This window comes from Sturnira hondurensis, unplaced genomic scaffold (genome assembly GCF_014824575.4).
Source record: "Sturnira hondurensis isolate 20B ecotype Veracruz unplaced genomic scaffold, ASM1482457v3 Scaffold0004136, whole genome shotgun sequence".
Classification (NCBI taxonomy): Eukaryota; Metazoa; Chordata; class Mammalia; order Chiroptera; family Phyllostomidae; genus Sturnira; species Sturnira hondurensis.
In genome coordinates, this window is record NW_028076767.1 from 3,286,112 (window position 1) to 3,358,200 (window position 72,089).

Below are 72,089 nucleotides of genomic sequence, written 5' to 3' on the forward strand. Positions count from 1 at the left end.
TCTTTTGTAGTTTCATATAGATTTTAATATTGTTTGATTTAAATCTGTGAAAAATGTAACTGAATTCTTGATAAAGTTTGCATTGAATTTGTAGGGCTTTGGGTAGCATGGAGCTTTTAACAATATTAACTTTTCCAATCCATGAGCACAGAATATCTTTCCATTTATTTGTGTCTTCTTCAATTTTTTTCAGCAATGTCCTATAGATTTCAGTGTACAGGTATTTTACCTTCTTGGTCAAATGTAATTTCTAAGTATTTTATTCTTTGTGATCTTGTTTCTTTAATTTCTATTCTTTATAGTTAGTTTTAGTGTATACAAATGCAGCTGAATTTCATATATTGATTTTGTCTACTGCAACTTTACTGTATTTATTGATTTGTTCTAACAGTTTTTTGTTGGAGTCTTTAAGGTTTTCTATATATAATATCATGTCACCTGCAATTAGAGACAGTTTTACTTCTGCCATTCTAATTTGGATGCCTTTTATTTCTTTTTCTTCCCTAATTGACCTTGCTAGAATTCTATTACTGTGCTGATAAAAGTGGGAAAAGTGGACATCATTGTCTTATTTCTGATCTTACAATGAAGTGTTTCAGTTTTTCACAATAGTGCATTATGTTAGCTGTGGACTTGTGATACATATTTTATTATGTATTGTGATTTTATTATGTAACATGATTTATTATGTTGAGGTATGTTTTCTTTATACTCATTTGTTGAGCATTTTTTATCATAAATGGATATTGAATTTGTCAAATTCTTTTTCTTTAAGATCATTTTTATTATATGTTGTGTCAATGTAGTGTATCACATTAATTCATTTGTGGGTATTGAACAATTCTAGAATCCCTAGAATAAATCCTACTTGATCATGGTGTACAATCCTTTAAATGTATTGTTAAATTGAATATGCTAATATTTTGTTGAAGAAATTACATCTATGTTCATCAGGGGTATTGGTCTATAATTTTTTTCTTATCTGGTTTTGGAATCAGAGTCTGGTTTTGGAATCAGAGTAATGCTGGTTTTATAAAATAAGTTTGGAAGTGTTCCCTTCTCTTCTTTTTTTAAAGGTTGAGAAGGATTAGTATTAATTCTTCTTTTATTGTTTAGTAGAATCACCAGTGAAGCCATCTGGTCCTGGGCTTTTGTTTGATGGCAGGATTTTGATTACTGATTCAATTTCCTTACTAGCAATTAGTCTGTTCAGATTTTCTTTCTTCATAAAGCAGTCTTGTTAGGTTGTATGTTTCAAGAAATTTATTCATTTCTTCTAATTTGTCAAAAATTTTAGCATTTAATTGCTCATAGTAGTTTTTTATGATTCTTTGTATTTTTGTGGTATTAGCTACAATTTCTCTCTCAATTCTGATTTTTTATTTAAATCCACTCTCTTTTTCTTGTTGCATCTACTAAAGGTTTGTGTATTTCATTTATCTTTCAAAAGAAAATTTTTAGTTTCTTTGATGTTTTCTTTTTTGTTTACATTTTACTTATTTCCATTCTGATTTTTGTTATTCCCTCCTTCTCCTAACATTGGTTCATCTTTTTCTAGTTTTTTGAGGTGAGATGTTAGGTTGTTTAATCTCAGATCTTTTTTGGTTTCTTTTTAATGCATTTATTGCTATCCATTTCCCTCTTATAGTTACTTGTGCTGTGTTCCAAGTTTTGGTATGTTGAGTTTCCATTTTCATTTGTCTCAAGTTATTCATGGATTTCTCTTTTGAAAGATTTCTTTGTTGACCCATTGGTTGTTTAGCATCATGTTGTTTAATCTCCACATATTTATAAATTTTCTGATTTTCTTTTAATAAATGATGTCTAATTTAATTATTGTGGTTGAAAAAGATACCGGATATGACTCTAGCTTCTTAAATTTATTCAGACTTGTTTTGAGGCTTATCGTATTATCTGTCCCAGAGAATGTCCCATGAACACTTGAGAAGAGTGTAGATTCTGCTGCTTCTGGATACAGTGGTCTGTAGATGTCTTTGAAGTCCATCTAGCATAATGTATTGTTTAAGTCCAATGTTTCTTTGTTGATTATTTTTTCTGGACAATCTATCCACTGATGAAAGTGGAATATTGAAATTTCCTATTGTTGCCGAATTGTCGTCTATTTTTCCCTCTAGGTCTGTTAACATTTGCTTTACCTAGTTAGGTGCTCCTATGTTGTTTATGTAAACATTTATAAATATTATATCCTCTTGTTGGATAGCCTAGAATTCCTTATGTCAATACCATGCCATCATCACTCCACACATAGCCTTCACTGTGTTGGGATCACATATTTGACACTCAATCATGCATTACCTTTGTGACATCATTCACAGGGTATCAAACAATAGAATGAAAGTCCATGGCAATCTGTGAGGCATGATAAACTATTGCTAACTCTCTTTTCATGTGCTGATGAGGTTTTGCCCCCAAAATATCCTAAGTTACTTCCAACTGCCACGTATTCAATGTGGGGATAAGGACATCATCTATGATCCAGGTAAAATAGGTAAAAGCCTGGCTTCTCACTCCCTCACTGGCTATATCCAAACATTATGAAGTCATGTCACTCTGATTCTTCAAAATTGCTCAAGTTGGCCATTTCATTTATGCTGCTTACAGTATTGACTTAGTTCAAGCCCTGACTACAGTTATCTTCAAACTTTTTGCCTCCCCTCTTCCAATTCACATTTTTATTCTGCTATGGTGGAACCATGCATGTTGCTCCTCTCCTTAAAAATAATTAACATTTCTTCACTGACTGTAGGATAAGGTCCAATCTACTTGGCATGACCAAAACTTATTTTCCTTCCAGTAGTTCCTTGCCACTTCTTTTTAGATATTCCATATTCCCATCTACCTACCATTATCTAAACACCCCAAGATTTTCATCTCTTTATGTTTTTGCACATACTGTAAATTCTGGTTCTTTTTCTCCTTAGTGCTACCTCAGCTCCATCTTTCAATGCCCACTTTAAAATACACCTTCCCTGAGGAAAGACTTCTATTCATTGTATTTATTTATAACATATACCATGATTTTTAAAAAGAAGAAATAATACCATATACAGAGATATATACTATATAACAAAGTAAAATTTATTCTAAAATTTAGCAAATGATAGAAAAATAAGATGAAGACAGGAGAGCTGTTGGAACATGAAGTGTTTCTAAAAAAAATTCCATAAATTTGGTAGCCCTTCACAGTCATTCACTTAAGCGTCTGAGACCCTTATGTTTTAAATGTCTTACTCTTCCCCTAGACTGTGAGTCTTTGAGGACAAAAAATATCATTTTAATTATTTCTGTACCTCAACTGTCTCAAATAATGTCTAGCACTCTTTCAGCACTCAATAAATAATTATTGAATAAATAAGTAAGTGAATGTTTCCATAGATATCATATTCATTTTATACCCTCTCCCAGTGCTGAGTAATTTATATATATGATGTGATAGAGATAAGTTCAGAGAGAAATATGCAAATACTTGGAAATACAGTCCTCCTTTTTAGGGAAAATTGATTATTCTTTGGAAATATGTTGAATATCGAGAAAAAAAACTTACAAGAAAAGAAATAAAAAAAGAAGCCAGTGAAGGAGAGCAAAGGAGAGTGGTAAGGAAGTATGGAAAATAGGAAGAGTGATGAGTCAATCACCGTGAATGCTCAAGAGATGCAAACTTTGATTTTAATGTTTTGCATCTCCTGTGCCCTTCATATAGTAGGTGCTAAATAAACATTATTAAGTCAGAAGTTGGGCAGAAAAACTTTAAAGCCCAAAGTCAGGAGCATGGCAAGGTGTGAGTGACTTCCTTTTCCTCATATTTGGGTCTTCATGTGAATATATCTTCATATTATTTGCTATGTTTGTGTTTACATCAGCTTTAACACATTTCTCAATGTGCATGCCTCTCTCTAGGCTCTACAGCTTTCAGAAGCAAACCCTTTATCTACATTTATCCATCCTGATTGTTAACTCTTTAAGGAATAGGCATTTTTTCCAGATTCCACTTGATTTCTGCATCTGCCTGGCATTCCTGACTTTCTCATGCCCTAGGATGCAACCTATAGGTCCACCTGTCCAATCCTGGGCAGTCTCACCTTATTCTGTAACTGTGCATATGCCAGCCTGTGCAGTTACACAGTCCAACAACTCTCAACTTCTTCCCCATTCTTAGCCCTGATCTCTTAGATGTGAGAGCCTCAGTGATTAAAATGCTCTTTATTTCTTGGACTAAGTGTTTTAATTTACTCAAAGGGAAGACTATGTTGCTTTGGTTTTTTTTTCAACAAGTGTAATTTAAAATCACTATAAATTCTTAAAAGACTGACAGCTGGTGACAAAAGACAATAATTACTTTGAAATACTCTTTATAAAATCTCTACCATGTTTTGTGAGAAATTACACCCAAATGCTTCTGATTTTGAAGTCACTTGCTGGTAACTGCTATTTAAGTCCAGGAAGCATTTCTCTTTCATTTATAAAATTTTAAAAAGATTTTGCCCCCTTTGAAATCTCATAAAAGAGGCTTGTACCACATATGTTCTTATTCTATAAACTAAGAATTAGATGGCTGGTAATTCAAACATATACCCCAGGTTGGATTGCCACAAATAAAACTGCTTCTTTTAGTTTGCAAAATTGTTTCTTTCTACCCATTTTCATGGGGCAATCCCCTTCTTTCAATCAAAATTTCAAGAGAAAAATTAAAATAAAAGGCACAGTGTAAAAATAATAAATATAGAAAGGAGACTCCCAAACTGAAGTAAAATCTAAACAGACTACTTCTTTCCTAAGCAAGGTGTCAAAGGGTGAAAGATGGAGGTAGAAAGTTTCTTGTGAGTAGGGTGATTATCACAGTGCCTTGGGGAGCTATAAACATTGCCTAGAAATTAAAGAAGTAAAATCTCTGACTGTGCAGCTTTGAGTACAAAACTTTACCAAAAAAAAGTTTTAAATATAAATTCATCTTGTGAATGTAATTTATGGGACATGTGGATACAAGGGATGTTCTCTCAACCAACTGATGAACATAAAGGACTGAAGTATGAGTTTTCAGCAGTGAACCTAAACAACACAGACTCTGGTAACCCTTCAAATTATTACCAGGAAAGATTTTAAGAAATGCTAATATTAAAGTGCTGTGAATGGAGCTAAATACTTTTAAATGTTAAAGTAGCAAAATTGTAAAGACAGAAGAGACATCAGGAGCTATTTTGTCAATGAGGAAAATGAGTCCTGGGGTGTATCTGATTGTCAGTGAAATTACTGAGTATCTGGTGATAAGTGCAGAGACAAATGGGTCAAAACTAAATGGAATTGGGTATAATTGTGAGGCAATTACACAGCGGACTCACCTGCAAGGGCCATAAACTTCAGCCCAGGCTCACCTGTGGCACACTCCTAGCTCCTTCTCTCTGAGTACAAAGATACTGGCAACAGTGAAAGTGATAACATAAAAAAAAATGGAAAATTCAAAGCTAGTGATAACTGTGGGAAAATGAAGAGGTGTGAGGTGTGAAAGCAAAAAAAGCTCATGATGATTATGAGAACAGGAGACTGACTAATTTTAGACAGATCATTAGTAAAAAGTATATAACACATTATAAACTTTTTTCAAGCATGTAATTATGAAAACTGTCCTACCCTATTTTTTTAAAGAAAGTGTATTTTTTTTAATTCAGGTCTGTCTTTTTTTAAGATTCATGTTAATCTACAACAACAGTAAGTACCGCTTCTTTAGAAAATCAAATTATACCGTGAAAAAAATGCTTAGCAAGAGCTTCTGATTTGTTTTGTGGGAGTGGCAGTTTCTCAATTATAGGCACCAGAACCAAGTCTCATCATCTCTCTGAGCATATGTTCTGCCTTTGCTGTGCTTCTAAGCAAAATTAGCTCAGATGGCCCCCATCCACAGCTGTGGTTCAAAGGTGCTTTTCAAGAGCACAGCAGACAGAGTTTCAGTTAGGTGTGGTGCTTGAAATTATAATATTTGGTGCCCTCAGGTACCAAGGTTTGCTGTTGATAATGAAGATAATAAAAAGAGGGGAAAACCCAAAAGACTTCAAGTAAGCCTAAGCATCAAAAGTTTCAAAGCTACAGGCTGGTAATTTGAGTTAAGGATCTTTTTTTGTGGGCTAAACTTTACCTAATGTTCCACCCCTGCTACAAATAATGCATTAGAAAAATAAAATTGAAACTGTCTTTTGGAAATCAGATAAAGAAAAAATAGGTCCATTTAGCTTAAAGAAGAAAAGGTGGAGAAGAGGTGTGCTAATAATCTTCAAGGATATAACATATCATGAGAGTGTTGGTGACATTTCAACAAATAAGAATCACATTCTAGTGAGAATTACTGAAAAGTAACTAACTATATAGAACACATCTATATCTGAATACTTTAAGAATGAAGTAGAAAGCAGGAGAATAGATGATTCTTCTTTTCAAGATCATATCATGTTTGGGCACATCAAAGTTCATCTCACATACTGTTTTTGCAATAATTCTAGAATTATTTGGCAGAAAAACTGTTGTATTTTGTGTGTGTTCCCAAATTCCTGCTAATATAATTTACACAAGGAAGTGAGAAAAGCTTTCTGTGGCTACCAGTTTCTTTTGTAAAACTACAAGCAGCAGAGGATGAGGAGGTGAGATGAGAACCCTGGGAGAATGGAGGAAAGAATGCATGAGTGTGCTCAGAATCAAAGAAAGTCATCTCAAACCCAAGGAAACACATGACCTCTGAGTCAAGCAGCCATCAGGGATTCACCTTCTACCATAGCCCTAGCTGCCCCAACTCTGATTGTCCTATACCACATCATCTGAGCCTATGTGTAGAACTCCTACAACCCTAGCAAGATCACCCTTTCTAGCAAAATCTTAAGTCAAGATAGAAAACATGTTTTCTAGAGTTCTTCCTTAATACATTGGCCAAAATATATCTTTCAAACTTTCCCTCTTTCTCAGAGGCTACCAGGTGCTCTAAAACTTGGGAAGAATGACATCTGATGAAAAATCTCAACTATAAATTATCTAGGAGGCCATCAGGAAAAAATCTATAAATCAAGCAAAACTGTTTATTAAACTTATTGAACAAAGAAAGGATGTTACTTTGACAGTGTAAAAATAAAAAATTGAGACAGATTATCAAGAGACTTTTGGCCCTAGGCTAGATAATTTTAAGTCAAGGCTTCCAAGGCAGAAAACTTGTTGGGATAGGGCTCTGTTTATGATAAGATAAGTTGATATGTTCGATACAGCGCTGCTAAAGTGGGTCTTGATGAGCAAGTTTTTAGAAGTAGCAGTTTTGCTGGTGTCACAGGTTGGGTTCTCTGCAAAGCAGACTTTGAGGCAGAGTTTACTATTTAGGATGGTTATTAGGGAGTACCCTTGAGATAAACACCTGCGATCGAGGAAGAAGAAGCTGACCTGATCAGGAAGAGAAGTCAAACTGTAATATTCACAGTCTCAGTCGATTCCCAAAGAGTTCTACATGGTTTTTTTTTTTAATTTTTCAAACACTGATTTTATTTGTTTTTAGAGGGGAAGGGAAGGAGAGAAATATCAATGTATGGCTGCCTCTGGTGAGTCCCCTGCTGGGAACTGGCCTGCAACCCAGGCATGTGCCCTGACTGGGAATCGAACCACGATCATGTGGTTCGCAGGCCGCGCTCAATCCACTGAGCTCCGCCAGCCAGGGCGAGAGTTCTACATGTTTTAAATGGCTCATCAGAAATGTCACACTGGGCCATGTTATTGGACATGAGCTACTCCTGGGAGGAAGTCATGGGAAGGGCAGCTCTCTGCAGCTGAGGCAATCTCTGAAAGGAATGACAGATAAAAGCTTTCTGCTGACTCCAGTCTCCAGAAGCTAGGGTAGATGTCTTTCCTTGACAGGATGTTCCACCGTGTTATCATCCACGAGCCTGTATTCCCTGAACAAATAACCAGTATTATTGTTTGATCTCAGCATTGTTTAGCATAGGAATAGGAAAATATGTCTGGTTCCATTATTGTTTAACACAGAAATAAGGAATTAGAACAGTTTCATTTTTCAAAACAAGTTCAACTTTCCTCCTCCCCACACGAAAGTTATCTGGATCTCATATAAAGGGTTCCCTTCCTTTATATACATTTGGGTTCTATATCCCATCCATCTTCATCCACCTTTTTCCATTTAAGTATCACATGTGTTATTCCCTTATCCTATGCATATTCCATTACCTTTCACCACTGATAATTTCTCTACCTAAAATATTCCTCAAGTTTTTCTCAGTTAAAAAAAAATTCTACATAATCACTGATCCTTCTTTTACCATCAAATTTCTTCACTTTAAAAAGAAAAAATGAGGGTGGGCTTAGCTCTCAGAGGTGATAGTTTAATACCAACCCTGTCATAGGCATCATAACCCTTTAAATCAGAGATCAGCAAACCATAGCTTGTGGGGTTTTAGTAAACAAAGTTTTATTGGAACATAGCCTTGTTTGTTCACTTACCTATTGTCTATGAATGCCTTCATGCTAAAATGGCAGAGTTGAATAGTTGCCATGAAGACTGGATGACCCACAAAGCCCAAAATGTGTATCTGGTCTTCTACAAAAAAAAAGTTTGCCATCCCCTCCTCTAAGCTTCCAAAGCTGAACAACCCTATTATTTTGACAACTGCATTTCCTTTACCCTCAACATGGAATCTCAAGTTACACCTCTCTATTATTACCACACCTTATCGTCTCTGCTTTCTCAGCATTACCTCTCCTCTTGGTCATCTCCTTTCTTCTGTCTCAGTCTGGTCACATATCGCTGCTATTGGAAAACTCATCTCTGGAAATATTTCTGCCCTGTTCAAATACCTCCATTGGCTTCCTCATTTGCTAAAATAATTAAATCTAAAGGCATTACATATTTTGCCCCAAACTACATTTTCTGGTTTATTTCCTACCACTTTCATACATACTCAGATCACTGACTTGTTTCCCAAAAAACTCTACCCTTTACTATCTTTGTGATTTTTTGCCCTGATGCTTCTGGTTTAAGAGAATCCATAAAAAAGACATTTATACTTCTCCAACCCAAAGTTAAAAACCAGTTGAGAAATAGACTCTCAATTGGAGTCAGAAAGATGGAGATAAAAATGCTAGAAATATTACTAGGAAGCTAGAGGGGAGTATATGGTTAATTTATGCAATAAAAAGGGGTCTACTGATTCTCTCTACCATACTACATCTCATTCATAACCCTTAGAAAAGTCCACTGAGGGAAAACTTGGGGTTGCAAAATAATATACTATTCAGAATTTCTGTCTCACACCAACCCAGGATAGAGAGAAAGTAATATAATTTATCACCCCAGTGCTTGGAATTTTGTAATAAATCAGCTCAATCAAATGGGTCAATGTGGGTGATTGGATGTCTCCTACCATTAGAAGGGGTAGTAAGAAAAAAGATGGATAAAGACAAGTGTGTTACTTTAGAACACTGATATATTTTTTAAAGATTAGGGAAGGGTGTGGGTTCCCTCAAATATTTCTCATGTATTTTTATCTTATCCTTTGGAATTCACCATGAATTATATCAACCAAGGGAGTAACTATTCTCCGAAAGGGAGAAGATCTGAAGTTCATCAAGGCAGTTTCTTTTCCACCTTCCTAAATACCACCTACTGCTCCTTTGGTATCTTCCTGTGGAGGCATGAAAATGCTCCTAGACAGTACATTCATTCGATTAACTCCAAATCTACACTGTATCCAAGGCTCATATTTTGCTCCCTCTTCTATTTTCCACCTCAAATTATGCCCAACTACACTGCCCAATATAGATGACCAAAGGTTAAGCATTGTAATTAAATGGCAAGCAGGAGGTTTGGAAGTAGGGTTGAGCCTTGGTGAAGAGAAAGAAGAATGAAAAGGAAGATGGAATTGACAATATATTCCACTAATATAGTATACTAATAAATGTCCAAATACATAAGTATATGCAAAATTTGCATATAAATTCCCTTCCAATGTGAAATTCCCAGAAGAAACCAAAGTCCAAAGATTAAATTCTCTTGCAAGTTTAGGTCCTAATAATTTAAAGTACAAAAGAATTAACACCCTTTATTCTTTCTCTCCTAGTCCTTATTGTATTTAGGCTCAACTGAAGGACTTAATCTCAGAAATCTGGTAGTCTAAGTTCTTTCAACCACTGCTGCCTGGGATTTTTATCACTAAAATAACTGTAATTTTTTGTGTCCCCCAACATTTAAAGAATTCAAAGACACACCTAGATTATCAAAGAAGGTAGTGCTCATGAAATTTAAAACAGGACAGAAATCTAGTCCCCACCTCATCTCAGGTGAAATCTATTGAACACAATAGTACTCAGTCTAGGCCACATTAATGTGGCCAAAGACCATTGCCGTGAATCATGGCACTGAGAGAAGAGTAGTCAGAGAGGAGAAGATCTCGATTTTGGTTTTACCAGGATGTCAGTCAGCTGATGTCAGTCATCTAAAGTTCATGACTATGAAATTAAACCCAATTGGGAGCAATTTCTTGTAAGAGATTAATTTCTCCTAAGAGATTAATGTCATGTCTGAGTGAAAATACAAGATCACGCTACCTTTTTTCCTCGGGGAGAGGTGTTGGTCACATCATAGCCTTCTTAGAAAGTGTAGACATTTTCAGTGGTTACAGCACCAGTCACAAGATATTTCCATTTCCCCTTCAAGCTTTGTATTTCTGCTGCCCAGGTGGCATACCTAGTGTGGTATCTATTTAGACCATCATGATCACACCTATTTGCAAGCAGCATTCAGTCCTATGACACAATGGCTGCTACTCCTACCTCTTGAAGTAGAATTGCTCAGGCCTGTAAAACACGCTTTCTAGAAAAGACATTATTTTACTTATTACATTTTTTCTAGCAGAGACTCACTCTCAGTAGTTCTCTAAACTGAAGCTTCTACCGTGTTTCATAATATTTCCCTCCTAATCTAGTGAAAGCTGCTTTTCTGCCCTTTACCCTCAAAGTACTTCTGTCTGCCCTCATATTTTGGATATTTTAGGCTTTGAGTAGAATTTTACTCTGTTTCATTTTTTTTCAAGCACAGAACCTGTCTCTAGGGGTTCATTTTCTCTTCTGTTTTATGATGTTTTTCCAAAAGGCTCAGTCGAGATTCTAACAAGTCTAATGTTTAAATGGATCATTTTATTATTTATCACAAGTAGGAATACTACAATTTTTGGACTTCAGTATCATCAGTTAAGGAACATTTGGTTGGTCTCAGTTTTTAGTTATCATGAATTATGCTTCCATGAACATTTGTATTTTTGTTTACTTAGGGAAGATTCCCACTAGTGAAATTGCTAGGTCATATGGTAAGGGTATGCTAAACTTACAGCAAGTTGCCAAACTATTCTCTAAAGTGGTGTTACTAGTTTGTGTTCCCACTATCAGTGAATGAGCGCTCCATTTGCTCCATATCTATCCATACTTCAATTTTAGCCATACCAGTGAATGGGTAGTGCCATCCTGTTGTGGTTTTAACTTGTATTTTCTTGATAAATAGTGATGCTGAACACATTTTTCATTGTATTTATTGTATATATGCCATATGTCCCTGTGGCAGGCCTAGAATGTGAAAATGGACCATATCCTGACTGGTAGGTTAGGTGAGTGGATGGTATCAGCTGGACTTGTGATGACACAGTAAAATACAGATTCTGATAACTTTGGGATAGGGTTCTACACCCTTAGTGACTGACAGTAAGTAGTATATCTTTTCTTCAGAGTGTTTTCCAAAAGAAATCTTTTTTTTGTTTTTTAAGTATATTTTATTGATTATGCTATTACAGTGTTCCATGTCTTTCTCCCATTTATCCCCCTCTGCCCTGTGCCCCCCCATCTGTCCAGCATTCTACTCCTCCCCTTATTTATGTCCATAAATACATATAGGTATTTACTTATATGTAAATACTTACAAGTAATACATATAAGTTCTTTGGCTTCTCCAAACTATTCTTAACCTCCCCCTGTCTATTTTCTACCTACCAATTATGCTTCTTATTCCCTGTATTTTCCCCCATTCTCCCTCCTCCTCCTCCCTGCTGATAACCCTCCATGTGATTTCTATTTCTGTGATTCTCTTCCTGTTCTAGTTGTTTGCTTAATTTTTGTTTTTTAGGTTTGGTTGTTGATAGCTGTGAGTGTGTTGTCATTTTACTCTTCATAGCTTTGATCTTCTTTTTCTTAGATAAGTCCCTTTAACATTTCATATAATAAGGACTTGTTGATGATGAACTCCTTTAACTTTACCTTATCTAGGCAGCACTTTATCTGCCCTTCCATTCTAAATGATACTTTGCAGGATAGAGTAATCTTAGAGATACATCTTTGTCTTTCATGACTTCAAATACTTCTTTCCAGCCCCTTCTTGCCCATAAGGTTTCTTTGAGAAATAAGCTGATAATCTTATGGGAACTTCTTTATAGGTAATTCTCTCTTATTCTCTTGCTGACTTTAAGATTCTCTTCTTATCTTTAATCTTGGGTAATTTAATTATGGTGTGTCTTGGCATGTTCCTCTTTGAATCCAACTTCTTTGGGACTCTCTGAGCTTCCTGGATTTGAATGTCTATTTCCTTCACCATATTGGGGAAGTATTCTTTCATTAATTTTTTCTATAAGTTTTCGATTTCTTGCTCTTGTTCTTCTCCTTCTGGCACCCCTATGATTTGGATGTTTGAATGTTTCAAGTTGTCCCAGAGATTCCTAAACTTGTCTTCATTATTTTGAATTCTTGTTTCTTCATTCTGTTCTACTTGGATGTTTATGTCTTCTCTTTGTTCCAAGTCATTGATTTGAGTCCTGGTTTCCTTCCCTTCACTGTTGGTTCCCTGTATATATATTTTTTATTTCACTTTCTATGGCCTTCACTTCTTCCTTTATTTTGCATCATACTCAATCATTTCTGTGAGCACCCAGATTAGCAGTATTTTGAACTCTGGATCTATGAGTTGGCTATCTTCTTATCACTTCATTCTTTTTCTGGCATTTTGATCTGTTCTCTGTTATACCATATTTCTTTGTCTAGGTGCACCTGTTACATTGTAAGGGGCAGAGTCTTCAATATTTGCCAGAGCTGGGCAACCTACTTTGCTGCATTGTGGAGCTGTATGTGGGGGAGGGGTCAGAGAGTGAACAATGGCACTTGCTCAGCTCTCAGCACACTTTATGTCACTTCCCCTACTACCCACAAGCAAACTGCATCCTTCTGGTGCTGATTCCCAAATGGGTGGGTTTGTGTACCTTTTAGGACCCTGTGGGTCTCTTCAACAGACTCTCCTGTGAGGCTGGGAGTTTCTCCCACCACAGCAACCCCTGTGGTTTTTACAGCAGGAAGTTTTGAGGCTTTCTTTTCCCACACTGTAACCCTGGATTGCATAATCTGTCTCACTCCCCAGTTGTTCCTCCTGGTTTATCTGCAACCAAATGTGGGACCACCAACAACTGCCTTGCCCACCTGGTCCTCCAGCCTCTGCCTTGCCACATCCTCTCCACTCTGGCTGCCCATTTCTACCCCTTCTACCAGTCTGGATAAATATTTCTTCTTTGGCTACTTGGTTGTCAAAATTCCATACAATTAAATTTTCTGGCAATTCTGATTGTTTTTTGTTTTTAAATTGGTCGTTATTCTTCTTATGGTTGTGTGAGGAAGTGAGGCATATCTACCTGTGCCTCCATCTTGGCCATATCAATTATACCAAAAGAAATCTCAAAGGGTAAGTTTAGTGATCTCGGGTTATTTTCTTGCTAAGGTAATGATGAGGTAATTACCTGACTCTTAGATTTTAGAAAAATGATGGTTAGTAGAGCTGCACATAAACTAAAATGATTTAGTGGGAAGTAAAATAATAGAATCTGAGTTCCAGAACTCAGGAATCTAGGCCTCATTTCCACTAACTCTTTCATTCAAAAACAGCTTGGGCTATAGCTTCTTATGTGTGGTTAAAACTTGGATGCTGAAGGTTGTTATATCAGTGTCTCAGTGACCAGGGGCAGAGCGGAGTGTTGGGAGAACAATGGAGGACAAACAGGAGGTTTGGAGGTAGGAATGAGTCTTGGTGAAGAGAAAGAAGAGTTAAGTGGAGACTGGAATTGACAAACCTTCTTCCATAGAAAGTTCTCCTTCACTTGCTGTCAGCCCATTCTCTTTCTTTATTCTCTTCGGTCTTCCTCAGGGGGAGGAGGAAGATGAATGGAAAGGGAAGAATGAACATTTACGGGGAGGATATAGGATATGTGATGCTGGGCTGGGTAAGACAGAGCAAGTGGGAAAAAAACAATGGTGTCAAAAATAAGAGGTATAGTTTCTGGTCTGTTTCTGAGACTCACTAAGATTGTAATCATGGGAAATTCATTTTACCTCTTCAAACTATCTATAAAGTTGAAGACTCTGGCTGGAGGAGAGCCTCTGTAGATTCTGTGGTTGTTCTGCTGAGCTTTATAAACATGTTTCCTTGTGATAAGATTTGATAACTTAGACGTTGCCTTCACTCACATAAAATAGATTATTCTAGATATTTGAGAATCTGGACAGTTGAGATTCTGTAATATATTTCTGAAGTATGAAATTCAACATAAATCAATTATTTCTTTAGGGTGAAAGAGTAGGGGGCTAGGCAACAAAGAAGGGTACATAGGCAGTTTGGCTATTTTAAATCACCCCTTTGCTCCTCACATGCTAATAGGATTTATGCTCAAAGAACTCTTTGGGAAATGTTAGGCTGGATCCAAGCTTCTACTGAAAGGCAGTCAACGGTTCCCATATTTTTCATGTTCATTCACTTGGGTTTCTTTATGTTAAAAGAAGAATGCTTCCCAGAAATAGCCATATTTCTTGATGTTGCTAGGATATAAATTCAGACCCCACAGCATTTAATATATACCATGGGAAGGAGGAAAATAGGAGATCCCCACTCTGATTTCTATTAAAGTGAAAACTCTGACCCAAAATAATTTAATTAAGTCTAGCTCACTTCCCACGTTAATTTACTGAACAGCCATTAAAAGCTAATGTTAACTTATTTTAGGATTCGGGCAGATCCTTCCAAATAAAGCAAGAAAACAAATTTATTCCACAGTGACGAGGACCCAGTGGCACATAGGAAAGGACAGGCTCCTAGCTTAATGAGGCAACTGAGTCTTTTCTTAACAGGGGTTCAAACCACACTGATTCCCATGTAGACTGTTCTTCAGGAATGTACTATCATGGACCAACTAGCAAACAACAACCTGTGTCTGTAGCTCCTTTCAATAGACATAATGAAAAGGAAGTTGGAGGACCTGGCCAGGTAGCTCAGTTGGTTAGAGCATCATCCCAGTACACCAACCAAGGTTTTGGGAGGGGGCAATTATTTGCCCCAGCAGAGTCACCAAAAACTGTAATGTGGGCAATTATTGGCCCACCCAGGGACGCCAAAAGCTGTTACAGAACAAGACACATAGGCCAGGGGGGTACACCGATATACTATTACTGAAAGGATGCCCCATTAGGTTCACTTATCTGCTGCCAGAGGAAAGGTGTCTCTCAATGCCAGAGATTTGGGGAAAGGAAAGGAAATATTTATTTAAAGCTATACAGACTTAAAGTAGTGACCTAATGTCTTCATTAAAATATTAAAGTCCTTTTGGATACCCACAAACACCCACAGTGCTTCCTTCTTCCCCTGCCCTAATTTGGGGTACTATATCCCAGGAAAAGAAGCAATCGTCTGTGATTCTGGCTGCAGGCAGTGTCACCATCCAGGCAGGATCTCTAAGTGATCCAAAGCCATGTGGTACCTTCTCGTGGCCTACTGGCAAGAGTTCTTTGTACCCATTTTCCAGGCAAAGTCTCTCCTGCTTCCCAGGCCACGTGGCCAAAGGTAGCACCCCAAAGCCATGTGATGCTCTTCTATAAAAGCTGCAGGGTCCCCACCCTGGCCAAAACCACATGGTTCTTCTCTCCACTAAAGCTGCAGGGAGGGAGGGCAGTCACCACTCTGCCATAGCCAAGTGGCAGTTCTCTGATAAAGTCACATGGTGATTCTCCACTCTGGCAAAGCTGCATGGTTTCCTTTTCACCTAAGCTGTGGGAGTCTGCACTCTGGCCAAAGCCACGTGGTTCTCCTTTCTATTGCCACAGCCACATGGTTAGCTCCCCTTTAATGGCTGCCGTGTCTGGGTTTAAATCCCCACGCCAATCCTCCTCTGCAGCCTTTTTGCTGACTCCTCCCACAATTGGCTACACCTGCCAGCAGTCCCCTATCCTTCCAGCTTTACCGGGCTGCCATAGTGAGTGCAGCAGGCATGGCGCCATGTCATAGAGTCAATCTTCTCCAAGCTCTCACACAGGGCTGTAATTCGGGGGACCTGCCCCCCAGTTATATCTTGGGTGGAAGTGACTTCCATCCCCCTGGCTCCAAGCATGGCCTCAGCTATTTATCATAGCTATGCAACCAGTTAGAGGTTATAGGTGTGTTAAAGGACCACGCCAGAGGTTAGCTGCAAAGCCGTGGCTGTACAAAACAGCTCTGCATGTTCCTGCTCCATGTGTCCCTCCCCCCAATTCACATCTATGGGAGAAGGGGTGAGGACATCCTAGTATTTCCTGGACACCCTGAGTTCTGGACCCCATTCCAAATCCCTATTTGGGGCCCTCCTCTTGGCTGTACCCTGTTACAAGGGCACATACAAAAATCAACCAATGAATAAGTGGAATAACAAATCAATGTTTCTCTCATTCTCTCTCTCTCAACAAAGTTGACTTCACCACTGCACACACACTGAAGGCATACTTGCCTGGTCTTCCTCTACTTTAGCATGGGCTCTGCTAAGGGTAATGAGTGTCACTCATCCAGTGGGCTGAAGTCTAAACTTAATCATGGCTTATAACATGACCTGCTGGCCAGAGAAAGAACATAAAGGAGGTGATAATTGGAGCTTTGTCAAGAAAAGGTATAGAGTTTCAGAAAGAAATTATTACAGTAGGGGATAGGTAATCCTAAATACAAAAACCCAGGTAGAGAGTGGGAGGAAAGATTCAGAGGGGCTTCTCACCCTCCCCCCAAACCATGATGGCTAGGGGACTATAATAGGCTAAATAATCATCCATAAAAGAGACCCAAGTCCTAATCCCTGGAACTTATAAATTACCTTATATTAGCTCAAAGGGACTGTGCAAATGATTGTGGGTGCTTGGAGGTGTGGTTAGTTAAGGATTTTAAGGAGGTAGAATCATCCTAGATTATCAATATGGGTTCTAAATGTCCATATACGTGCCCTTGTGAGAGGAAGGTAGAGGGAGATCCAACAACAGGAGTGGAGAAGGCGGTGTGACTACAGAAGCGGAGATGGGAGTGATGACAAGCCAAAGGATGTTAGCAGCCACCAGAAGCTTTGGAAACACAGGAAAATGGATTCTCCCCTGGATCTCTGCCAGAAGAACCATCCTGAACAACACCTTGACTTTAGCTCAGTGAAACTGGTCTCAAACGTGTGGCCTCCAGAACTGCAAAAGAATAAGTATATATTGTGTTAAGCCACCAAGTTTGTGATAGTCTGTTACAGCAGCTTTAGAAAATCAATACAGGGGCAATACAAATTAGAAAAAAGGGATGTGCAGGCTGCTTAGAGAAGGCTTTAGGAGAAGAAAAAAAGAAAAGAGATGCTTCAGGAGCTGCCTCCAGGCATGTGAGGGGCACTGACAATGAGGAAAAATGCTTTTTTTAAAAAAAATGAAGTCTTGCTGTGCTTTGCAAATGGAACCCATCCCCTTTCTGGTGTGTTCTCAAAAGACTGGGAAAAGACAATTTGTTAAAACTTATTTCTGATTGAAAGTCATTTCTTGCCATGTAACTCTGAGTCCCCTCTTGTGAAGAATGTGAATTTAACAAAGAAAAATATATAACAAAGTAGAGATTTTTATTCATTGGAATTCAAGCTGATACTCCTAAACGAGGAAATCAGATCCTAGTAGGATTCTATGTCACAGAGGGAAATGAAGCGTATTTGAGTGTGGGTCCGTCAGAGCCTCTACAGAAATGACTAGTAACCTAAAGGCTGAGTGAAGAGGGAAATGCAGGAATTCTTTCCAAAGGTATAGATGGAATCGGGGAACAAACAAGAGAGGATGAAGCACCAGGGCCTAAAACAGTGGAAAACCACTGTTTCCTCTGTGTGGCATATAGAAGGGGCATAGGGTATCTCAGCCCCAAACAGAGGCTAGACAAACAGTTTATGTGAGAAGTGAATAAAATACCAATATGAATGGAAGCAAAAGTAACACCAACCGAGAAGTGAAAAGAAACACCAGTAAGAAAGAGAAGCAGTGTATGTGGGAAGTGAAAGAAACACCAGTAGGGAAGTAAGAAACAGACACTGGGAAGGAATGGCTGTCAATAAAGAGTATCAAACCAGTAATCACTGTAGGCAATTGGAACTTAGCACGGGCCATAAGGTTAGCTACCCCAGGCCAAGGGAGCCACAGTGGCCTGAGCTAGGGATGGAGAAAACACCTGCCTTAGGTGTTAGAGCTCAGAGTGGGAAGGGCATTCACAGGATGGGAGAGCCTAGCATGGAGAGTTGGAGCTCAAGCTGGCCAACTCCAGGGTGGTGTGTACTAGATCGAAGATGAAACTGGAAAAGTCAGCATTCATGTTGCCTGCCACTACCAGAACCAATGAGTAGCAACAAGGATTGAATATTTATGGGTGCTTTATTCAGATGTCAGCCATCTGAGAAAATGATGGCTTATGTAACTGTTACCAAACAAGGGTCCGAGGGGGGGGGCAATACTTGGCCCACCGAGGGATGCCAAAAACTGCTTCAGAAAACAGGGGCCCCTCCCAAGGACAGTATACTAATATCTATTAGGCTCTTCTGTCCGCCGCCAATTGGAAAGACATCTCTCAATGCCAGAAATTTGTGAAAAGGAAACAAAATGTTTATTTAATGCTATTCAGGCCTAGTGCCTTCCTTAAAATATTAAAGTCTTTAAGGGTATACACCTACACACACACACACAGCGCTCCCTTCTCCCACTGTCCCAACTTTGGGTACCGTAAATCAGGAAAAGAGCACACACCCATTTTTCAGGTTGCTGGCACTGTGAGCTGTGTCACCTGTTCAGGCAGGATCTCCAAGTAATCCAAAGTCATGCGGCACCTTCCACTGGCAAGAGTTCTTTGTACCAAGTTCCAGTCAAAGTCTCTCCTGCTTTCCAGGCCACTTGGCCAAAAGGAGCACCCCAAAGCCACGTGGGCTTCTTCTACCAAAGCCGCACTCTACCAAAAGTGTGCGTCTTTCTTCTTCACCTGGCCACAGGGATCTCCATTCTGGCAAAGCTGCATGGTCTTCCCTTTCACCTGGCCAAGAGGGGGTCCTCACTCTGCTAAAGCCACATGGCTCTCCCACAGGCACTCTCTCAGAGAAGCAGCCCCAGTTCCAGCCTGGGTAGCAGCCACTCCCTTCTCCCTGGCCCAAAACTTGGTCACAGCTATTTAACATATTTATGAAACCAGTTAAAGGTTATAGATATGTTAAATGACCATTCCAGAGGTTAGCTGCAAAACTTGCTATGCAAAACAACTCTCAATGACCCTGCTCCATTTGTCCCTTCCCCCAACTGACACCTGGGTGGGGTGAGGACATCTTAATATTTCCTCCAATATTCCTGTACACTTTGAGTTCTGGACACCATCCTAAATCTTTTTTGGGGGGCCCCCCTTGGCTGCACCCTGTATCATAACCTCAAAAACCATCTTAGTATCTCATCTTATCAAGCTGATCTTTTTTGTAAGGAGAAAGAAAAGTAGGTAAGGAATTTGGGAAAAGGTTAATCAGATAAGAGTTGCAGTCCTGTAGCAATTTTCCTAGTATTTCTTTATCTGCTGATCAACAGTTTTTTTGTCTGAGTCAGACAAAGGGCTTCTCTCCCTGGAACACAATGGCTCAGATACCATCTCCATTGCTTGCAGAACCCTGGCGCACACCGGTTGAATTGCTATTCCTGGAATTACAGCTTTCCACTTAAGACTATCTACTATGACTGACACTAACATTTAACTCTTGAGTTCCCAAATCAAAGTGTCAGAGCCCAGGCAGAGAAAGGGAGCTATCACACGGGGGAGGGAGCACTACCAAGATGGGAAGTTGATGAAATAATTGTGGATTGATCACATATGCAAATATACTAAGGATAAAGAGAGTCAGGTTTCTTACTGTCATAAGAGGGACAAATAATAGAAAGGAATAAATCTAGGATGGACCCTGTAGTGTTGTATTGGACTTAAGGGAAAAAGTATAAACTTATATAGATAGATACAGATACAAATATAGATGTTAATGTGTGTATGTGTGCATATATATGTGTGTTATATATGCACACATTTACTTCTATACTTACATGCATTTTATATTTACACATAGTATACACATGTGTGAGTACCTACACGTATTTACATCTATATTTAAATATGCATATTATATACACGTATACATACCCATAAGCATATATACACACACACATTTACATCTACATTTGTGTGTGTGTGTGTGTGGCCCAGGTCTGTTCAAATGAGGGGGGTAGGAGCCGGGAAATCCCAATAGTAATAAACATAACGAATGCCTAGATCTTGGCTGCTAAAAATCTTTGCCCACTCAAAAGATACCAGCGCTCCTTGGAGAAACTGTGGGTTCCAGCACTGTGATAGGGAAAGTATGAGCTGAGTCTGGAATGCCTCGTTCTGCCAGAAACAAGGGGGTGCCGAAAGCATGACGGTGTCTTGTTAGACAAACCCAAGAGCTAGTTTAAATAGTCTCCCATTAGCCAAGAATGGGACAATTTAAGGGTAAAAATAAAACAATGAGAGTGACACATGTTTACTCATTGGACAAATTAGGAAACCATATAGATATAAATGAACAAATGAATAAATTGAAACTTTGATGAGGAACAGAAGAGGTACAAAATTTCAAAGTACCTCTGCATTAAGTATTAACTATAAAGAGGAAAGAGTACTTGAGAGTGGAGAACTCGGCAGACAACACATTAGTTGAGTGACCAAAATCAACACTATTAAGTAATGTAACAAATTGAGATGGTGAGCCACCTGACAGGATGCACTTAAAAGAATGTGGCATCACTTCTTTGGTTTTTTCTTTTTTCTTTTTTTGGCCAAAGCTTTCTTTGTTTTGGCCAGTAACTTGATTTTACTTATGAAGAAACATCCAACTGACTCAAGTCAGGGAACATTCTACAAAATAACAGTTTGTAATCTTCGAAACAGTCAAAGCTGTGAAAGTATAGACTGAGGAACTGTCCACAGTGAAGGACACAATTGAGATGTGAAAACTAAATGAAAGTGACGATTCTGAATAGAATCTTCTGCTATAAAGTATGAGGACACCTGGCAAAATCTGAATGCAATTTGAGGGTCAGAGTAGTAGCCGTGCATCAATGTTAACTTTCTGATGTTGGTGAGCTGTGGTTACGGAGGAGAGTGTTCTTGTTTATTAAGAAATACATACCATTCAGAGGTGATAAGGCATTAGGTTAGAAAACTTATTCAGGAAAAGAACAGTTGTTTTGCTATACTTCCAACTTTTTCATAAGTATGTTGTTTCAAGCTTTAAAAAATATATGAAGGAAGGGAGGGAGAAAGAAAGGGAGAGAGAAAGAAAGAAAATGAAAAGAGTGACTATTCTGAGCAATAGAACTATCTTCAAGAACAATGACAAGTTTGCTAGAGTAATCATTTCCTCCCCCAAGAAAACACTGAGAGGTATTTTTAGCGGCTGCATATCAAATGTTTATTCTTTAGCTTCCTACTACCACTAAAATCCAGTTCATAGGCAGCTCCTCTTAAAACCAGTTTTTATTTCATAGAAATTGTATCTTTCAATAATTCGCGTGGAAATGTCCCATGCCGAGGATGAGGATGCTTCAGGGCACAGCTTAGACACCAGACCTCCTCCCACCCTGATCCTCCACGCACAGAGCTGCAAACTACTCAGGGAACACTCTGTAGGGCCAGCCAGGTTGTTCGGGTCAGCTGAAAAGAGAACACTGTACTTGATTCAAATTACAAATTCAGTATTGTACTGTACGCATCCAGCATTACACATTCTTAAAATAATATAAGCATGCATAATGACAAATCAGGTCTCTTTCAAAAAGTAATCTATAAGCAGGTAATTACAAACTATAAAACTACTAAATGATCCCATTTCACCTAAAGTTAAAAATATTATTGAGTTGTCATCTTGTTCTCTGTCTAGGAATCTGTTTCTATTTTGCTCTTGGGGAAAGGGAGGTTGCGGGTGGTGGGACTGAGCAAAAAAAAAAGAACTCATGGACACAGACAACAGTGTGGTGGTTGCAGATGGGGGTGGAGTTGGGGCAGGGTATTAGGGTGATCAATGGTAATGGGAAAAATACAATGAAAATAAACTATTAGAAATATTGAATATGCATTGGCTGTTTCGGAAGTCTTTGGCAAGCACACAGAAAATAGAGAATATATCTAGGCTGAGAATAATCACACTGCACATATTTAAGAATCTTTCTAATCAAATTATATTCAAAGGAGAACTGTCTTAAAAGGCAAGGTCAGTTTCCAGGCTGAATAGTTTCTAGGAGAAGCAATCATGCAGAAGTTCTCTGACATGTCTGTGCTTCTTCATCGCTCCTGGTGCTGCAAATGCAGGCTGACCCACTAAGGTCCCCAGGGTGACTTCAGCCTCTGAGGGCAAGAATACCTGGTAGTCTCTAGATCAGGGGAGTCTCTCAACCCTGCTCCAGGTTAATAGAGGTTATTTCAACTTCTCAAGCCCAGAGGCAGCATGACTGTAGTTTGGCAGTGACCTCCAGAAACTGTAGTTTTCTTGCTGAATAGGTCATTGGCCCTATCCCAGGCCAATGTTTGACAGTTATAGGTTTTATTTGTTTGCAATTGTAATGTGATCTACAAAAATAGCCTAGCTTGTAATTAATAGCACCTTCAAAACATAGATAGTCGTAGAAAACAGAGTCATAAAATGAAGTCACTTTTCATTCTGGTCAGTGTTTCCTACAACTAACACCAACAAGTCAAAAAAGTACAACATTTAACCAAATTTTGGGGGGAAGATGTTTTCTGGGAGCAAAAATATACTTGTAGGAAGAATATAGGTAAACTATATTAGGCTGTGACTATATATAATATATTAATGTATATTATATATGTGTGTATTTTATTGAACAGTAGAGGAAAAATATAGACATAGCTCCCTACTCAGGGTATCTGTCAAGTAGCCACAAAGAAGTATTTTCAAACATAAAATTGAGAGTAGAAGGCATCTACATTCTTGGAGTGGTGGACTGAGGTTCAGAAGTTGGAAAATAGTACTGTGTACTCATGTATTAGCACACTATAGTTACATGTTGACACCTCAGAAATAAAATAGCTACAGTTTTGTAGCATCTCCTGCTACTGCCTGATTAAAAAAGGAATGCACATCCTACAAGGAGAAGAGGTAGTCTGTTCATGAAATGTGGACAGATGTCTGCCCTTGGCTGCCCATTCACTTTGTAGATTTAGTGCCCTACGCACATTTTAAAAATGTTTGTAGATGTGCTTGTTTACTGGCTGGTGTGCTGCTAGAAGCAGATGTGAAGACAGTGATTCCGATCCAGCGAGGTCCATTTGTTGAGCACGCATGAGCCAGGCTTTCTGTAAAGCTAGTTGTGAAAGGACGTTCGTTTGGATAGAACTCAACAGTACTGAGGCAGTCTGTTAAAATCTCTGTTGACTGATGCAGTCACTGGTCCAGACTGAACAAACACCAGTAGAAGATGTATGCAGTCAAATCAAGTCAGACTCTCCACGGTCCAGGGAATAAGGAAATCTTGCACTTCAGGTAGGAGGGAGATGGCCAACGTGGTTCACGCTGGAGGACTAGAGAATCCCAAGTTACGAGTAACGTCTGTAACAGAAATTTAGCATAAATTCTTTAAAAGATCTCCATGTGCCTATTCCCTTCAACAAGCTTTCCCCCTTTCTCTGCCTTTAATAAACATACAAACACACACATGTGCACACATAGGCACACCCCATCCAAACTCTCCTCTATCTTTCAAGACTCAGTACCAGTTCCACATTTTCCATGAAGCTTTACTCAGCCCACTCTCATCTCCTATAGCAGATATTATCTGAACTCTCTATCTCACATTAATTGAGTACTTTTAACACTATCATGTGACTCCACCCTCCATGTAAATGTATTACCTCTCCCAATGATATTACAGACTGAAAACAAGGATTGTGTTGGGCCTTTTCTTCCTCTATCCAATAGCACAGTGCTATTGGCATAATAATCATTCAATAAATATTTGACAGAGGTGTTGAGCCAGCCTTGCTTGGAACTGTGTATGTGTAATGCCTTCAGAATACAGAGAAGAAAGACCCTGCCTTCCCTCCAGAAGCTCACACTCTGGCCATTTTCACAATTATTTGTTTAAATCTAATTGCAAGATATATGCTGGGCTTGGTAGGTGGAATATGAAACCACCCACCTCTGATTTCAGCCACAGCTGGGGTGGACACTTCTGTGCGTGTTGACTGTTCTAGTACCCTCAATACCACAGCCCCATCACACATTTCTCTGCTTTTCTGCCTTAGGACTTCCTCTGAACACCTGCGAGCTGGCTCATTTCAAGCACAAGGCACAGCTTAGGAATAAGGGAGGTTAATGTGCCCTTCAGGCGACCTCAAGCCAGTGGTGATGGCAGCCAGTGGATAAATACCCCACTTATGAAGGATATCTGTATACTTCTCAGAGGTCCTGTGGCCTGTAGCTGAGACCTCAGTAATGCAACCTCCATTTGCTTTTCCTCCTCACCGGTCTCACCCACCCTCCTCCTGAACCCCTTCTTGGGGTTCAAACAAACCCCTTCCATCTAAATTACTTGCACCCAAGTATCAGTCTTAGGGTCTGCTTTCAGCATTCCAAATCAAGGCAGACACATCATTATAAGCAAAGAGACTGTGAGAGATTTTTTTTGTTCAACAGCAGAGTTATATGAAACACAAGTTCTTTGCTAGTGGCAAAGCTATGGTATTGGATCTCTGGGCAACAAAGAAGTCACTGAACACCCTGGGCATCAGTTTCTTGCATCTAAAAAATGAGGAGATGGACTGAAAAGTTCTTTTTTATATTTTAATTGTATGACGGCAGATGTTTTTGTGTGTTTCTCTAATGTAAGTTCTTCATCACTGAGTTGTGGCGAAAATGCATTGTCTTCTGTCCCATTGTATACCTTGTATCATTCCACCCTCAAAAGCATAAAACTTACACGTTTTCCACAATAGGTGCTTCCAACTTTCTGAATGCTCCTCAACTTAATGACACTCAAGTTGACAACACTTACTGTTAATAAGAAAGGTCAAAGTCCCACCTAACGGGCCTTGTTTGACATCCAAGTTTTTTAAACTTGTACATTTTAACAGTATCTTCACCAGTTCTTCCTTCTTCCCCTTGGTAATACCAACCCAGATCTCTCTTCCAAATTCAGTCAAAAATCTCCATGTATCTACATATCTCCCACAGGGCCTCACTCAGACTTGCACTTAAGTAATAGTCAGTAAATTTCATTGTATGATTTAATGAACTTTTCAACAGGGAAATCTTAGAATCATCCAAATTTTTTAAATATCAATTGGAAAATTCCTTGATACAATAATATTTTATTAACTAATTTGGTTATTTTTCATGATAGTTTACAAATCTGTTTGTTTTCAATGCACTGCAGAAAATATAACTTCAGTTAAAGTAAAAATTCAGTTTTTCGCAGAAATTACTATGGTTCAAACTTAGAGACCTTTCCCCTCCCTTTTAAAACCATAAATTAAAATCCCATTTACTGTGAAGCATGCTCTTCCCTCCCAAACCCCTAGATGTCGCTGTACCTGTGAGTCCAGGCTTCTTGGCCGTGTTCACCGCTGCCATGATCATGTACTCACTGTTAGGATCGTGCACGCTGGATGGATACTTCTGGAAGAAAAAGCGAAAACATGGTTTGTCATCTGCTCTCCCCCATCTCCATCCCTGTTTTCTGGTATGTTTACTTATTTTTGCTTTATTGTTTATTTGTTTATTTTTGTCTATTCTTTGTTGAAGTGGTGTGACAAATGTTATAGGGGGACTTGGTCTCCTGGCTTCAGGCTAAGTAGGAGAATAATATTGACAAGCAAATATGAATATTTCTGCTGAATTAACTTCCTCATTTTTGCCTTTATCATCCTTTCCCCAGTCCATTTAGATCATGGGTCCTATGGCACTCTCTTCCTTCTTTATCTCTTTTCATATTCCACCCTGGCATAGATACATACAGTGTCTGACCAATAATCACACTGTGGACACACTTGAGTATTAACATACTTGAGTAATATGCAAGATGGCATATGTTCTTTGAGAACCTGTGTTTTGAAAGACTCAAAAGAATACTCTTAGCACAGAAAGATTTTTGTTGTCATTATTGTTATTGTGTTATCTTTCTGCATAGCTTTTCAGCGGTTTTCTTTAAAAACAAGTTCTAATAATTTATCATGCAAAGAAGCTGGCCATTTACTTCTCAGCTACTATTAGTACCTATAAGCCTTTCTCAGTGATTATTTCTTAACTTACCAACTGAGTGAAACATAACTTTCATCTTTGTCCTGGCCTGTAGGAAGCTTAGAATCAAATGTGCAGTCCACATTAAATAATTTTTAAAAGTCAGAAATAATTATTTTTATGTTTTCACCTTTCTCATAACTTTTTGTCTTTTAATGGCCTCATTTTTATTGAATAAATAGCATATATCTTGGTAGTGCCATTGAATAATTTTTATATAAAGCAGCTACAAATAAATAAATTTCTGTTCCAAGTTAATAGTTTAATTAGTAGTTATATCTTCAGAAGAAGAAATTGTCTATTTGTGGATCAGTTTACTCTGGCAAGAGTGATACAAACTTGGATGAGTAAATAACCACTGATATTTCTCAGTAAAGCAGATGCAAGAAAAGACACACATTGCTCACCTTTTTTGTAAGCCAACATAAAAATATGCATCCAAAAATGTAGACAACAACAAAAGCTGCACATCCTATGGGTAACCAGAACTTCAGTTGGCAACAAAGCTGTGATTCTGGGTTAGAAAAGAAGGTATGTTAAAAAAAGTTTCTAAGAAATCTTCTCTTTCAGTGCTGAATCACAAGTTCTTTTACCAAATTTAAAAGTGCTATTTAATCAAATGAGCTTGTGTTTATTACAACCATGAAATCCAGTAAATAGTAAATGACATCATTTTAGTGTTGTACCAAGGATCCAAGAACTAAAACCTAAGAGACTCTATGCTTATACATGTTTACAAATATGGTTAATAAAAAGGACCTCTCTGTCTATATTTTTATAAAAGAATAAGCAGGAAATGTAATGACATAAAACTCTTATTTTTCAGTCATCTCATTGCAGTTCACAAACCAAGCATAAAATCAATACCGTAAGTGTTAAGTAAATAGAAGTAATAGTTATTAAGCCATGGATTTCAGTATTTGTCTTCATTTTCCTGATTTGCAACAGCATATGTGTTTTAAAGACAACATGACCTATTGCTAACTCATCAGTTTACATGATTAAATTACATAATACTGGTGAATGCTAATTATTATTATTAATAAATCTTCCTTTGCATATTTTCATCATAAGTGATTACCATCAATTGCACCTATATGAACTTCAACACAAAAGATACTTGTTTGTTTTCATGAGTGAGAAAAGTTGTCAAAGTGCATATGCACACTTACATTCTTCAGAAGATGAAAACAATGTCTTACCATAAACATGCAAATACTCTCGGGTAACAATCTCTCGAAAAGGAGGAGGGTCAAAAATTGATAGATTGCAGATGTAATAGCTGGCATGAGAACTGTCCAAGTTGTTCAGAAAGAAAGAGACACTGTCATTGGATAACTGACAGGATTTCAGATTCTCAGTGGGTGGTGTGTTTCCGCTTCCCTTTGCTTTAGTGAGATTACAGAATACTTGCGTCCCTTTGAGCAACTGCAACCTGAACTGCCGGACATCCTCAGGGCACTTGCATAAAATTTGTACACCTCCATTGTGATATGTGATCATCTCGGATTTGGCAGCATGTTTGATTTCTCCTGGATTAAAGGGGAAAAAAACAAAGTCAAAGTGATATTTTATGCAGAGATTATCTTAATAATTATATTTGAACACAAAAGTAATCTCTTCATAAAGTCACCCCTATTGCACCAAAGTGACAGAATTTCACAACAACAAAGAACATGGCAATAGTTTAAACTGTGCCCTAGGAGAAATCTAACCAGAAATGTGTTTGTCATAGATGAATATATAATATGCAATATATTAGGTAATATAGAGTTACAAAGTACGAATCAAACAGATAGGGTCCCTGCCGTTTGGCAGCTCCCAGGTTGGAAACAGATGGTAAACAAATAAATATGTAGTAATGCATCATATTTTGTGCAAGAAATGGAGTACTAATCAAATAAAGGTGGTGGGATTTGTTTGAATTTTGATGGAGAATCAGAAAATGCCACTTTGAGGAAGTGAGTTTTATCATTGAAATTGAAGGATGATTAGCACTTAGTCAAACAAGGAGAGTTTGGGGGAGAGATTTGGGGAATGATGTAGTTAAGAAAAAACTTTTAAAAGTACAAATAGCTTAAACTAAAAATATATTTAAGTATATATTTAGATTATACTCTCCTGCTAGAGCTTAGAGAACAGATGAATCATTTTCAAATGATAGACACATATGTCTTCTCGGAACCTCATCCATTGAAAACTATATCAAGGTCAGATAAAAAACGTAAGGCCCTGGATTCTCACTTACTGTCTCATTCTTTCAGATAAATTTTAAGCTTATAGGAAGCCAAGGTTGTTTTTGTGAGCTACATTAGGCTCACAAAAGAAAAAACCTGAAATGGTTTTGACCTGGATGCAGATTCCAAGTTATTAGATTATAAATTCAAACTGCTGTTTGCATTCCTCTTTTTAAAATTTTGATCTTTTTTTAATGAGAGAAAGTTTTATGCTGAAATTGTTTGGGAAACATATTACTACAACAGTTTTTTTTTACTTGTTTTAAAATCTCTGTTCTAGTCTGGTGGCTCAGTTGGTTGGAGCATTGTCCTGAGCACCAGAAGTTTGCAGGTTCAATCCCCATGGGGTGCCTCTGTGAGGCAACTGGTCTACATTACTCCCTCACATTGATGGCTTTTTCCCTCTCTTTCTCTCCACTTCTTCTCTCTCTAAAAATCAATAAACAAATCTTCAAGTAAAAAATAAATAAATACATAAAAAATAAAATTCCTGTCTTAATTCTGAGGTATTTATATATTTTTGCTTTTTATCATTCAGATATAGACTTGTTTTATATAGCAAACATATTATTTTGTGTTCCTTTATTGGCATTTAATGTTATATCATAAACATTCCATTTTGATAGTCACCATAATTATTCTTTTTAATGATTGCTTAAAAGAGGCTATAATGTTAATTTATCATAATTTGTTAAAGCATTTACTAATAGTAAATATTGTTTTTTAACATTTTGCTTTTATATAAATATTATGATATTGGTCAGATCATTTAAACATTATTATGATACTGTGTTGCCATATTACTGAAAGATCTATTTATTGTATGATTAGTATTATGCAGGAGGATTCATATACCACAACTCTATTTGACCTAGTTGCCTTAATTTTATTTAAGATTTACTAGAGTTACTTTTTTCTTTTTTCTTTTTTAAGTATATTTTATTGATTATGCTATTACAGTTTTCCCAATTTCTCCCCCTTTATCTCCTCTCCACCCTGTACCCCCCAACCCTCCAGCATCCCCCCCTTTAGTTCAAGTACATGGGTTGTACACATAAGTTCTTTGAGTTCTCTGTTTCTTATACCATTTTTGATCTCTCCTTGTCTATTTTATGCCTCCCAGTTATGCTTCTTCTTCCCTGTACCTTCCCCCTCTATTCCTCCCTTCCTCCTTCCCACTAATTTCTCCATGTGATCTCCATTTCTCTGATTCTGTTCCTCTTCTAGTTGTTTGCTTAGTTTTTGTTTTCGTTGTCTTTTCTTTTAGGTTCATCTGTTGGTAGTTGTGAATTTGTTGTCATTTTACTGTTCATATTTTTTATCTTCTTTTTCTTAGATAAGTCCCTTTCACATTTCATATAATAAGGGCTTGGTGATGATGAAGTCCTTTAACTTGACCTTATCTGGGAAGCACTTTATCTGCCCTTCCATTCTAAATGATAGCTTTGCTGGATAGAGTAATCTTGGATGTAGGTCCTTGCCTTTCATGACTTCAAATATTTCTTTCCATCCCCTTCTGGTCTGCAAGGTTTCTTTTGAGAAATCAGCTGATAGCTTTATGGGCACTCCTTTGTAGGTAACTCTCTCCTTTCCTCTTGCTTCTTTTAGAATTCTCTCTCTTTAATCTTGGTTAACTTAATGATGATGTGCTTTGGTGTATTCCTCTTTGGGTCCAACTTCTTTCAGACTCTCTGGGTTTCCCAGACTTCCCAGACTTCCCAGAAGTCTATTTCCTTTGTCAGATTTGGGAAGTTTTTCTTCATTATTTGTTCAAATAAGTTTTCAATTTCTTGCTGTTGTTCTCCTTCTGGCACCCCTATAATTCAGAGATTGGAATGTTTCAAGTTGTCCCAGACATTCCTCAGCCTCTCTTTATTCTTTTGAATTCTTGTTTCTTCATTATGTTCTGGTTGGATGTTTATTTCTTTCTTTGGTTTCAAATCATTACTTAGAGTCCTGGTTTCCTTCCTGTCACTGTCGGTTCCCTGAATATTTTGCTTTATTTCACTTGGGGTATGTTTCATTTGTTCTTTCATTTTTCAAGCAAGTTCAATCAATTCTGTGAGCATTTTGATTACCAGGGCTTTAAATTCTCCATCAGTTAGGTTGGCTATGCCCTCATCACTTAGCTCTCTTTCTAAACCTTTCTCTGTTCTTTCATTTGGACATATTTCTTTCTCTTGGCGCACCTGTTAAGTTGTAAGGGGGCTGGGCTTTGAGTATTCACCGGGGCAGGGCAACCCTCCTTGCTGTGCTGCAGGGCTGTGTGGGGGGGAGAGTTCGGATCAGGAACGATGCAACTTACCTGCTCATCTCTAGCCCACTTTCCAACGGACCCTCATGTGGGAATGGGAGTTCTCCCACCTTGGCAACCTCCATAGTTCACAGTGAGCTCTGAGTCTCAGTTTCCTGTTCAGCCAGTCCCACCCATGTGGGTTCTTACTGGTCTGGTTGTTCTAGTTGACTTTTCTTTAATTCTTTGGTTGTCAGAGTTCCATATATTTTGATTTTTCTGGCACTTCTGGTTGTTTATTGATTTTAGATTGGTTGTTAGCCCCCTTTTGGTTCTGCAAGGAAGTGAAGGGTTTCTATCTGTGCCTCCATCTTGGCCAAACATCCCTCATTTTTCTTAATATCTGTTGACCTCAATGTATATCTCTCATATTACTAAGAAATAGATTTTCAACTTGGGAATATACAAACAAGGATTCTAGTTTTCAGTTATGGCAATCAGATTATTCAATCTAATTCCCATATGCAAAAACTAAAACACTGAACAAAGTGTCTAAAAATATTATTAAAAGGATTATAGAGCTGACATAAAGCGAAGAAATCACTAGGTTAAATTTGAAGAACCGGAACCCAGAGAGATAAGCAGAGCTTAGCAACTGCTTTTACTCTGAAAGCATTTGCTCTTCTCCCATATGCAAACTTTTGTTTTCATGTTTCAACTCCCAGAGTGTGAAAAGTAAGAAATGTAGTAGAAGATCCTTTCCTCAATAAGCTGGGATCCCCAAAATTCCATTGTTAGAGTTCAGATAAACCAAAAGTAAACCAGCCCTCTTGTAGATTATACTTTTGAATCACTTCAATGGTTCACAAAACCTCAATTCTTAGATTTTGTTGAAGGTGATTTTGGATTCTTATTACCTACAGGCTTTTAACAGTAAAAATGCAAACTATTTTAGATAGAAAAGACTTACATCCTAGGCCTCGAATCATATCTACAAATAATATTTTAGTACAATGACAAGCACACCCTAAAAAACAGACACAAGGGAAACAAGATAATGGAAACAACCGATTAATGTTTCTCTCTCTCTCCCCACCCTCCTCTTTCTCTGTCTCTGTCAAATCAATAAATGTATCCCCAGTGAAGATTTTATAAATAAATGAATATTTTAAAAGTATAGAGAAAATAATGCTTATTTTACTTCTACAATAGAGGGAGTAATATAAGCACAGGGAAAGAACCAATAATATGAGAAGAGGTGAAGTCTGCATTATATGAAAGTGAACGTTGTTTTGTTTGAGGACTTATTTGTCTGAGTGAACCATGTTGCACTATTATTGTTTTGATGCTTGTATCTCTACCATCTGCTGTAGAACATAAAATTAGTGGGCTGGTTCTCAGTTCCTTTAGAAATAATCAGAGTAAACTTCCCAAGGACTAAGAATGGCAACAAGTAAACCACAAAGACATCTTGGGGTAAAAGTTTCTGTGGCCACTGTGTGTACAAACAGATACAATGCATTGTCTTCTATTTCTAAAGATGGTTTTGCCATCAACTTTTTCCCTTTTGTGTCTACACAAGGACTTATAACCCAACGCAGGATGAAATGCAATAGTCAGTAGTACAGGATGATAGAAGTCCAATGCAGCGGTTCCTAAAGAAACCAGAGGAAAATTCAGGCTCTGGGATTAGCAAGCCTCTGTGACTAGAGTACCCCTCTGGACTTCAGTCTCTTCATCTGCGAAATAAGGAAGTGAGACAAAAACACCTTAAAGTACTTTCTAACACTTACCATCTATGGATCGAGGATCAGAACATACCCACCATATGAGACTACAAATAACCAAGAAAGCTACTACTTTGCTGTTGAATCCTCCAGGGAAGAAATCATGTTCCCATAATCCCTCTCTGTCCCGTCATTTTATGGGGCTGTTCCAGGAAGTCAGGAAAAATGAGAATGAATGAGACTGACTACCTTACTTGCCCATAGAAGTGTGTAGGAAGGGCCAGAAAGACTATCTAAAGTTTTCTTGAGTGACAGTGCCAGGGGTTCATGTCATTGACATCTGAGGAGTAACTGGAGATTCCTTCCAAAGTGTCATTTCTCCTGGACATGCTACTTTTTAAAAAATTTATCATAGTTAGTCTAAAAATTACCTAGGTCACCTTTTAATTATTGAATGTAGTGCTAAGCAGCCTGACTTAATTTTCCACATACTGAATACTTAAACACTCCATCTGGAAAACCATTTGGGGGGCAAATCTAAGTCTGCAATTTGAATGCTTTAAACCAGTGGTGTCAAACTCATTTTCACCGGGGGCCACATCAGCTTCGCGGTTGTCTTCAAAGGGCCGAATATCATTTTAGGACTGTATAAATGTAACTGATCCTTAACAGTTAAGCAAGAGCTTGGCTGCCACTGGGTAGAAACAAGGTGCTGGGCCAGATAAAACAAGGCGGATTCGGCCTGCAGGCCTTGTGTTTGCCACCTGTGAATTAGACAGTTCAGATTATTTGTCTCTAAGGTCACAAACTCTCGGGTGTGTGAAAGATTGTGGGTTTAATCTAAGGTTGGAGTGCCACTAGCAACAACCAAGGGAAGTGTTAATAAAAGCAGGCAACCACATGAAGACCGAGTCTCACAGGACCACTGGTAAAAATCTGTCTATAGGAAGCAAGTTTAATTTCCTGTCCCTGTGTTTTATTCTCAGAAAAATGTATTCACTTCTCCTCCATTTGAAGTACAACTATCCAAACTAGTATTGTCCACCTCTGGGACTACAAGAGCTTCCGAACTCTCTGCTGTCACTCTTGCCCATTTACTGCCCATTCTCCTCAAGGACATCAGAATGATTTTCTAACATATGCAATGGGATAGTGCCATTGCCCTGCTTATAAAACACCTAGGGCCTTTCCAGTTCACTTAGAGTAAAATCTAATTCCTTACCCTGGTTTCCATGAGCTGCATGACCCACTCTGTTTCTCTCACCATTGTATGTCAGACATTCACTACATGGTAGTCACAATGCTCTTCTTTCTATTCTTCAAACACAAAAAGCAGGATTCAGGGCTTTGGAATTGTTGTTTCATTGTCTGGAATCTAGAATGTTCTCTTTGATCTTCACATGCTTCTTCTCCTTTTTCTTTTTTTTAAAGTGAAACTGGAGATGATTTTTATTATAGATTTCTTTTTAAAATAATTTTAAATGTTATTGTTGTTTAAGTACAGTTTTCTGCCTTTTCTCTCCACCTCTCCCCCCAACCCCAGCCATCCCCACCTCCTTCCCCTGATTCCACCTGGCCTTGGTTTTGTCTGTGTTCTTTATAGTTGTTCCTGCAAACCCCTCACCCTTTCCTCCACATTATCCCCTCCCATCTCCCCTCTGGTTACTGTCTGTTTGTTCTTAATTTCAATGTCTCTGATTATATTTTGCTTGCTTGTTTTTTTTTTTGTTGATTAGTTTCCAGTTAAAGGTGTGATATTCCCATGCTTCTTACTTCTGTAGAAACCACTGACCACTCAATCCAGAGGACACCCCTAGTCATTTTCTATCATATTAACTGAAATAAAGTACTTATCATTGTCTGAAATTATCAGGTTTATTTGTTTACTTGTTGTCTGGTTACCCCACCATAGCGTAATCTTTAAAATCAGTGACCTTGTTCATCTTATTAGAGATCCATCCTAAATACCTATAATAGTACCTGATATGTAGGAGATCAAAATGAGTGTTTCTTGGATGGATGGACAAATAAATAAATCTGTAGATATTTTTTAATGTGGGGAGATAAAGCATTGAGTATGGAATGCAAGAACCAAAGAGCTATTAGAAATGATCCAAGCCCTGGCTGGCGTAGCTCAGTGGATTGAGCACAGGCCTGCAAACCAGAGGATCGCGGTTCGATTCCCAGTCAGGGCACATTCCTGGGTTGCAGGCCAGTTCCCTGCAGGCCAACTCCCAGTAGGGGATGCGCAAAAGGCAACCATACATTGATGTTTCTCTCCCTCTCTCCTTCCCCTCTAAAGATAAATAAATAAATTAAAAAAAAAAGAAATGATCCATTTAAGGCTTTCATTTTACATTTACATTTATCAAGCTAAATTGGGGTCAAAAAAGTGAGCATCTTGCCCAGGATACCTCCTTAACTGGGATATCAGATTCTAATGTAAATTATCTATCTGAGTTTTAAAGGAACAGGTTCTCCACCTGTAAATATCCCCCAGGTTCATAAATACTTGTTTAGATTAATAATGATTCTCTTGGCTCTTTTATGTCTAGCAAGGGAAGGTCAGGTTTAAATCTGGTTGATTATTTGAATCTCCAGAGTACACAGTTATTAAGTTTGCCCAATGTATAGGCGTCCTGGGACCAGTGATTATTCTAATACACTCAGGTGTTTCATAACCACAGCATGTCAGTAATTTGTGATGTATCTTTTAGTATACATTTTGTATTGCTATATCTTTTAGTATATAGTGCATTACTAACAATGCAAACAGGAGCATGCTATCTTGAATTCTGTTGATGAGTCTTAAAATCTGAATATTAATTCTTAGTTTTTGTTTTGATGTCATATCTGTTTACTTCTTGTCGGTACTCCAAGATTATAAGTACACTAGAGCAGTGATTTTCAACCTTTTCATCTCATGGCACATGTAATTATTACTAAAATTCTGCAGCACACCATAAAATATATTTGTTTGCCACTCTGACAAAAAATAGGTATAATTTTGATTCATTTGTGCCAGACAGCCATTGTTGTGTTGATTGTTGTCATTTTTTTATTTGACAATCAAAGGGAAAAGAGGTCAGTGCTGCTGATTAAATAGTCAGGTATTGCATGGTTTAAAAATTCCCATGACACACCAGTTGAAAATTGCTGCTCTAGAGAACATGTACTATATCTTCTTAATCACATTGACTACTATGTCTACAGGGTACAATCCTCTCAATAGAGGCTCAAACCTGTTAACTGCTGCTAACTATGATTTTTCTAATATTACTGTTGATAACAATAGTCTAATGTTTTCAAGAGAAAAATAAGACTCTTTATAGTAGGTGATTTCTTCAGGTTTTTAATTATTCCAGGGGATAAGCATATTTTCATCTTTGTTTTTGGGCACGCTGTTAAAGGAAACCTCTGAAGAAAAATGTATTTACCTGCACTATGTATCAAATTGCACTATGGTATGGTTCAAAAGTTTATATGCAATTCATTCTTTTAATAGCTAAACTGCTTCATTTCTTTAGTATAAGATGGTCTTGTTGAACCCATGCTACCAGGATGGTTTCTAAGCAGTTGTATTTTTCGTAGTTGAAAATTTTTGACAAAAACATTCAGAAAATTCACACAATATAGGGACTGTGAGACAAATCAGCAATTTGACTTTATTCTTCTTAGCTCAGACCTTTAACCACAAACCTCCAAAAGGTGTCAAAGTGATAGAACGATAAGATCTCCTGAGTTCACAATTATGATAAGCATTTAGTAATGCTTATTAAGCACATTTTCTGTAATCAAAAAAATGATAAGCTTAGCTGGGCATAGCACATATATGAGACTTAAGAGGCAAAGTTCTAAAAATTGCAATGTTTATTTTGTTACATTTGACCTTTTACTAAGAAATTCTAAAAATGTGCTTTCTACCACTTTTTCTCACCTTTCTTAAAAGCAGTATCATTTCTTGTAAGTCTACTAGCTAAAAACTTCACATAGGTATCATTTCTATACTTTGCATTATTATTCAATGGTATTCATAATCTAAAGAAGCGATTGAAATCAGTAGGAAGAGTTGGCAAAATAAGCCCAGTAGAAATTCTTAACATTTGCTGAAAATAAAGCCAAAAATGTGGGAAAAAATGAGGAAAAAATTTCAAAAGCCAAAAAAAGCACACACACACACACACAGTGTGTCAATTGTTTATACTGGCCAACGAACTCTGTACTGGGGAATAAAACAAACCCTTGATCCTCTAAGTTAAATGAAAGATTAATTGTCTTCTAGTAAAAACCTTTTTTTGAGAAAATGGAAAAATCCCAGAAGTGATATAAAACTGTGTAGTAAATATTCACAAACTAATTAACTTGCAAACAAGTTATTTCATTGCCACTGATTTGAAATTGTCCTACTGGGGAAATCACATGAGGTTAAATAGACTAAATCTCTTCCAGGGAGAGGGAGAGAGAAATTTATCAGTACCCATGAATATCCACACTATTTCCCAGCCTTCGGCTGCTGTGCAAAGCCCTTTGGGCATGCAGACAAGGTGTTCACTTGGCTGAACTCCTTTACATGTAAGGCTCCAACTCTCATCCCTACTCTAGTGATCTACAGCTTTCTCTCAACCCCACCCCACCCCTTGACTCCAGGGAACATTTTCAATTTCCTTTTGACCTCTCTATTTGGAAATCGTATACATCAAGAGTAAAGGTTACAAACTAAATTCTTTATTCACTCACAAACCCAAACCATCATCCTTTAAGAGAGTCACTAGTCTGACTTTCAGAACCTCAGAGACTTCCTCATTTCTTCCTCCTTGACTCTCCTGATCCACTTGGTCACCAAGTCCAGTTGACTAGCTCAGGGGCATCTCTCAATTTCATTTTCTTCCTCCACCCCCATGGCCAATCCAGATCTTTTCACATCTTCCCTCATCTGTGAAAGTGTCTTCTTGACTGCAGTCGTCTTCTTCAACAGCAGTCTCTCCCATCTGAGTCCCTCCTCCAGGTTGCTCCCAAAATTGTGTTTTCTAGAAAGTGCTTCACTCCCCAGCTTAAAGCTTCCATTACTTTTTTGCTTATGAGGTGAAAAATTAACTTTTTTTGGCATGGCACAAAATCCTTTGACAATCTACAAATCATATATTCAAGCCTTACTGAATTTTTTGGCCATTCTTTTTATATTGTTACTTCTGTTTCCATCAATTAGAATATCTGATTACCCCTTTATTTGCTTAGAAACCCTCACTATTTTTTAAGAACTATTTTGAATTAGTCCCTGAGATCAACTCCCCAACCCCAGACAAAGACTCCTATCTCCAGCCTCTCAATAGTACTTTGCTTACACCAATATATTTATAATTCTTATATGTATAGAGCATAATCATTCTATCTTTCTCATTTAACCACAAGCTTCACAAGAATAAGGACTGCTTCATGGTCCTCTACATAATCCCAGGACCTGGAACATATTAGAAGCTCAGTAATATTAAATAAATGAATATGTAGAAGAATATAGAGATTGAGCATGGTTGCTACATGTCCTACAACAGGCTGAGGAGAAGATCAAGAATGGCAGGGCAAGACCCTATTCACTAGATATTGAAGCATACTTGTTCCCCACTCCAACCACAAGGACTCATGCTGAATGATTCCTAGCCAATGCTCTGAAGCCCAACAGGTCTGGAAATAATAGAAATATCTAAACTCTCAAAAGCTTCCAAAGCTCATACAGACAACAACTTACAATCATGGAATACTTCCTCTGCATTGAATCCTGTGTTAAATGCATTACGTGTAATACCTCATTCGATGTTCATTATAACACTTGCAGTCACACTTTCTATTTTTCCCCCTGTTTTACAAAAGAAGACACTGTGGCTTTGACTTACTGGCCCAAGGTTGGAGAGCCAATAAGTGGGGAAGCCAAAGTTAGGACCTAGACACTCACTGAGGCTAGAGTCCACACTCTTTGAGAGTCACTAAGTGCATTGGGTTAGATTTGGAAGGTATTTGAAGATATTTATTTTCCTTCAAGATGTGTTGGATATACAATAGTCCCAAATATTTAAAGTAGTCACATTAATATCACATAGATGCTATGACTGAAATGGTTATTATACACCAAAAAATATGTAATTTCTTAGATATGAAATTACATGTGCTTAGCACAATGAACCTGCAACAAAGTCCAGGTCTTTGCTCTGAAAGGTTCTAAATCCTTAATGATTATTCTGTGATTTTTCTGCCTATTGAATTATAAAAATATGGATTCACACACACAAAAATTTTCATCATAGTTAAATAGGTACAAACAGATAATACTATGAAATTTTGGCTTTAGACCCAGATAATACAAAATGAAAAGAATGTTCATTGTGAGTTCAGGGGAGGTGTTGTGGTTGTTTTTCATGAATCGATTTTTTTTGGTGCTGAGCCATAGGAGGATATAAATGTCATCTGCTAAAAGTTTGATTTCTCAAATTCAAAAAAGTTACATTTACCATATTTTGCTACATAGAATGTGCACCCATGTATATGTGCACATTATAGACAGGATTCTTATACCCATTATACCCATGGTATGTAGTCATTACACCCATATATAACGCGCATCCTTATTTTTCCCTCAAAAATTCAGGCAAAAAAGTGTGCATTGTACACTGCAAAATATGTGTATAATGCACAAATACTATATTTAATTGCTTATTGAAAGTGCCAAGTGTACGTTACATCAACAGCTCAGAGAAATGAGATTGCATCAGAACTAGTGCTTTTCTGAATCAAGACTCTCCAGTCTGTCTTTCTCTCTTTTTCAATATAAAAATTAGAAGGGACATTCAAGTTTCAAGTGTCCACACTGAACTTAAAAAAAAGTCATCATTAGCATGTGAAGGTAAACAAGCCAAGTTGTACAACTCCAGTAGGTAAAGGCCTCTGATTTGTATTCATATATACATATGTGCAGAAGAATTCAGTGTTTCAACAGAAAAAGATTTTATCAAAAATTAAAGAAAAAAGTAATGTTATTTACTACTGCGACATTTCAAGATTCCCACAGCTTTGCCTAAGGACACATATATGTTTGACACAATTTGCCACATACCTGTATCTGTGACTTTAAAATTTTTAAATTTGTTTTTGTCTTTTATTTATTTGTATTGTCCAGTGCAAGAAAAGACTCATAAAATTTCATAGACCTAAAACACGCAAGCTTGTTCTTTCTGTACAGCAACGTGGGGATTTTGCTTTCATTCTCATCCTCACTTTGCACCATCTCCAGTGCCTTCCTTCTCCACTCAGGCACATCTGTCTACTTCTGGTTCCCTGGCCTCACTTTATTCCCTCCTACCATAGGTGCTCTGCACTTACTCTTTTCATGGTATGGAATATACTTCCCCACCCTCACACCATTCTCCCCATTTAATCCTATTTGTCTTTCAAATATCAATTCAAGTGTCAGTTTCGTAGGAAAGACTTCAATGAACTACACTTCCCAACCACACTTCCACACCCACACAGTATAGATAGGCTTCTTTGTTACATCCTATGATAGAACTGAGTTCTATTTGTAATTATCATTAATTCATGGAATTATTTGATTAATGTCTCTCTCTCAACCACTCAGCCTCATGAAAGCAGGAAGTAACCTTGTTTAGCTCATAGTGTACTCACAGCAGCTAGCACATTACTTCCTGCGTGGTAAGTCCTTGGTGCTATATGAAAAACTGGACGAGTGAGTGAATGAATGAATGAGTGAATGAATGAGTGAGTCAATATTAATTCTAAAGCTATTCATTTGTTGTCTATGCTGCTAAAGGATTCCATTGGGCCCTGGCTGGTGTAGTTCAGTGGATTAAGAACAAACCTGCAAACCAAAGAGTTGCTGGTTTGTTTCCCAGTCAGGGCACATGGCTGGGTTGTGGGCCAGGTCCGAGTAGAGGGCACTTGAGAGGCAATCATACATTGATGTCTCTCTCCCTCTCTTTCTCCTTTCCTTCCCCCCTCTCTAAAAATAAATATAATCTTATTTTTAAATATTCCATTGGGTTATAGAAAAAATATAGACAAGCAAGTTGTTCTGAACTGCCCTTGGGACTTATTAAGGGACTTAATGCTCTTGGAATTAAGTAGACCTCAATTCCATATTTCTCATCATTCTTTACTTAAGAGCATCTGACCCACCTTGCGCCACCACAAGATCAAACATTTGACCAGTCTACTTTTGTTTTTTATTTTTTTGAAAAAAAAAACATATTTCTTTGTAACACTACAATATTTATTTCTACATGAGATTATACCTACTAAAAGTTCTGATTTCACTTTTAGTGTTACTAGAAGTCCCCAATTTAACATAATTGAACTTTTCTTTTCCCAACCTCAAGAACAAGGCTCAGAGTTTAGGATAAAATAAATGTAATACTAAATAAAATGAATAGAATAAGAAACAGTAGAAAGATATATTAACTTAGTCATAGGTAGCATTATTTAAATTGTTCAAATAGAGTCTGATATATACCATCTAAAAGAAAGAATTGAGGCCTTCAGAATAATTTGTTAACAGTCTAACAAGGGCTGGGGAATGTTTTTACATCATCTACTACTCCTTTCAGAGGGACGCTTTGTGCTGAAAACTCTCTTTGGAGGCCTGAGCAGTTCTGACGGCAGACCACCCAGATAAGACTAAAATCAAAATCCTTTCTTTCAAAGTGCTTCCATTTCATTTCTCCTCCAGAAATAATTCCCAGCCCAGGTCCAGGACTTTTAGTTTTCATTCTGTTGACACAAGCCCTTTTGCCTTTCACCTTTCTCTGAGAATAGTAACCCACTCTTCTGCTTTACCTGCTAAAAAGTAACTCCAAGCAGGCAGTTTAAAACTTTAATTGTCTGATGAAACATTTTTTTCATCTTAAAACATAATATCAGAGGAAGCAATACAAATTCAATGCCATCAACAGTGACATGCCCTTGGCCATCCACACACGTGGGCACTTCTGCAGTTGTTCTGACTTTCAAAAAAATACTCTTTCTATTTGGTGCCTAAATTTTCTACCTTTGATTTTCTTACTGTTCGCTTGAATTAAACTTATAAGAAATATTGAATAGGCCACTTACCTGTTAGAACTTCAACTTGGAAGCAGAAGAGAAAGAAATACCAAAGGTCAGACTTCATCTTTGCCAAGGACAGATTAAATCCTCTCCTTCAGGGTTTAAAAAAAATGACAGCAAATTCATCCTCTCAGGTGTTTTCTATTTGCTGGAAAGGAAGTGGTTTTTGTGGGGGTTGATGTAATGTGAATGCAAGGAAGTGTTTTTTAATTGATGACAGTGGTTATATGAGAGGCTTTACTGCTAACGGGGACGGAGCATAATCCATGGATTGTTGATGATTTTGAAGACACAGGAGAACTCTCCCCTCGGTCTGGTTCCAATAAAACAAGTGAAAGAGACAATGCCTATTCTCTTCAAAACCACCCTACTTTTTTGAATCAATAGTGACTGGGGATAACAGGATATAAAAATAGCCACATGATGAAAAACATATTCTGACACATCTCTGTCTTACGCTATTTGCTTAAGAGAAAGAAAGCCTTTGAAATAGGACAAGAAATAAATGAAATTATTACAGAAATTGAAATGAAGATACCTGAAAGAGAAGCAATGTAGTCATCTGATAAATAATATTTGCACAGCATTCATTGTTCATTTTCTAAATGATGAAGTCAGTTTTAATCTAACTTAAGCTCTGCTGTGCCTATTACAGAGAAGTCTGTAGAAACCAGGAATTCTGTCTCTATAACCTTAGATGAAAGCAGGAAAATTGAAAAGCCTACCCATGATTTCTCTGTCTCTGCGGGGAAATAGAGTAAATGATAATAAGAGTAATAATAATATAAATATTATATTTATATGTACACAAATGTTTTATATGAAATAATACATAAAATATATACAATTAAATGCAAAATAGTGTATATTTTAATGTATATAAAATATAATATGAATATAGCCAATACTTTTATATTGTTTCACATGTATTTCAGTGGATTAGTTATATCTATACACACATTTGTGTTATGTTTTATACATGCATTAATCTGTTTAATCCTCTTAACCATCCTATGAGGTGGAAACTACTAATCACCCATTTTACTGATAACAAAAACTGAGGCACAGAGTGTAAAGTGCTTGGCCCAAGTTGTATGATAAGTAAGTGGCAGGGCTGGGATATGGAGAGTCCAGTTCCAGAGTCCTCACTCTTAACTAAGCAGGTAGAACCATTAGTGCCAAGGGTTCTGAGAATATCATTCGGGGGTCTGAACCAGCTTACAGGAAGCTGAGTTTCTGAGAAGTGACAGACGGGGCAGGACTAACTCTCAGCCTACCAAAGTGACATCCAGGTGAGCAATTGAAATCAGTTGGGCAGGGCAACCGAGGTGTCGGTCCAAAATGTCCAGACTCTAAAATAGAATGCAGGTTTCAGACTACAGACAGCAATTAGGGATACTCGACCAGGGTCAAGGGGTTCCAAAGGAAAGGTAGGAGGCTGACTCAGCAGTGATATCCCTAAGGGGCTGAGGTTTTCCCTGGTACAATTTTGGGGATCTCATGGGCCTAAGTAGTGGGTAGGAAAGAAGCTACTGAGGTGTTGAGCTATCCCAAGCAGTAAAGATTGGGCCACCAGGAGCCCTAGGAACCTGCCACCCTGATTCCTTCCTTTCCCTTCCACTGTGTCCCCTGGACAGTGTCAAGAGGAAATGCTTCCAGATGCATTGTCATTGCATTGGATTCCTTGTCTATCAAAGACATGGGCAGTGGAGAAAAACTGACTTCTTCTAAACTTTTTGTGGCCTAGATCTGGAACTAAGTACAGTATGGAAAGCTTTTACTTTATCTGATGAAAGCTGACACAAATTCTAAAGCTCAGCTGCAGTCGTGTGGAGGAATGTAGGGTGGCCCCCTAATAATGAACATTCATTGAGCACATACTATGTGCCAGACACTGTGCTTCACATGAATTATCTCATTCAGTTCTCACAGCTACTCTGTGAGGTAGAGCCCATTATCATTCCCATTTTACAGATGAGGAAACTGACAGAGACATTGAGTAACTTGCCCAGGATCACACAGCCACTAAGTGATTTACCCAGGTCAGATCCGAAAAAGGAAAGTCTGAATTCCACACTCTTAATTACCACACTACACTCTCATGTTAGTCTTTATTTCTCTAGCTAGAAACATGACTTTTGGCTTCCTATTTTGGTGGAACAAGGATACTTTTAGGTACTAGACAAAGTTCCAAAACTTTTGAACGCAATAAGAGATTTCCTAATAAAAATTAGGTATGATGTTTCTATCTCAAGAGGAGAAAAACTACACAACAATGAATATAATTACTTGTGGTTTTAAATATTCAGAATTACTTTTCCTATGCTTGCAAAATAAACTGGGCAAAAATTTCCATTCACCACACAGGAAGCACTTTTGTTTGCTTTTATGTAATTTTTTTTTCATTCCATGACTTAAGAAGGTTTTGATTTGTGTGTACAGATGTCTGGGGCAAAGGTGGGGAATGGAAAGTCTGTTACATTAAAAGCAAAATGTTTATTATTACTTGTCTTTACTTGTCTTGCAGGCCTGAGAGTTCACAATGTTTGCATGCTTGCTTTTCTGAAGTCCCACACACCAAGGCCACTGAGTCCAAACAATAGTGTTAAAAAGCACACCCAAAGTATCACCTAAACTTGGCTCACCAATTTGAAAGAGAAGGCTTGTTCCTGAGCAAAACTGTCTCTCCCAGTTCATTTCCTTTATTGTTGAGTGGCAACGCCATCCACTCATTTAGCCAGGAATCTGTGCGCCAGCCTTCTCGGCTCTCCACTATTCACCAATAAGCCCTTTCTTAGACTTGTGCTCTGTCACGTATACACTCTCTCTTGCAAGGGTCACTGGGTTAGATCAGGCCTCCAGCATCTCCCTCCTGATCTTTCTGTCCCTACTCTAGTCCTATGTCAATCTGCCTCCACACCACAACCAGAGTAAACAATCTTTTTAAAATGTAAATCTAGTCAATTTGTGCTGGCTGCTGAGCTTCCTGTCAGTCTAAGATAAGGCCCAAACTCTTTCTAAGTCCTTTTACCATAGGCCTCCTATTCAGCCTCATCTCTTGACACATTTGTTACTTCTTCCCCCTGCACTGAAAATGTCAGCCATATTGAATGACGCAGCGTTCTCCAAATTCCCCAAGCCCACGCTTCCTCCTACTGCCAGGAGCCCTCTTCTGGTCCCCACCCCACCTCCTCACCACCCAGCCTCTTGTCTTCTGCAGAAATCCTATCGTGCTTCAGATCTTTGCTTACACCCTCATCAGTTCATTAAACAATCATTTTCAGATCCATTCACTACCAACCACTTCCACATCTAGTGTCCATTAGGTAGCTTTTCTGCATCCTCCTCAGGCTGCCCTGTACTCCCCGTTCTAAACCTCATTGCACTTGCGGCTGCAATGCCTGCTTGCTCTATTCCAGACATGACTGTGCTGGGAGCAGCATCAGAACAAGGACTGAAGGTGCCTTCTTTGCAGCCATATCTGCAATTCCCAGCACAGTGCCCAGGGCAGAGTAGGTGCTCCGTAACTATTTCTTTTTTTTAATTTTTAAATATATTTTATTGATCATACCATTACAGTTGTACCATTCCCCTCCTTCATTCCCCTCCACCCTGCACACCCCCTCCCCCACCATTCCCCTGCTTTAGTTTATGACCACGTGTCTCAAGTTCTTTAGATTCTGTATTTCCCCTACTATTCTCGCCCTCCCCCCTATCTATTTGCTACCTACTGTCTATGCTATTATCTGTACCTTCTCCTCCTCCCACTCCCCTGTTGCTAACCCTCCATGTGATCTTCATTTCTATGGTTCCACTCCTGATCTAGCTGTCCTCTTGGTTTGCTTTTGGTTTAGGTGTGGTTGTTAATAACTGTGAGTTTGCTGTCCTTTCACTGTTTGCATTTTTTATCTTCTTTTTCTTAGATAAGTCCCCTTAACATTTCATATAATACGGGCTTGGTGAGGATGAACCCCTTGAATTTGATCTTATCTGAGAAGCACTTTATCTGCTCTTCCATTCTAAATGAAAGCTTTGCTGGATAGAACAATCTTGGATGTAGGTCTTTGGATTTCATGACTTAGAATACTTCTTTCCAGACCCTTCTTGCCTGTAAGGTCTCTTTTGAGAAATCCACTGACAGTCTGATGGGTACTCCTTTGTAGGTGACTGTCCCCTTATCTCTTGCTGCTTCTAGGATTCTCTCCTTCATTTTAATCTTGGCTAATGTAATTATGATGTGCCTTGGTGTGTTCCTTCTTGGGTCCAACTCCTTTGGGACTCTCTGACCTTCCTGGATTTCCTGGAAGTCTATTTCCTTTGCCAGACTGGGGAAGTTCTCCTTTATTATTTGTTCAAATAAGTTTTCCACTCGTGGCTGTTTCTTTTCCCTTTCTGGTACCCCTATAATTCGGATGTTGGAACGTTTAAAGATGTCCTGGAGGTTCCTATGCCTCTCCTCATTTTTTTGAATTCTTGTTTCTGGTTGGATGTTTCGTTCTTCCTTCTGGTCCACTCCCTTGATTTGAGTTCCAGTTTCCTTTTCATCACTATTGGTTTCCTGTGCATTTCCCTTCATTTCAATTACTTTAGCCTTCATATGTTCCTCTAATTTGTGACTATAATTAACTAGTTCTGTGAGCATCCTGATCACCAGTGTTTTGAACTGTGCATCTGAGAGGTTCGCTATTTCTTTTTTGCTTAGAGTTATCAGCTCTGGGGTTTTGAGTTCTTCTTGAGCCATATTTTGGACTGTTCGTGCCTGTTACTATTTCTTGAATGAATAACTGTTTGAAGAATCCTTGATTTTGAAGGAACTATATTACCTCAGGAACAATAACCAACTAGCACTTTGCTATTTGAATCATAATGCATGATGTAAGGACAGGAAACTAACATGTTTTTGTATATCACATTGAAATTAATTCAATAAAAATAATAATTAATCACCCTCATTTATCTTTTATCATTTGTCCATTCTAATCTTCAAATAATTCAAATAATAGAACATTCTGTTTTAACAGCTAAATCTCATTTTCTCATTTAAAATGAGATTAAGCTGTTACTGATTAATCCATAAATCCTAGAAAAATAATTGCACGTTTCCATGAGTGATAAATAAATCACAGTGTATAATACGACTGCAAAGTTATATGACTGATATTTTTAACATAAATATCCCCACTAAGTCTCATTGGCAGCAAAGCTTTCATTCTGATGACAGTGCCATTGGTTAAAACATCATAAAGCACCGCCCTGGACCCCATCTCCTCCGGCCTCTCCAGAGTCAGGAACCCTCAGTCCTATCGCTTGTTCCTAGACCGACTTCCTATGACTCATTCCCTCTGTTTGTAAAAATGATATAATTTCTCCAATCATTGACACATACAAACACATTTCCTCAGATCCCATACCCCTGCCATCTACATTTCTCTCTTCTTTCTTAGAAAAGACAAGTCCACTCTCAGTCTCTTCCCCTCAGTGCTTCCTAGATGTTTCTCAACCCACTGTACGTGGGTTTCTGTCTCTATCATTCCACTGGCCCTTCTTTCCCAAAGCCTACCCATGAACTCCACATTGCCAATGCCAACCAACACTCTACATCTTCTCCTTCCTGGACCTCTGTGAATCATTTGATGCTTATAACTTACTTTATATTGATGTTATAATTTACCTTGAAATAGTATCACCCATTCCTGACTGAGTTACCAGAACTAAGGGCCATACTGTTTATTTTAGGTTGCTTTGCCAACCTCTACTGTGATTTATTCAGTGTTAAATTTAAAATTTAAGTTTCCAAATAAAATATTCATTCTCTTAATTTCAAACAACACTTCACTGAAGCCCTTCTGTGGTCCCCATGCATGGTCAGAATCATTGCTCTCTTTTTTATAACTTCCATCTCTCTGATCTCTTCCAGCTTGAGTTTTTCTGCCAGCTATCATTTCTCTCTTCTCCTAAGTGCGGATGTTGCAATTGCCCAGAATGTGAGCTTCAGGCCTCGGCTTTCCTCATTCTATCTACTCCTCCTCCGTGATCAAGCACGTAAAATGCCGACACCATTTTTCTTCTGTAACTCTTAAGCTGATTCTGAAAGCTATTTCAAAAATGTTTTGAACTGTAATAATATGTTAAAATGAGTACATAATCCTTCCAGAAGACTAAAACTTAAAAAAGACTCACAACCTCCTCTACATACATGGGCCAGGAAAGCAGAAACAATTGAAAAAATTACACCTGGTGTAAGGCAGTGGTGGAAATTGGGGCAAATTTGAGAGCACACAGTTTAGGCGAAGCAGTCAATAAGACCCAGTGTCCATTACTGCAAGGAAATGTGAGTCCAATATAGCCATATCTTCTGATTTTTTCCAAATAAATATGAGTCTACTCTTCATGGGAAATATCCCACTATTTAAATTTTGCAGTTTATTCAAAGCATGTAAAATACAGTGTGAGCCATCACTGTAGGAGGCAAATAGAACATGCCTATAGCCTATCAATTGTTTACCTCTGGTTCAAAGGTTGTAACAGGCATTTGGCGGTAAATACATGTATGTATACATACCTACAAAGTTAGAAGGTCCTTGTGCTAGTTCTGCCTTCATCATTTACCAGCTGTGTAGCCCTGAGCAAAACCAGGGCATTTTCTGGATGGATGTCCACTCATTTGAAACCTCAAAGGATTCTTGTGCAGACCAAAAGGTAATGGATATGGAAGCTCTTAAGAACTATTGCATGATACCAAAAAAATCTAGTTATTATAGTCAAATTTTATTGACTTAAAATTTTGTGACCTTAATAATATTTTAGTATATTAAAAATATTTTAATACATTTTGATTCATCTTGAATTTTTACAGAAAAACATGACAATAGTTTCATTGGCATTTTTGGGATGGCTATGCAGTATAAGGTTTGAATAACCTCTTAGGGTTATTCAAATGTATTTTTAAGAAATAAAATGATCACTCCAACCCTATGAAATACATTCCATTTCAAAATTGCTCTCTCTCTCTCTCTCTCTCTCTCTCTCTCTCTCTCTCTCTTATTTTTCTCTGTAAGCACCTTAAGGGCAAAGATAGTATCTTCTCCAATTGCTGTTTAGTACCTAAATGCCCTTCACCCAAGTGGCTCAGATTGGCTAGAACACAACACTGGAATTCATTAGCTATTACAGAGGTTATGTCAAATTATATTTGGTTTCTTGGGTGAGCTTTTTGTGAATGGATGACACCTACTGGTAAAAACTGATAATCTTTTTCTTTTTAAGAAGAAAAATAAATGTTCTTCTTTTAAGCCAAGAAAGAGAGAAAGAGAGAGAGAGTTACATCCAGCAGAGTCCAACACTGTCAAAAGTATAATTGCTACCAGAGGTACAGATCAAGGATTTTATATAATCATGAGAAAATGTTCATGCTACAGCAAGCAGAAAAAGCAAATTATATTTATTATATACATAGGAGCTAAATGTTTAAATTGTTATATAAAATTTACAGATAAAAATAGATAATGCTATACATAAAAACTATATGTAGAAACAATTCAAAAGATAGGCACCAGAATATTAATTTGTAGTATCACCAATTATTATTTTCCCTTTGTGTTTTCTGCACTTTCGAGTTTTTCTCCTATGACCATGTATTGTTCTCAAACAAACAAGCAAGCGAAATAAACTGGAGATACTAAAATAAAGAACAAACTGACAGTAACCAGAGGGGAGGGGATAGAAGGGGAAAGAAGAAGAAGAGACCTCAAGGAACATATGCAAAGGGCCCGTGGACAAAGCCAATGGGGGGTAAGATTGAGGGTGCGGTGGAGCAAAGTGGTGGCAGGAAAATGGAGACAACTGTACTTGAACAACAATTAAAAAAAGAAAACAAATAAACAAACAGTGTGTACACATGTTTATGTGTGTTATGTGAATTTTTTCTTTCCTAAAAGGTTTATGAAATTATCTTATACATGATGAAGCAGAATACCTAAAACACAAAGAACACAAGTGATTAGAAAGACTGAATTAGGAAACAGAAACAAATTATAATTAATTAAAAGTTCTGCTTTTTCTTTAAAATCATTATCTTGAGCATGCTTAATTATGGGAAACTGAGACGCTCACCTAAAATTTGAAGGAAGTCAGGACCCCTGCTATTTTTTTCAATAGAAACATATTTAAAAGAAGTGTGCTATACATTTTTCAAAAGAGGATAAATATTAATCAAATATTGGTTCTGATGTGATTGATTGCCAAGAAAATCCAAGAGAATGAAGTAAAAAAGTATTATGATAATTAAGGAAATTAAGTAAGGCAGCCAAGAACAAATAAGTATCAGAAAAACCAAAGGAGATCCGAGGTAGCAGGGAAGTAGGTAGAAGTTTTGCTAACCTCCTCCCAAGACCAAACTGGAATTACTGCTAAATTATAGAAAATCACTCTGAACAAACTGGAGACTAGCTGGAGAGAAGTTTTATATCCAAGGACTAACTGAAGAAACCACATCAGCACATCAAGTCTGATAGGAAGTACAGAGGTACAAGAAGGCTGGTTGGGCTTCCACAGGCAGCAGCTGAAGTTTTGAAGGGATATTTCAAGAGCTGTGTGTTCCCCTTGAGAAATGTGGAGTCTAAACCCCAAGCTGGGCTCCCCATCTTACAGCACCAGAGCCAGGAAAGAAACCCAAATAATATCCAGCTGTGAAAAGCAGCAGAATTTTTGTCCACTAGAGAGAGAGAGCTGGAGACACAGACAGCCTCCTAAAGAACCAACACAAAAAATTCTGTTTGCAGCCACTTACCCTGGGCTCCAGCAGAGGGAGACAGAGTGGACTAGAGCCATGTGAGGGGGTGTAGGGTTAATGGCCGGAGGGAGAAAGCTGAAGGGTCAGCCTCCAGGATCCCTGTGCTGAATCATTCCCCATTCTGCAGAAGTCATTTTTCTCAGGCAGAGCACTCCACTTCAAAAGACATCAGCCTGGAGAGAAGCAATAGCTTCACCTGCAGTAATCCCTCTTGCCCCACCCTGTGAAGCTTAATCCCTGCTGCCGAGGAATACAGCCAGAGACTCTTCCAGTGACTAGCCTAGCAGACAGCCTGCAGGTGGAGGCAGATCTCCGAGAGCTTTGAGACTTTAGCTGATCATCCCCTGGGCCTAGTGCAAGTAAAAGCTGGCCTGGGTGTGCAGCTTGGTTCTTTCTGCACACACCAGATCCAGCAGAGGAAACCAAACCCCATGCATCACTGATAGTTCCAAACAGGTTGCCCAGGGTCACTTACAGGCAGCATCTGGCATAGGGAGGAACCAGAGTCTTTGCAGATTTACCTAATATATAGAAACAAACACAGACAGGCAGAAAAATGGAAGACAAAGAAACAGGCCCCAAATGAAAGAATAAGAGATTTCTCCAGAAGACCTAAATGAAATGGAGGCAAGGATTTAACAGACATAGAGTTTAAAGTAATGATTACAAGGATACTAAACAGCATAAAAAAAGACATAGGAACCATAAAAAAGACCAGTCAGAAATAAAAAATGCAATATCTGAAACAAATGATACACTGGAAGGAATAAACAGTAGATTATATGAAGTAGAGGATCAAATCAGTGATCTGGAAGACAAGGCAGAAAAAATATCCAAGCAAAGCAGCAACAAGAAAAAAGAATTTTAAAAAATGAGGACAGTTTTAGGGACATTTGGGAAAACGAAGCATAACAATATCCACATCATGGGGATACTGAAAGGAGAAGAGAGACAGCAAGGGATTAAGAACCTATTTGAAAAAAATAATGACAGAAAACTTCCATAACCTGGTGAAGGGAAAAGGCACACAAGTCCAGGAAGCACAGAGTCCTAAACAAGATGGACCCAAAGAAGGCCACACCAGACCACATCGTGCTAGGGTTCACATGCCAAAGCTTAAAACAAGGAGAAATACTAAAAAACCACAAGAGAAAATCAGTTAGTTACCAACAAGGGAGCTCCCATAAGACTGACATCTGATTTCTCAAAGAAACATTTCAGAGTCGAAGGGATTGGCAAAAATATTCAAGGTGATGAAAAGCAAGGACCTACAACCACAAGCACATTATCCAGCAGAGTTATCATTTAAAATTGAGAGTGAAATAAAGAGCTTCCCAGACAAGAAAAGGTTAAAGGACTTTGTTACCACTATACCAGTATTGCAACAAATGTTAAAGAGTTTGCTTTAAGAAAAAGAGAAAAAAGGACAAAAAAGGAACAAAGAGGAAAATAATGAAAAAATAAAATAGCAATAAATATGTATCTATCAATAATCACTTTAAATTTAAATGGCTTAAAAGCTCCAGTCAAAAGCCCTAGGGTAACTGAATGGATAAGTAAACAAGACCCACATATATGCTGTCTACAAAAAGTTCCCACTTCAGAACAAAAGATACACAGAGACTAATAGTAAAGGTACGGAAAAAAGATATTTCATGCAAATTGAAAGGAAAAAAACAGCTGGGATAAAAATACTTATATCCAACAAAATAGACTTTAAAACCAAGGCTATAGTAAGAGACAAAAAAGGGCACTACAAAATGATAAAGGGAACAATCCCACCGAAGGATATAACAATTGTAAACATGTATGTGCCCAATGTAGGAGCACCTAAACATCTTGTTAAAGCAAATCCTGATAAACATAAAAGGCGAGGTTGACAGAAATACAGTCATAGCAGGAGATTTTAGCACTCCACTAACTTCGATGGATAGATCTTCCAGACAGAAAATCAACAAGGAGACAGAAGCCTTAAATGAAACACTAGATCAAATGGATTTAATTGATACCTTATGAGCATTTCACCCCAAAGCAGAAGAATAGACACTCTTTGCAAGTGCACATGAAACATTTTCTGGGATAGACCACATGTTAGGACACAAAACAAGTATCAGTAAATTTAAGAAGAATGGAATCATATCAAGCAGTCTGTCTTTGGACTTCTGCCTTTCTTATTGTTGTGAATTACCTACTTAGATCTACGTACTTAGATCTACCTACTTAGATCTTTGGTTTTTTAATAGTTTATTTTTATTGTATTTTCCCCATTACCATTTATCTTAACCTACATTAAGAAAACAAGGTCAAGCTCACTAGTAAGCAAGGAGAAGTGAGATAGATAAAACCATGAGATACATTTTTCCTACCAAGTTGGCAAAGATATTTAAATAACATTTTAAAGATATTAAATCATATTTGAAAAATGTTAAATGATATCTAAAAGATATTAAGTAAAACCTAATGTTTGGTTATGGTAAAGAAGTAAGTAGCAGCATTTTTTACCCACAACTAGTGGGAGCAAACATTGATACAGCCTTCTGAAGGGGAATTTGATTATAAATAGCAGTCTTACAGCACACCACATGGTCTCCTGACCAAGCAGCACCCTCCCAGAGGGCCTGCTCTACCACTTTATTAGATGTTTCAGGTGGGTTAGGGCCCCACTGAAGCTCCAGTGGACCCCAAATATACAGCAAGGCATCAACATTATAAATTATGTCTAAACAAACTCCAAACATACAGATTTTTTATTGTTATTCGGGTACAGTTGTCTCCATTTTCACCCCACCACACACCCCTGCCCCACACATCCCTGCCTCCCATCTTTGAGCCTACACCCTTTGGCTTTGTCCATGGACCCTTTACACGTGTTCCTTGATGGCCCTTCCCCTATTTTCCCCCATTATCCCTCTCCCCCTTCTTCTCTGGTTACTATCAGTTTGTTCTTTGTTTCAGTATCTCTGGTTATATTTTGTTCACTTGTTGGTTTTGTTGATTTTTTAAAATCTGCTTTATATCTATTTGGAATCATCCAAATGATTGCATGAATTTTATTCTTTTAATTGTTTAGTGTTGGATGGACAACGTCTGAACAGTAATGTAGCAGAGTTATACCTATTCCACCTTCAAACATTTGCATTGGAAATAGAAAGGTGTCTGTGACCTGAAAGAGAATAATAGCAGGACAAATAGAAATTGTAATAGGAACTATTCTGTTTCCTTCCCAGACTGACTGAAGGAGGTCTCAGGGTATAGTTAATGCAATGCAACTTAAAGATATGTAAGAAACATGAGCCACTTCTCAATGTGCTATAGTTTTAATTGTTCCAGTAGACTTCTTGCTGTTATATATATATTTTTAAAAAACTTAAATTAATGCCACATATTCTTGAGGTAGCCTATATCTGCATTTTACATTATCTCATCAGATAAGTGATATTCTCTACAACTGATAGATAGGTAGCTTCTATTCCCAAGAAAACATGCCAGCCAATGGCCTGTAAAGTATTTTATTTTTGTTAACAAATGTATTTTCAGCAGTGCTAATGCCCCTCTCCCTGTAGTGCAACACTAAAGCCCAAACCAAACCCAAGCCATCGAATAGTAAATAAGATATTCAGACTTCAGTGTAAAGTAATATTGACTTTGAAATATAGAGAATGTATTGTTCAGGGATTTCTAAGTCACAGAAACCCAGACTGGCTTAAGAAAAGAAATCATGAGTCATGAAACTAAAAGTTCGAGAGAACTTCGGGTACAGCTAGATCCAGGAATTGACCATTATTGGTATTTCCTTTCTGCTGTTTTCTGTTTTGGCCTCAGGTGGAAGCAGGATGTTCCAAGGAACTCCTGCTTTATATCCTCCCACCTTTTCAACTGCGGCAGTTTATAAAAAGAGGATATTGACAGACCAGCAGAAGTCCTGTGTCTGGTGTCCTACACTGATGGGGCGTGTGCCCCCTTTCTTTTTTAATAATCCCGGTGGCAAAGAAAATGCAGAGCCTTTGATCGCATTACAGTGAGTGCAGTCTCAGAGACTGGAGCCCACAGGTAACGGCAGCCTCAGCCCAACACCATGAACTAAGAGGTGGGAAAATGTGGCCCCTCCAGGAAAATCAAGGTGCTGTTACCACCAAAGAGGAAAAGGAACATTGGGCAGACAAAAGCAGCAGAAGTCTGCCAAAATGGGAAAATGTTTCCCTCACCTTGACACTAGGGACAAAACAAATGTTCAAGGCACAGCATGAGAACTCATTGTGGTAGGATGTAGAACCAGACATTTAGACTAAATCACTGATAGTGATTAACAGTAACTCTCTTAGTCATTTCATCACTCAAAATAGAGAAGGAAAAAATGAGAGCCTGAAATTAACACTCTGTGTTCCAAGGCCTTGAATAGTTTAACTCATTTGCAACAACAACAACAAATTGAAACATAATGAGGAAAAGGATCTTTTCTACTCTGCTCTGTGCTTTAGGAGATTGAACCTACTGACTGCATCAACTCTGTCAACCTCTGGCCCTCATTAGCTTTCTTCAGCTGTGAGTATGCTGCTGGGAGAGTGCAGGGCAAGGGGAAAGTCAAGTTGAGTAGCTGTTTCCTAGGACTCCCTTCAAAATCACAGCTTCCAGCACAAAGCTATCTCTCACAGCTACAGCCAATCCTACAGCTTCGTGTGGGCTCTGGTAACATTCCTTCTCCTTGACCTTCAGATCTCGAGGTGGTAATGGCTTCCTTCTGCTGCTTGACCCGGTATATTTCTCCTTCTCATATTGATTTTCTTTAACCCTGCTTATATCTTTTCAATAATCTCTTTATTAAACTTCCTTCAGTTACTCCTGCTTGAGTTTACTGCCTATTTCCTTTGAGGAGGGAAGGTGACCCCTAGATCTAAGGACCAAATTTGTAAAGAGATTAACAGTAAGTACCTGGCTGCGTGTGTATTGTCAGTTCCGGAGTGAAGCGAGGAAGAGGCCTTCGTTTCACCCCCCACCCCCAACCCGTTGACCCGCTCATTGACGGGTGAATTTCCTTTACATGGGGATGAAGCCTTTCCTTACACTATTATGGAGAGGAGCATAGCATGCAAATTTCTCTGGCTTAAAATTCCCTCACTCTGTAAATGATTGCTGTCAGCTTCGTTCTTGAAAGATAAGGCTGGTGACAGAGGGGGACAGAGCAGTGAGGCAGAGTCAGATAAAGAGAATGGGGACGACACAAGGAAGGATCCAGGGGGAATAAAGAACCTTGTGTACCAAAGATGGGCTTTTTCAACATACAGTTTTAAAGACTGACTCTAAAGCTGAGCATCTCTTCTCTACCTGCCTAGAATAAATGAGGTTCTCCATGGTTAGGGACTGAATTGTTTCTCCCTGAAAACTTGCATGTTGAGGTCCTATCCATGTCCCCGCTCTTGGACCTAAGAATTAGACTGCGTTTGGAGACAGGACCCTTAAAAGGTGATTAAGGTAAAATGAGGTCATATAGGTGGGCTCCAATCCAATATAACTGGTGTCCTATAAGAAGAGGATATTAGGACCCACATGCACAGAGGAGACACAATGGGATGCCATGGGGAAATCAGCCAAACTACCCGAAAAGGGCTGCATGAGGCATTGTTCTTGGTTCCCATCGTAACATAAAGGGAGGCTTTCACAATGTCTACAGACCTTGACGTCCTGCAAATTGAAGAGGATTTCCACCAGTTCCTTGCAGCAGGAACCCAGTTAGGTGTCACCAACCTTGACTTCCAAAAAGAACATGCACCTACAGAAGGAAAAGTGATGGCATCTTCAGCATAAAGAGAACCTGAAAGAAGCTTCTGCTGGTAGCTCGTGCCATTAACCCAGCTTGGATGTCGTCACATCCTTCGGGAATACCGGCCAGCATGCTGGGCTGAAGTTTGCTGCTGCCTCTGGCGCCTGTCTCATTGCTGCCACTTCACTCTTGAGACCTCCGCTAACCGGGTCCAGGCAGTCTTCTGGGAGCCACAACTGCTGGTGGTTACTGATCCCAACCAAGACTGACCACCAGCCTCTCACAAAGAGGTCTTATGTTAACACACCTACCAATGCCCTGTGTCACAAGACGCCCCTCTGCACTATGTGGACATTGCCATCAAGTGCAACAGCAAAGGAGCTCAGTCAGTGACTGATGTGGCGGATACTGGTCCAAGAAGCTTTGCACATGCACAGCCCCGTCTCCCAAGAGCTCCTACAGGAAATCATGCCGGATCTCTACTTGCACAGAGATATTGAAGCGATTAAAAAGGAAGAGCGGGCTGCTGCTGAGAAGACTGGGACCAAGGAGGAGGAATTTCAGGGTGAAGGAACTGCTCCAGCTCCTGAATTTACTGCTACTCAGCCCAAGGTTGCAGACTGATCTCAAGGCGTCCAGGTGCCCTCTGGGTCTGTCAGCAGCCTCCTACTGAAGACGAGAGCACTCAGCTGCCACTGAAGATGGGTCTACAGCTCCCGCTGCTCAGGCCACTGAATGGGTGGGAATACCACTGAGTGGTCTTAAGCTAGTCTTCCACGGATTCTTCAACAGAAAATGGAGACTAACCAAGAGAGATGGTTGATGGAAAATAAAGTCACTAAAAAATCATTTCATTAAAATAAAAGCCAAGGATTGAGGCCTGGAAGAGTACCTTTCCTCGTGGTTCTCAGAAGAAGCCTATCCTGCTGACACATTAATCTGGCACTTAGAGTGTCCAGCACTGTGAGACATTTCTGTTGTATGAGCCAGCCAGTCTGTGGCACTTCGTCAGGGCAGCCCTAGCGCACAAATATACCCACCCCCATGGTTTCTAAGGAAAGGACTTTTCCTCTGAGGGAAAAAACCCTCCTCCACCATACCAACAAAACCAAACAATCCACTGTTTTAGCATTGTGAAACTGCCCCTTTCACATACAGATTCTAAGGGGAAGTAATCATTTTTAAAAGTCTATCCACCATTATGAGTCATTAAGTCCATCATTCCAGGCGACAAAATTGCTGGCGCATTTATTCCCCAGCCATTTTTTTCAAATTAAATTATGGTTGGAGTATTGTCCACCCTCTCAAATACTAGAACGAAGCTCCACTCCTAAGCAAGGCTTTGACTTTTTAGGGCTTAGCATGTTTTTTCTTCTCAAACAGTGCTCACTGAACAAAAAGGAAATTCAACTGATGTGAACAGCAAAAAATAAAAGAAAGTAAGGTGAGATCCCTGGAATATTGAGGTCAGTTCCATACCAAACTCCAGCAAAGGTTGTTTATCTTTATAAACTTATCTACAACTTCTGGGTCTCCTTCAGCCCATACCCTGACCAACCCCAAACCCCTTAATCTGCAAGGATTTGCTTGCTAAAGATCGGTATGTTCAGTTTGCTTTTGGTCAGTGCATGACATGAATAGGGAAATTCTACCTAAACAGCAAAGGAAAGCAAAGCAAAGAAAGGGCTGTACACAATCACATTTCTTTTTTCTCTCAATGGGGATAAATACCGCCAGGACACCCCCGCTCCCATTGCCCGTGTTACAAAGTAATAGAACTCTGCTTTGATATTTTTGCTTGGGAACTCACTGCCTTAGAAATAAATGTAAAAGCATCAAGTAGATTTGGGGCCGATTAAGAAACACAATCAAAACCAAATTGCTAAAGTTTTAGAGAATTCGGCCTCAGAAATGGAATAACATATGTGACAGAAGAGCCATGAATGGAGTCATTTGTTTTCACTGTCTCATTTCAGTCCCAAGTTCCGGAGTTGTTCATTTTTATTTAATTTAGTGAGGCTCCATGTTCTTACCAGTAATTTGTAGGAGTGAGTTTTTCTTTCAACTACATAAAATTAAACGTTTTGCCACATTCTTAAAGGTGCTATTTATTACACCCCACGCCCAGGAATGTTTTTCATAAAATACAACTTGATTTCAAAACATAAAACTGGATTCCCTTCGCAGACTTTTGTTAGCTCTCAGCTGTGCTGGCGCAACAGAGCTTCATCGAGGATGAAGGATGATGTTAGGATCCAGGGGGTCCGCCTGCCTGGTGCAGAAACTGAGATCTGCTTCTGGGTCCAGGCCTTTGGGACTTGAACCCACCTTCTGGTCTTACTAGCTGCTGGCCGGTGGCTGGGAGACAACTTCCAAGTTTAGCTTTCGCATCTATAAAATGGAGATAGTGACAGAACCTGCCTCGTTCGTTTGTTGTGGGGATCACACAACTTAACAGAAGTTAAGTTGGCACTTCCACTAGGTGTCAAATACGGTTTATCTGCTCAGCAAGTATCGGCTGCTGCTGGTGTTAAGGGAGCAGAGAAAGAGCATGAGCTCTCACCTTCCAGCTGCAGGCCTCAGCTCCACCCCCTACGGCAGTTAAACAGCCAATGGAAGGACTGGAAATGCCTGTGTCAACCGAGGGGTGACTTGCATGGTTAGCTGGTCAAACCTCTAGCGGTCTCTGGGAGGCCCCGACCTAGGCCTGTGGTGGCGGTGAGGTTTTGTGACACCAGCGTTCTTAGTGGGTTTTGTTTTGAAGATGCAGAGGTGAACGACTTTCAAAAAAAAATCACTTCAAACTCTCTCTTGCTTGACTTATATTAGTTAGTAAAAATTTAAAACCATTGCTTATTATGTGTGCTCAAAAGCTGAATATAAAAAGATGACTAAGATGAAATGTAAGAAAGGAGAAAACTTCATGAAAAAAAGCTAAAAGCAGAACTCAACATTATTTTCATGTCTGAGATGGGAAGTTTTCTTATATTGTAAGAAAAGTTTTATTGAATCTTTCCTTTCTATCACACTCCATCTGTAACTGGTAGAAGAGAGAGAGAAATTATTTTGCCTAAATCATTTCCAAATTGACTGCCTTGTTGGATATAGTGAGTTTTGTGTTAACAGCATTTTCCCTAAATATTCCCAGAATTTGATGCAATAATATCTTTCAAGGACATAAATTATCCAAGCCAGATTCTCGAAGTGTCATTTTGGGGCCCCTTGGTGCGTAAACTAAGGAAAACAACGTGCATCAAAACCTGGAAAGCCCACCTGTCTGATCCAGGGAAGCCATGGGAAGTGTTTCCCTCTATGGAGAACAGTGCCCTTCAGTTGCCCAGAATCTGAGCCCAGAAATCATTAAAGTAAGCTCAAAGGCATTTTTAAAAAATATCCAGGATCCTGTTTTAAAGATGCTAGAGGAAACAGAAAGCCCAAGGTTTCGGAAGCTGCATCCTGACCTGTCAGATGTCAGAACACAGAAAGTCAGAAGCGAGCAGTGATTGGTGGGTGAGGGGAGTCAGAACTCTGGCCGAAGGAAGGATGGAAGACTAGGAGGAGACAGTGCATAGAAGCAGAAAAGCGCCCCAGGGAGGAGGAATAACATGAACGGGGCGGGGAGGGGGGACGGGTGGCGGGGTGGGGAGGGGACTACAACTCGGAAGGGAGGACTGTAAGAAAAAAAATCTTTCTAGGAAAAATTGATGAGGGAGCTAATTTGCTGAATCACCCTATTCTGCCTCACCTCACTTAACTGTTTTCTCAGAGGTTTCTAGAAGGGGGCATCTCTGAAACTGAGAACTGATCTACAAGTTCCCCAAATTTCAAATGTTCTTGTAGTCACTTGATGATTTGAGGAGAGGTGTTGGTTTTGTTTTTGCTATTTCCCAGGGCCACTTGGTTTATAATTATCTTAATATTTTTCTCTTTATTAAAGTTGTTCCTATATTTATATTTTATTTAAGACTTAAATAAATTAAATTTACACCAGTGATTAAATGGAAGGCATGGGGAGGTGCTAAGATAAAAGGGCACTAAATGAGACTTGATCTTCAGTCTAATCACAAGGAATGAAAGAGAATGGAAATAGGAAAAAATATTCTCACGTTGTGAGTCAATGTAATTTAATGAAATGTCTACGGACCACCCAAAGTCATATTTTCTTACACACCTCTTAACACTACTGGTATTTATCCCACACTTTATTTTTTTTAAGATTTCATTTATTTATAGAGAAAGAGAGGGAAAGAAATATCAATGTGTAAGAGAACCATCAATCCATTGCCTCTCACACACCCCCAACTGGGGACCTGCAACCCAGGCATGTGCCCTGACTGGGAATCAAACCAGTGACCTGTCGGTTACAGACCAGTGATCCTGCCAGTGAGCCACACCAGGCAGGGCTGTTCATCCTACACTTTAGAAAATGCTGGGGTTGTGAGCACTTCACTCCCTAGAAAGGACTATGCTCTTTACAAATTAATACATTTTCTCATTAGACCGGTCAAGGATGTTTTGAGCCTTAGGAGCTAATCACCTCTAGGAGTTCTCAGAGTTACACGGGCAGGCCCAGGACAAGAGCTGAGAGACACATTACTCTAGAGTAATGCTAACAAGGAGTCGATGGACCTCTGGATAATGCCCACCACTGCATCTACCCACGTACTGGCCAGCACAGCAGCTTCCAGTCACATGTGGCCACTGAGCAAATTGAAAGGTGGGTCAGTGTAAAACACACCAGATTTTTGAAGATGGTACAAAAAATATAAAATCTCTTACTAAGAATTTTATGCTGATGACATTTTGAAGTGAGAATACTTGGGATACATTGGGTTAAATAAAATATATTACTAAAACTAAATTCACTTGTTGCTTTTTAATTTTTAAATTATTTTCTTTTGAACCAATTTTAGACTTACAGAAAGTTGCACAATTGTATAATTTCCATATACTCTTCAGCAAGCTTCCTCTTAAGTTAATATATTATATCACCACAGTGTAATGACCAGAACCAAGATATTAACATTGGTACAGTGCTATTAACTAAACACCAGTCTGTAATCAAACTGTACCACTTTTGTCCACTGATGTCCTTTTTGTGGTTTCAGGATCCGAGTCAACATAACACATTGAATTCAGTTGTCAGTCTCTTCTAATCTATGACAACTCCTCAGTCTTTCTTTGTCTTTCATGATCTTGAGGGTTATAAAGAGTACTTATCTGTCACCTTACAGAAGCTCCCTCAAAGTGTGTTGGTGTTTTCTCATGGTTGGAATGAGGTGACAGCTTTGAGGAAAGAAAAATCACGGCTGAGAAATGTCCTTTTCAGTGTGTCCCTTCGAGGAGTTTATGGTGTCACTATGTCTTGTTACTGCTGATTTTTACTTTTATTTAACACGACTACTCTAAACATTTTAATTACATTCCTGGATCACTGTATTAATCTATCAGACAGTGCTAGCTGACACCATACATAAAATAATAAGTATATGACTTAGAACAGCATGTTCATAACAGAAATACATGCATTTCATTGTTTTTCTACACTGTTTTGACCTTTTAACACTAACACCAACTAACATTTATTGAGAAACTACTCTATGCCAGACTGGTTTGTAAATACTTCCCTCTATTAAACCACTTAATCTCTATACAATCTGATAAGCTAGATGCTGTTCTCACCCCTGCTTTGCAGCCAAGGACCCTGAGCAGCAAAGAGACTGCAAGTTGCACAAGGTCCCTTGGCTTGTTTGATGGCAGACCCAGAATGGGACCTGGAGAGAGTCCCAGAGCCAGGGTCTATAACCACTACACTTTTAAAGCCACAGCAGCAGTTAAGTCACGACCCACAGCCCAAGCTTTCCCAACAGTAAACTCTGTTTTAGCTTTTCTCTCTTTTTCTACAAGACACAGAACGGGAGAATTGATATTTAAGCCTCTGTACTCTGTGCTAAGGATTCAACACACATTGTTTCATTTAATGCTTATAACAGTTCCATTTTACAGATAGGAAAACTAAGGCTCAAGAAAATAGTAACTGTGAGAGGCTGGGATTCACCTACGCCACTCACTCTCTCTCCACTATACTCCACGTTCTTCAGCTGGATCAACCCCTTAAGTCAGGGGTGTCAAACTCGTTTTTATCGGGGGGCCACATCAGCCCCGATTGCCTTCAAAGGGCCAAATGTAATTTCAACTCTTTAACAGTTAAGGAGTAGTTACAGTTATGCAGTCCTAAAATTACATTCTGCCCTTTGAAGGTAACCGCAAGGCTGATGTGGCTCCGGTGAAAATGAGTATGACACCCCTGATTGAGTGTTTCATTTCATCAGATTTTAATGTTTATTTTTTTAAATCAGTGCTATACTATAGAGATTCTATCTGACAGCAGGTTTTATAGTAAAAGATAATGACTCTGATGTACCTATTCAGTTACCAAAGGGAGAAAATGGTGTCAGTTTAATACAAAGTACAAAATGGGTTCAGCTCCAAGTATAGAAAACCTAGTTGCCTGTGTAGGCAGTATAAGGTAACTCTTAATTAGCTAGAATGTCTAATGGAGAAAGCAGAGCATCTGGCCTATTTGTAATTATCTGGGGTAATTCTTTTTGCAAGTAGCACCAATACTTAGCAGCCATAGCTTGGAAAGTGGTTATCAAAACAGAGCTGCCTGTGGTTAAATACAAAGTCCACTGTGTTCGTCGAGGCCTATTCCAGTGGCTGAATGACAGAATCTTCTTTAATAAGGGAATAGAACTGGGCACCACTTCCTTGGGGCTGTGCTGCTTTAGCGGAGACAGACAGAAATGTGGCCCAAATGGAATACTCTGATGACTCCTGAGGCCAAAACCAGAGGGATGCACTTGTTCTGCTTTGTTTGATTGAATCACCTTACAAAAAGTAATGAGGTGATTTAAAAGAGTTGTATAGAATAAGACATACTTGGAGTGGTAGGCATGGCTCATATTATGAAGTGTTAAAAAATATTTAATTTTTCTCTTAGTTTCCTGCTTTGAAGTCCCAAGATTCTTTCACATCTCAAAGCCTTTCGACAGTTCCCAAATATGGCCACTAGAGAGCGCTGCTGAATCATAGTTCACACAAAATTCACAGCTTCAAACTGCTTTTGTTTCTTTGGGGATGGGAGGAGTGGCTCAGTTCACAGGCCTGTGCGCACGCAGTACAGTGTAAGGAGCAAGATTTTAAAGAGAGAGAGAAAAAGGGGAAAAAAACCAGTTTTGATACAGGCCTGTAGAGAAAAATTTGTAAATTCCATAATTGCCATCAGAAGCAAGCAAATCTCAGCAAAGAAGAGATGAACTCTCGCTATTTCGCGTAGTAATATCCTACCTTGAACTAGTCTCTTGAAAATATTGTGTTTGCACTGAAGGAGATACTGCCTGTGCAGTTTTTGTCTTGCTTTGCTTTGGGGATTAGTGAGAGAGCTTCCCCTCATGTATTTGAGAAGAAAACTGAGACCTTCTTGGAGGGTTGCTTATCCCAGTGAGAGCAAGAAAGCCAGCCGACCTGGACATGCACCCAGCAGGCTCATCTCTGTCCCGTGCTCACACCCTTTAATTGCAGGCACACTTTATCCTCCTCACGCGCTCCTCTGACAGCAGTAAAGCTGTACCCCACAGAGCAAGACCAGTAACTTGAAATAAAATGCATGTTCCCACATACAAGGAGGGAAGGAAAGGAGGAGGCAGCGGCTGCTGAGGACAGCGCAGGTCCCCAGTGGTTCGATAAGTCACGAACCACTTGAGAATGGACAGCCAGGAAGCAGGTATGCCCTGATTCACGGAGAACAAACATTCTGAAAGTCCACGAGCAGGCCCAAGTAAGGTGTATTATTACCCTTGTTTTATGCATGAAGACTGCGACTACACAGCCCATCAAAATTCACCCCAAGTCACGGAGCCAGCAGATGGCAGACGGAAGCCGATTGACTTCAAAGCCCGGACCCTCTCACAGTACTCGCCTGTTCCTATGGAGCACTTCCGGTGTCCCAGGCCCTCTAACAAGTGCGTCGCGTGCACCATTTCATTTACACCCATGACAGGGGTAACGGATAGGTACTGTTATTATTTCCACTTTAAAAACGAGGCAACCGAAGCGCAAAAAGGTTAAGAAGCTTGTCCAAGGTAACGAATGCCGTCAGGAAGTCATAGCCATGGATTCGAAACCAGGCCACAAACTCCAGGAGTGCTACCTGAACCAAACCACTCCCAGGGTACCTTCCCCGCACGTTCTCGGGCACAGGCTGAGTTATGCCAAAACTGTGACTGCCACAAGGCAAAAGAAAGGTCGCTGCCCCCGAGTGCGGCATGCGATCAACTAACCCTTGTTTAGAGCCAGGTTCCATGTTTAGTACTTTATATACGAGGGGGGACTGGAAACGCTTTAATTTATTTATACAAAGTTGTGTATGTTATAAGAAATGGTGTTTAAACTTTAGTCACCTCCAAAGTACTCTCCGTTTGATGCAATACACATATCGAGACCTTTTTTTCCACTGCTCGAAACAGTTTTTGAACTCGTCAATTTTACTGCTTTTTAGTGCTTGTCATTTTTTGTTTCACCTCTTCCACATCAGCAAAACGGGGGCGGGGGGGGGGGTTGAAGACTTTTTTTCATCCAGGGAAGCAAAAAAAGTTGCTAGGTGTGAGATCCAGTGAATAGGAAGGGTGGGGCATGGGAATCATGAGGTTTTGGTCAGAAACTGCTGAACACTCAGCTTGGTGTAGGCAAGTGTGCTTGTAAATAACCCATCATGAAATGCACAAACGCATTGAAAGAGTCTTCCAAAAATTTACTGAAGCTGAACGTAGCCTCTCACAACAACACCAGCTGCCACACTGATACAAATGGGTCCCTAGAACACACTTAGCAGGGAATGACTGTACTACAAGGACTATAAGGAACCCGATCTCCAGAGGATAATTCCTTTTTTTTGGTCCCCCACCCTATATGCTATCATGTGGTTCCCACAATAGTCCTGGGACAGAGGAATAATTATCCTCATGTTCAGGTGGCAAACACGTACCAGAAAGTTTACTCAACCTACCCAAGGACATGCAATTAATAAATGGCAGAGGCAAGACTAATATGTAACATCTGTTTAACTTGGAAGGATTTCCAAGTATTGTTGTATGAGAAAAGCAAATTCCAAAACATCATACGCAATGCACAGATACATAGAATTACATCATTATGGAAAAAACATGGAAGAATATATCTTAGATTGTTAGTCTAGGTTACAGGAGAAAATGTGGCAAGGATGTAGAAAGTACATACAACACAATTTTATGCATCTATGAAAATTACACATATGCATAAATAAATGTACATAAATGCTTATAAAATTATACAAAAGGTTACAATAAATAAAATTAAATAATTTAATAGATATTTGTTCATTTCAATAGTCATTTCTAATACAATCTCTTAGTATACTTTATTCCTATGGATGTGTCTTTCTAATCCTGGGTTGTTAACAGAAGTAAAAAGTAAACATTACATTGCAGATTGGAACACTGGATGTATTCAAATGTAAGTCAGAAACCAAGCCAGGAATACAACATTACTCTAGAAGTTCTGGTTAATATAATAAGAAAAGAAAATAAATTGAGAGGAAAAAGCATTAGAAAGGAAAAACAAAATTATATGTGGTAATGATTGTGTTATAAAAGGATGTACATGTATCCAAACAACAATGGCTTTACATGACATAGGGCCAACTCTAGAGACCATATTTAAATTGTCAAAAATTAACATCAGTACCATTGTGACTCCTCTACTTTGTACCACTTACTAATTTCTCTTCCAAGTCTCTGTGCTGTTGTGTTCCTCTAAACTCTAAAACTGCTATGCTCTTCCTTTCACTACCCATAATCAAAGCCCACTCTTCCCTGTGGTAGAAGAAAAATGAATCCCCCTCCCATACAAACTAATTCACACTAATCTGTGAATGACTATTAAAATTCCCACACTATCCCAAATGTGTACATGTGTACAGGTGTGTGTGTGTGTGTGTGTGTATATATATATATATACACACATAATTAATGCACTTCACTTTTAGAGAACTTTTAGGTTCACAGCAACATTTACTGGAAATTATAGTTTTTCTATGACCTGTGCTCCCCACACATAAACACCCTTCCCTACAATCTCATAAGAGAGCGATACATTTGTTAAAAATCAATGAACCTTCATGGGCACATTATTCTCACCCAAAGTTCACAGTTTGCAATAGGGGTCACTCTCGGTGCTGTACTTTCTATGAATTTTGACAAATGTGTAATGACATGTACCAACCACTATTGGTACATGTCTATTCAACCCTCTTTCTCCCTTAATTTTGGACACCACTAATCTTTTTACTGCCTCAGTAGTTTTGCCTTTTCCAGAGTGTCATATAGTTGAAATCACACAGTATATGGCCTTTAAAGATTGGCTTCTTTCATGTCATAATATTAATGTAAGTTAATATTTAATTTTAACTCAATTTGTTTATAGCTTGACAGCCCATTTCTTTTTTAGTACTGAATAATTTTCATGGTCTGTATGTACCATGATTTATTTACTCGTTTACCTACATGACAGCTTGATTGCTTCCACATTTTGACAATTATGAATAAAACCACTGTAGACATCTGTGTGCAGATTTTTGTGTAGACATAAGTTTTCAATTCATTTGGAAAAATAACAAGGAATACAACTGATGGATTATATGGTAAGAGTATGTTTAATTTTCCAAGAAACTTTCAAAGAGTCTTCCAAAGTGCTGGTACCATTTTGCATGCCCACCAGCAATGGAGGAAAGATGCTCCACACCCTTGTCAGCATTACATATTGTCAGTGTTCTGGATTTAGGCCGTTCTGATAAGAATGTAGTGGTAACTCATTATTGTTGAACATCTTTTCATGTGTTTACCTGTATACCTTTTTTGGTGAGATGTCTGTTTGGTCTTTGCCCCATTTTTTAATCAGGTTCTTTTGTCATTGTTGAGTTTAAAGGCGTTTTTGTGTATTTTAGATAAGGCATTTGTCATATTTGTCTTTTACAAATACTGTCTCCCAATTTGTGGCTTGTCTTCTCATTGCCTTGACATTATCTTTCACACAGCAGAAGTTCATCATTTTAAGGAAGGAATCTATCTCTATCACTAGCGTGATACTGATTATTTCTTTCATGGACCATCCCTTTGATACTGTACCTAATAAGTCATTGCCATACCCACAATCATCTATATTTTTCTCCTATGTCATCTTCTAGCAGCTTTACAATTTTGTGTTTTATATATTTTGGTCTATGAGTTTAAGGTCTGTGTCGGGATTTATATTTTCCATGGGGATGTCCAGTTTTTCCAGCATCAGTTTTGAAGAAACTATTTTTGCTCCATTGTATGGCCTTTGCTCCTTTGACAATGACCTTTTGACTACATCTGGGTGGGTCTATTTATGGGGTCTCTATTTCGTTCCATTAACCTATATTCATGTGCTGATTAATGATGGGCTTACCTTCTGAGAAATGCATCATTAGGTGATTTTGTTATTGAGCAAACATCAGAGAGTGTGCCTACACAAAGTTGATGGTATAGCCTACTATACACCAAGGCTATATGAAATATGGTCTGTTGCTCCTAGAATACAAGCCTGTACAAAATGTCACTGTACAAAAAAAAAGACAAGATTAAATCATGCACAAGAGAACATGATGTAACCAAGAGATGTGATAAACACAAGATGTCTAGGGCTGCTGACAATGTAACACAGCAACCTTTTTTTATAAGTGGAAAGAGCACACTCTGATATGATCACAAAAAGTACAGCAAATACAAAACCAGTAACATGGTCATTATCAAGTATTATGTACTGTACATAATGTAGTGCTGTACTTACATATGACTGGCAGCACAGCACATTGGTTTACACCAGGATCACCACGAACACAAGTAATGCATTGTGCTCTGACATTATAATGGCCAAGGTGTCACTAGACAATAGGAATTGTTCATCCCGATCAAAATCTTATGGGAGCACCATTGTGTACAGGGACCATTGTTGACCGAGAAGTTGTCATGTGGTATATGACTGTATTTGTTGATTCTTTTAGCAGTAATGCACTGTCTCATTACTGTAGCTTTATAATAAATGTTAAAGTCAGGCCGCATCAGTCCTGTAACTTTGCTCTTCTCCTTCAGTACTGAGTTGGCTATTCTAGGGCTTGTGCTTCTTCATTTGAACTTTAGAATCAGTCTGTCCACATCCACAAAACAAATTCCTGAGATGCTGCCTGGAATTGCATTGAATCTATAGATAAATCTTAGATGAATCAATATCTTGACAATATTGAGTCTACCTATCCATGAACATAGAATATCACTCCGTTTATTTGGCTTTTCTTTTATTTTGTTCATCATTTTTTTACCTTACCTCATAGAGATTTTGTACATATTTTATTATATTTATACCTAAGTATTATATTTCATTGGGGGGTGCTAATGTAAATGATAATGTGTTTTCCTGCATAATAAACTTGTCCACTGATTCTTACTTTTTCTTTTTTCCTCTTACATGGGACAGGAGGGCTGGAGGGTTGGTTAATTCCTTCACCAAGAAACTAGATAAAAGGCTAGAGCAGGCTGGAGTTTGGTGTTTCTTTTCACCCAGGTAAGTGAGGCTCTGATAAAATTCCAGCAGATTAGGCTCTGGCGCAATAGCTTCTCCTGAGAGCAGGGGGAATAGAATGTTCTGGCCTGTTTCCAAATGGTCCCTTTTCCCATTTCTCTGCCATAGGCACACTAGAATTTTTCTCCAAGATTTACTGTGAGACATGATAGCGCTCCCAGAGGTAAAACTCATAAAAATGTAGGCACTTCCCATACCCTATAACTGGGTCTCCCTAAGGTTTTAATTCTCACTGTTTTCCACACTGAGCCTCCAGTAATCCATCAATTATAATTCAGGTTCTCCTACCCTAGACCTGGCTCTCAAACAGGTTTCTGCTCTGGTTAGTGTGATTCTCTGCATATACCCATCACTCCAATTTTAGGGACAGCAGTGGCTCTGTGACCTGAGCTCTCTGAGGAATCTATGAAGAGCTGTTGAGTTTTTAGTTTGTTCGGATCTTTACTTGTTACGATGGGATGGCAACTTCTAAGTCTCCTTGCATGCTGGCCCAACCTGGAAGTCTGTTTCTATCTTTAAGGAAAATGCTTGATAAACTAAATGAAGCACTGGTTACTAGAACTCCAGTCCATGAAGCAAAATCAATGTTAAAACATACAGATAAATGTAATTTTAGAAATCTTTGTATTAGTAAGGGTTCCTCAGAGGGGCAGAACCAACAGTGTGTGTGTGTGTGCTGTGTGTTCTTGCAATTATGGAGGCTGACAAGCCCCAAGATTTTCAGTCAGCAAGCTAGGGACCCACAAACGCTAATGATGTAGCTCCAGTTTGAGTCCAAATAACTCAAAACCAGGAGCACCCTCAGTATAATACTAGCCCAAAGACCAGCAGGCTCTCCACACAGAAAGACCTGATGTTTCAGTTCAAGTCTGAAGGCAGGAAAAAGCCAATGTCCTAGTTCAAAAGCAGATATGCAATCCAAAGGAATTCTTTGGATCTCTCATCTTGGGAGAAGGGGGTCAGCCCTTTTGTTCTGTTCGGGCCTTCAACAGATTAAATAAGGCCCACACTGATTGGGGATGAGGAGCAATCTACTTTACTCAGTCAACCAATTTAAGTGTTCACCTCATTCAAAAATACCTTAACAGATACGCCCCAAATGATGTTTTTGCAAATATATTAGCATCTAGGGCCTGGCCAAATTGAAACATAAAATTAGCTATCACAACCATGTGGGAATAGGAAGAATTGTCCTTGCTTCCACTCTAGCTTCAGAATCAGCTCCTGGCTGTTCCTGCTTTCATAGCGTCTGTCCTTCCTGTGTCACTGAACGCATAAATTATTTAAAAGCTCCAGGTGTTTTTTAAAGGAGGTTCTAGGGCAGCAGCAGCAACAGCAGGGAGGCATGGACAATGCTGCTATGAAAGTGAATCTCGCCTCTGCAGAAACAGAGGTCAAGTAAGGTCCAAAAAGTATGGGCTACGTGGCATGCTAATAAGTTAAGGGAGATGAGGAATGCACATGTTCATACACATACACAAACTTAGTGTGTCTTTTACCCATAATACCAATAATTACAAATAGTAAAGGCCAAGCATGTAGCAAAAAGATTTTTTTTAACTTTAAATCAAATTTTGTCAGAGAGAGAGAGAATATATATACTAAACCGCTGTGCCAATGACAATATGTCTTCAAAGTTCTAAAAGAAAATTATTTTCATCTCACATATATATATATAATCAGGTATAAAGGCCAAATAAAATTTTTTTCAGACTTACAAAGGAATCAAATATTTGACTTATACACACCCTTTCTTAACAACTTACTTTAGGATATACTTTAAGAAAACAAAGTTATCTTCTCAATTTCCTCAGAGGTAACAATGCAAGCCCAAGACCAGGCCTTTGGTCTTTAAACTGGTCATCACAGAGTCCAGTGTGCTAACACAGGGGTTCCTGGGGTGAGGAATGAGAGAGTGAGACAGACCCCAACACCTTCCCCCACTTCAATGGGAGAAGCTTTCTTTGCCAGTGTTTTTCAAAATGGATTTCTATGGAAGGTTTCAGTTGAGGATTGGGTTCTGGAGCTTCGAATCATTTGGAAGCTTCTAGGTTGGGCAATCTCAAAAGTCCCCCAGGTTCCGACATTTCACAAGTCTGGGAACACAGGCTAGTTTGATCAAACAATACCATTTGTCAAAATGCAGAGCACCAGGTCTTCATTTTGCAAACAAATCATAGCATCCTTCATCACAACCAAAAAGGCTTCCGGAGATGTGCCACAATTTCTCTTACCCTGCTCGAATCTTTCCCTTTGGAGTTTATTTTTTTCAGAGCAGAAATCCTGCGGAAGACAGCTTGATGATATGGGAAGAATAACGGGATAGAAATCAGGAAATCTGGCTTTTGATCCTTATTGCATTGCCTTGAGCGTGACAGTTAACCTCTATGGACCTTCATTCCTTTCCTTACATAGGGATACGGAGATCATTTCCTTAGCTCAAAAAGAACAAAACAGTGCCATTCAGAGCAAGATTCTAAGTTCTATGTTGTGAAACTTTTTAGAGAGAGAAAATATTTAGAAAATACTTAACTTTTTATTTCACTATACAGAAGACACTGGAAAAGCACCCTAGGCTCTCCAAAACCAGCAGAAGTTTCACCAGCTGTTATCATTATGAACAAGATAATCATGAAATAATTCAAGTCAACAGAACATTGATGATGAAGTAGCTCAGACTTTGGATACTGGTTTTGGGGGTGGGGTCACTTTATTGATGGACCCATTTTCAAGCCCATGGCTCAGTGCTGATTTATACACTTGGCTCGGAAAGTTCAAGAGCACATGTAGTATGTGAAAGTCATTTAGGAATGTTGGGTGGACCATGAAAATGTTTTGTAATTAGATGGCTAGAGTGATTCCCCAGAGGT

At 38.7% G+C, this 72,089-nt stretch overlaps 1 protein-coding gene, 1 long non-coding RNA gene and 1 pseudogene across 2 annotated transcripts; 2 read left to right on the forward strand and 1 right to left on the reverse strand.

Annotated features, from left to right (window-relative positions):
- Nucleotides 1-18,658: 18,658 nt before the first annotated feature.
- On the forward strand, nt 18,659-21,112 carry LOC118985863 (uncharacterized). Its single transcript, XR_005066208.1, has 3 exons — nt 18,659-18,745; nt 19,468-19,472; nt 21,102-21,112. It is a non-coding gene; the product is annotated as an uncharacterized LOC118985863 (long non-coding RNA).
- Nucleotides 21,113-21,805: 693 nt separating this feature from the next.
- On the reverse strand, nt 21,806-42,076 carry ICOS (inducible T cell costimulator). The gene is made up of 5 exons (XM_037043523.1): nt 41,981-42,076; nt 27,875-28,204; nt 27,080-27,186; nt 25,967-26,051; nt 21,806-23,984 (listed from the first exon to the last, which is right to left on the reverse strand). The coding sequence occupies exons 1-5, from the start codon at nt 42,036-42,038 to the stop codon at nt 23,944-23,946; spliced, it is 621 nt and encodes a 206-aa protein (XP_036899418.1). The 5' UTR covers nt 42,039-42,076; the 3' UTR covers nt 21,806-23,943.
- A 14,347-nt stretch (nt 42,077-56,423) lies between these two features.
- Nucleotides 56,424-57,288, forward strand: LOC118985864 (40S ribosomal protein SA-like; annotated as a pseudogene).
- Nucleotides 57,289-72,089: the final 14,801 nt, after the last annotated feature.

Excerpts from the sequence above, each read along its gene's own strand:
- ICOS (XM_037043523.1), bottom strand. The coding sequence starts at position 42,038 with ATGAAGTCTGACCTTTGGTATTTCTTTCTCTTCTGCTTCCAAGTTGAA. Across the intron at positions 27,187-27,874 it reads AGAGTATTTGCATGTTTATG|AATCACAGCTTTGTTGCCAA; the intron begins GTAAGACATTGT and ends TTTCTAACCCAG. Across the intron at positions 23,985-25,966 it reads CAAGAAGCCTGGACTCACAG|ACGTTACTCGTAACTTGGGA; the intron begins GTACAGCGACAT and ends TTTCTGTTACAG.